At 40.4% G+C, this 65,043-nt stretch overlaps 4 protein-coding genes across 6 annotated transcripts in view; 1 reads left to right on the forward strand and 3 right to left on the reverse strand.

Moving 5' to 3' along the window:
- Positions 1 to 27,231: 27,231 nt before the first annotated feature.
- LOC121647542 (bromodomain-containing protein 1-like) lies at positions 27,232 to 43,919 on the reverse strand. Of its 2 annotated transcripts, XM_041997062.1 has the most exons (12): positions 43,648 to 43,919; positions 40,811 to 42,189; positions 40,329 to 40,485; positions 40,122 to 40,250; positions 39,572 to 39,700; positions 39,082 to 39,394; positions 37,499 to 38,251; positions 37,042 to 37,168; positions 36,574 to 36,704; positions 30,955 to 31,049; positions 30,496 to 30,650; positions 27,232 to 28,963 (listed from the first exon to the last, which is right to left on the reverse strand). In XM_041997062.1, the coding sequence occupies exons 2-12, from the start codon at positions 42,169 to 42,171 to the stop codon at positions 28,774 to 28,776; spliced, it is 3,540 nt and encodes a 1,179-aa protein (XP_041852996.1). In that variant the 5' UTR covers positions 42,172 to 42,189; positions 43,648 to 43,919; the 3' UTR covers positions 27,232 to 28,773. The 2 variants fall into 2 exon arrangements, with proteins under 2 accessions (XP_041852996.1, XP_041852997.1); XM_041997063.1 differs by lacking the exon at positions 30,955 to 31,049 and having other exon boundaries at positions 28,825 to 28,963.
- Positions 43,920 to 44,687: 768 nt separating this feature from the next.
- ftsj1 (FtsJ RNA 2'-O-methyltransferase 1) lies at positions 44,688 to 51,715 on the reverse strand. 2 transcript variants are annotated; one of them, XM_041997306.1, is made up of 11 exons: positions 51,651 to 51,715; positions 51,189 to 51,317; positions 50,854 to 50,923; positions 50,647 to 50,758; positions 50,025 to 50,103; positions 49,888 to 49,940; positions 49,760 to 49,813; positions 48,243 to 48,345; positions 47,811 to 47,894; positions 46,333 to 46,436; positions 44,688 to 45,157 (listed from the first exon to the last, which is right to left on the reverse strand). In XM_041997306.1, exons 2-11 carry the CDS (start codon positions 51,307 to 51,309, stop codon positions 44,984 to 44,986), a joined length of 954 nt encoding a protein of 317 aa, XP_041853240.1. In that variant the 5' UTR covers positions 51,310 to 51,317; positions 51,651 to 51,715; the 3' UTR covers positions 44,688 to 44,983. The 2 variants fall into 2 exon arrangements, with proteins under 2 accessions (XP_041853240.1, XP_041853241.1); XM_041997307.1 differs by having other exon boundaries at positions 51,681 to 51,699.
- A 1,377-nt stretch (positions 51,716 to 53,092) lies between these two features.
- On the reverse strand, positions 53,093 to 59,620 carry LOC121647671 (serine/threonine-protein kinase pim-3-like). Its single transcript, XM_041997308.1, has 6 exons — positions 59,313 to 59,620; positions 58,540 to 58,649; positions 57,155 to 57,205; positions 55,521 to 55,884; positions 55,198 to 55,374; positions 53,093 to 54,707 (listed from the first exon to the last, which is right to left on the reverse strand). The coding sequence occupies exons 1-6, from the start codon at positions 59,383 to 59,385 to the stop codon at positions 54,532 to 54,534; spliced, it is 951 nt and encodes a 316-aa protein (XP_041853242.1). The 5' UTR covers positions 59,386 to 59,620; the 3' UTR covers positions 53,093 to 54,531.
- Positions 59,621 to 64,764: 5,144 nt separating this feature from the next.
- Positions 64,765 to 65,043, forward strand: part of LOC121647534 (kelch repeat and BTB domain-containing protein 13) — a 1,496-nt gene continuing 1,217 nt past the window's right edge. Inside the window, exon 1 of the mRNA XM_041997055.1 lies at positions 64,765 to 65,043. This exon is cut by the window's right edge and continues 1,217 nt beyond it. Coding sequence (XP_041852989.1) covers positions 64,824 to 65,043 — 220 coding nt within the window. The 5' untranslated portion in view covers positions 64,765 to 64,823.

A 65,043-nucleotide genomic window follows, 5' to 3' on the forward strand; every position in this document is an offset into this window, starting at 1 on the left:
CAAACAAAATAAGCCATGCAGATAACTGCAAAATAAGAAAACAGCTCTCCAAATTCTGGTGGTAAAATACAAAACTGCTGCAGATGGGTTGCCCCCGCTTCAGGTTTCCGGCCTGGAATTAGCAATAAAATGGCTTTTAACTTGGTGAGGGGTCAAGCCCGTTCACCGCCTTCTCTTTCCCATGGATCGTTTTAGTGTTGCCCCAGCTTCGCCAACAGCCTGTGCAATTGCATCCAAAACAATCGCCACTCCTTGTCAGCTTTTCTCTTAGTTGTTACTTTTTCCTCCGTCCTGACCACCAACTGATAACAGCAACATTTTTCCATCTGTTGTCCAGTTTTGGTGAATCTGTATGAATTGTAGCCTCAGTTTCCTGGTTTTAGCAGACAGGAGGGGCACCTGGTGGCACCTAGCCCATCTACATCGACGTGTACGTTCGTGATGGTCTTCTTCATACCTTGATTGGAACCAGTGATTATTTAAGATCCTGTTGTCTTTCTATCATCTCCAGCCAGTCTGTCCATAGAGCTCCAGATGTCACATGACTCTCTTTGTTTTCTCCGCCATATTGGCAAGAAAATCCACTTCAAAATAAATTACGCCGTCTGTGAATTTACGCTTCATGAGTTTACATCTCATTTTATTCAGAAGATGCTATCTGATATACAAGGAAACTAGGCAGATTAAATATTTGCAATCCTTATCATGTCCCCAGTACACTTTTTAAAACTTTTGAGGAGGTCAGAAGGTACTTTTTACCGAACTTGCTGCACCAAGACAGAACATTTTTCCCCTTTTCCTACTTCAGAGAATCCCTTAAAGCCTACAAAAGCCTAGGGGCGATATTAATGGACACCATTTGGTTTTGCCACATATATATATATATATATATATATATATATATATATATATATATATATATAGAGAGAGAGAGAGAGAGAGAGAGAGAGAGAGAGAGAGAGAGAGAGAGAGAGAGAGAGAGAGTTTTGCATTTTTTTTGTTGTTTTTTCATATTTTGTGGCTCTTGTATGCTGATGTAGTTGTTTTATGTCTCGTCGTCTCATTTGCGTGTCTTTGAAAATTTAACTTTCTGATTTTCTGTCCATCTGCAGATGTTTTGGGTCTGTTTGCAACTGTAATTATTTTGTTTTTGCTTGTACAGCCATTCAGTCTACACCTAACAAAGGTTCCACATAAACATGCTGACAAATATATCCTATAATCTTCCTTTCTTGTATTTGTTACAAAGTCAGATGAATTCAGATTTACTCTGCTGAACTTTCTAAGGCATTTTTCAGAGGAGAAAATTGTCAGTGAAGATTTTTTTGATCTCTAAACTAAATTACTTTGAACCCCCTCACCTAAATGATTTATGAGTTGAAATTTGCATAATCAGACAGACTTGTTTTCTGGAGAAACATTAGCCATATTACATCCATAACAATCAAGTCAGAGCTAATTTAGGATGACAAAACACAGTAGTATAATTGAATTAGTCTGTATTAAATTTTTTATGAATGAAATATTATTTCTTATGTGAGAAGCTTTCTGACAGACATATTCTCACCTCTAAATTGGATTCTTAACATGTAAATCTTTATATATATATATATATATATATATATATATATATATATATATATATATATATATATATATATATATATATATAAGGGCTGGGCACATTAATCACGCAAATAACTCATTAACTAATTATCATCGTTAATTGTTTTTATGGTGCGTTAAGGTTTTGTGCTCACTCACTTTGAACACAGAAACCACATGCAGGGGCTGCAGTCCATGTCTCTTCCTTGCTTCTTCGTCCTGCTGCAGCAGTGCCTCTGGTAATCAGGAGAGAGCGGGTTTATTAAAATGAAGAGACGTTCTCTGTCTGGAACTTAAGAAAGAAGAAAAAGAACCGATGTTTCTCTTTGTCAGTCCAAACCCATGCAGATGGGCAGAATAATATGATTTTTGGACAGGAAACTGCTCCTAAAGGACAATGAGAAACTTCTTTTTTTTTTTTTTTTTAAATAAATGCAGTTTTAATTTAGGCTGATTGTTTTACAGACATGAAGCATAAATTTGGTTTTCTTTTGCCTCTGGTTCGGTGAATCTTGGTCATAGCGAGATGAAACTTCCAGATGTGGAATCTTTGAGATGCGAGCTTTCAGTAGAGGAGTCGTTTGTCCGTGTCAGCAGACTGCCTGTGTCAACAGTTGCTCCCTGAATGAACTGGGACGTCAGGCTTTAGTTCCTGGAGGGCGCCTTCAGGAGCTGTGATGGTCTAACAGGATCCAATAGGAAGGGAGAAGGCGGCGGTGTGTCCATTCCAGCCAATCCGATGCAGGCACCAAGAGTGGAGGTTTGCACCAAGGATTGGAGTCAGGTGGCGGCAATAATCAGCTGGTGTAACAAGGCTACTTGGTCTTTTCATTGTTTGTTGTCTTAACTGTGTTTGGTGGTCATAGAAATGGTTTCACTGAGCTGTTAGCTGAGACTTTCTGTGGATACCACACATGTTTATAGTTACATTTACAGACCTGACGTTAGACCCTAAAACCAGATTTTAAACCCCGCTTAACTCCCCTTAGCGGAGGGTGCAGGCTCAAGAAGTTAAGCTAAACAGTCAAGTGCAGGCTTGATGAGGCAGGAGGCAGACTGGTGCATGAACAGGGTTTAAATACACAAAACTAAATTTACAAAAACAAAAGACTATTAGGCAAGGTCGTGGGACAGAGGTAACAAACAATAGACTGGCAAGAAGGACCTGAAACCAACAGACTTAAATAAATGAAAGGAACTATTAAGGCACAAGTGAGAAGAATGAACTAATCAGACCAGGTGAACTAATGAACAGAAACCAAAAAGCAACACAGAACTAACCATGACACTAAACACCATAACCAAGGACCTAAACTAAAAATAAAACATGACAAAAACTCAGACCATCTCAGACAAAAACCAAGGAACATAAACTGTGAATCATGACATGACATGCCTTTAGTCAAGGCAGAGGACATGAAGAACGAGTCCAAATACCAGCCACTTTTGACCCAAAACCTTCAGGTGTCTGCTAGAAAAATGAAGCTGAAGAGAAATGTAACCTTTTAACATGAAAATGACTCCAAGCAGGACATGAAGATCAACAAAATAACAGCTTCAGCAGAAGAAAATGAAAGTTTTGGACTTTTTGGGCCAGAACCCAGACCTAAATCCAACAAAAAAATCAGTGGGGTGACCTAAAGAGGGCCTTGCACAAGAGATAACCTCAAAATCTGATAGATTAGGGGGGAAATGTTTAGAATTTTTTTATTGTTATCTACTGTTTTTAATATCGCAAAAGCCTTTTTAGACTTTGTATATCTACCACATACCCTTACTTAGCTTATATTATCTCCTGAACATAACCTAACACTAGTATGAATTTCTTTACCTTTTCAGCTTTCCTCTCATCTTGTTTCTAAAGTGCATATGAAACACAAGTCCAAACTTTGGACAGCCCATCCATCAGTGAGGTCGATCGCTGCTGATATGGCTAAATCACAGAGAAATCCCCCAGAGGGCCTTGCTAAGCAGCTGAGGTGATTGACACAGCTGCTTGGCATCAGGATAGATGGATAAGAGCAGATTGTTAAAGCTGGAAGGTCAGGGAAAGGGTTATTGGAGTAATAAACTACTGTAATACCTGAAGATCTTCAACTCAAATCAAATCAAACTGTTTATTAAACAAAACCCTAACTAGCTAAACACCCTGGTTTGTTTGCTCATTACTCAAATTCCATAACAAAACTTTTCGCTAAAGTAGCTTCTTTGCCTGCTCATCCCCACTGTCCACACTACTTTGGTCCATCCTTACAGTATTCTGCCAGAGAAGACTGGAATCAAACTAAAGCTCTGTTAAAGCACTCATCGTTTAAAAATGTGGTAATGAAAGCAGTCCATGATTGTTGTTCTTACCTTTAGCTATAGCTAGTTGTGCTATTTAAATAATTATTAAATTATAATAATTTAAATATTGTGTGTTTTGTCTGTTGTTGTTTACTTTTTTTAAGTTTCACATTTTTTGTTTATCTCTTGCCAGTTTGTCATTGTAAATAGTGAATTGCTCTCAATTGACTCATCTGGTTATATGAAGGTTACAACTTCTATATGTAGGTATTACTGTTTCAGTACATTGCTTGAACATGCCAAAAGTCCACACATTATGTCAGATAGGTGTCAAGCTGCCTCATCGGGATTTGAAGGGGGTTACATCCCAACTTCATAAATTCAGTAACACAGTCGCTATCCCAGCTGCATAATAACATTTGTCTCCTGCTTTTTCTTTTAAAAAACACTGATTTAGCTGAAAATCTTCTGTTGAATTACTTGCAGTATAATCTTAATGTTCCCTAATGGCATGGCATCTGAGGAGTGATGAAGCCCTGTCAATGCTTCCCCTCCAACAGATTACATATACTCACAGCCGTCTGATGTCCATCAGTGGCACTATGTAACCCACATGGTGCCACTTTAAGGTTGCTGAGACTTCATATTTACAATTTGGATGTTTTGAGTCTTGACTCCAAGTAGCCAAAGCAATTGCAATCTGTACTGGACATTTACTGGAAAAACTACTGCCATATTTTTCTCCAGTGCTCTGCTCTACTGCTTCTCACAGGCTCTCTAACTACCTCATTCACCACCGGAGCTGCACTACTACACAGGGCTGGCTGGGCTGGTGGATGGAGGAGGTCTGGTCTGATCAGCGCTGTCGCTGACGTCAACTGATGTTACTGGGTGTCAGGTTAGATCCATTTTGTCCCCTCGCTGACAGAATGACAGAGCAACGAAGGCTGTCAGGTCAGCTGATTGCTGATTGCCTATTCATATGTCTACCATATAGCAATGAAAATAGGTTTACATTATCTGGCCCTGGTGCTTGTCGCAATTTTGCAACTTTAAACGGTTAAAGGACAAAGTATAAAACTGTTCTAGAGGAAAGGAAACCTGAAATTACTTATGTTGTCATCTGGAGATGTAAATTAAATTAAATTAAATTAAATTAAAACAGTCTAGGGGAAGTGGGCGGGTGCCATTGGGGGTGGGTGGGGCACCCCCTAAATATAATAGGGGAAACACTGACAACGACATAGACTGGACTCGTATGAAGAATTCAGACCATAATAAAATGGAAAAGTCTATCGTGGTTGTAGCTTATACATGTAGCAACAACATTTATGAAACAAAAAATCATACATTAGCAGAACTGCTGCAGGATTTGTCATTTTAATCCTCAACTCCTTCAACCATCCACACAAGAAGAAGTTAAAGGCTTCCAAAGTTTTTCATGTTACCATCTGCTTGGCTGTGATCTGATACAGTAGATAATGTGATATCAGGGAACTAAACTTATGAGTATTTCTCTATTTCAAGGCTTAAAACTGTGTAGGAAAATAAATAAAGATCTGCAACATTACATACTGTACTGTAGGTTTCTATCAGAGATGCATTGATCCGCTTTTAGGGGGTTCTGATCAGATCAGCTCCACTGATAACTTTTAGTTTAGTTTGATGATACTACAAACGAGACTGTGCTAGTTGTGAATGTTTAAAATGCTCCACGGTTTTTCATGCATCTGTGAAAGCATCACTAATGCTGCGCTGTCAAATTAGCCTGCCATGCTCAACAAGCTGCAGCTATCAGCAAAACATAATTACACCCAATAATGACCAGGGAATCACAAATTGATAGAATAGTGGACAGAAGGAAAAGGCAAGTTTTTTTTCATTTCACGCTGAGAGCCCTCCACCCTTCATCGACCCCTTTTCTTTCCAGAGGAGAGAATTAAATCTAAAGGCTTCTTCAGAAAATCATCTTTCCACTTTAATATCCTCTGATGCCATGTGGCCTCTCAGCTAGCAAAGGTGAAAAAAGGTTGAAGACGGTCTTCACGACCAATGGCCACATCACAACGCTATCAAGAGAACGACTGATTTTCATTATGATGGACTCCAGAGCACTTGTCTTGTTAGGGGGTCATTAGGCTCTCCATGGCTGACAGATTGGCTGAACAGGAAGCAGGGGAGCAGGCAGAAGGTAATTGCACTTGGAGTGACCACACAGGTGCCCACTCACTTGGCGCTCCTTGATTGGTTAATTAGTGTGTTGTCAGTCAGCTCTCTCCAGCAGCTCCCTCTCACAGCAGTTAAAAGGCTGGCAGAGTTTCTAATGAAGCCTGAAACTTCTCATTTCCCTGCTTGTTAGAGTTCTAATTAATCAAAGAGGCAACACTGACACACTGCAGTTAAAGTATGTTGAGGATGCAACTGTCCACTAATCCTTTTTTTGTTTTGTTTTGTTCTGTTTTGGTTTTTTTTTTCTTTAATTATGGAAACTCAGGTAAGTGGAATGTGAACAGATTCTGACAATTCGCTTATTCACCTTGGCAACAGCATCAGATGGATTATGCCAAATTTAGGGCCATTTGCAGAACTAATGGATAAAACGCTGCAGGATAAGAACACTTTCATATGCTTCAACTGGGTTTTTAAGTGAAATTCCATCAAGCTTTAGTCATACAAGAGATGCACTTGAGCAATGTGCAATTAAACTGTAGTACAAAGTACAAAAACTAACTGCTTGTGGCTTTACAGTCAGCTGTATGCCCACACAACTTCTGAGTCCTTGCAGGTATGCTGGATTGATGGTTCATTTGCTGTTTTCTCTGCAACGCATGTGCATTAACCAAAAGTATACCTTTCTAATGGGAATGCCAAACCTGCTGAGCCCTGGCACATAAACTGTTGCTTCATCATGGGCGATAAACCTTTCTCATGATTTAAAACAATGAAACTCATTTGTGGTTCTTTTCCTGCAGTGGAATACCTGATTTCAAGATTTAAGAAACTGAGTGAGGGGTGAGCAGCTGAGCATGATTTGAGATAACATGATGAGCACCGTATGGCTCATTGGGCCACATTTGCACACACAGTGGCTTGATGCTTCTCTACTGTGTTGTTTCCTTGTAATGCAGAAGTGCCTCCTCATGATGTGACTTGATCCTGCTGACTCGTTACCTTTTAACTTGTGATGGACAATGGCCAAAATTTTTAATTGCAATTAATCTTGTGATTTTCTGCAGTTAATCACATTATGTGTAAAATTCAGTAATGGATATAAAATCAGCAAACTGTTCTCTTTCTTTTTAAAAATACTGCAATATGAAACAAAAAGTTTAGTAAATTGTGGTCTAAAAACACTAAACAAAAAAGTTGCTGTTTAACAGCAGTATTCTCTTTACACTGTTGCAGTTACACTAATCATTGTAAATTTAAAATAAAATATTAATTAAATAAAATAAAAAAAAATTTTGTCAAAGAAGGATGGAAATCTCAGGATTTGTTTGTTAAAGGATAAAAAGTCAACAGTATCAGTTTTAAACCTGTGGGAAACTGCCTTCCTTCTTAACACAGAGGAAACAATGCCTCATTTCCAGACATCAGGTGTGTTTCAGGGCTCTCATTAATTCAGTAGTGCAATTAAATATGCATAACGTAATATTAAAGAAATTGCATTGGTGCATTATGACTAAAACTACAGCCTGGCTCAATGGCTGCAACAAAGAGGGAGGGCAGGCACTGGGTGGTTTATTACAAAAATATTATTTAATAATAATAATAATAATAATACATTTTATTTTAAAAAAGCGCCTTATCAAAGCACCCAAGGACACTGTACAAACATAAGACACTAAAAGTAAGCAAAACATTAAAAGCACAAAACAGAATAAGTGATAGAGGAAGGAAACACTGTGGAAAGATGTATATGGGGGGATAAGACTGTCTGAACAGATGAGTTTTGAGTCTGGATTTGAAGAGAAGGAAGGAGTCCACTGTACGGAGATCAGGAGGGAGGGAATTCCAGAGATGAGGAGCCGAGCGACTAAACGCCCTGCTCCCCATTGTTGCCAGACGTGCCGGGGGAACGGAAAGCTGATGGGTATGGGAGGAACGCAGTGTGCGGGAAGGGGTGTGTGGATGAAGGAGATCAGAGATGTAAGATGGAGCCATGTTATGGAGTGCCTTAAAAGTGATGATCAGTATTTTGTAGATGATCCTTTGTTTGATGGGGAGCCAGTGGAGTTGTTGCAAGATGGGAGTGATATGATGAGCAATGGGGGTCCGAGTGATAACACGTGCGGCAGAGTTTTGGAGGAGCTGCAGCTTCTGGAGGGACTTATTGGGGAGGCCAAAAAGAAGTGAATTGCAGTAGTCAATGCGGGATGTGACCAGGCTGTGAACAAGAATGGCAGTAGTTTGGGAAGTGAGGGAAGGACAGAGACGAGAAATATTACGTAGGTGGAAATAGGCGGACCGGGTGATGTTATTAATGTGAGACTGGAAGGACAATGTGCTGTCGAGGACGACACCCAAGCTCTTAACCTGAGGGGAGGGGAGGACAGTTGAGTTATCAAGAGTAATGAAACATTTATTGGCTTTGGATAGGGTGTGAGGTGTGCCTACCAAGAGGACTTCCGTTTTAGAGCTGTTTAGTTTTAGAAAGTTGGATGAGAACCAAGACTGGATTTCTTCAAGACAGAGGGTGAGGGCGGTTGGCGGGAGCGAGGCAGATGGTTGAGTTGAGAGGTAGAGCTGGGTGTCGTCCGCGTAGCAGTGGAAATTGATATTATATTTACGAAGGATGTGGCCGAGTGGGAGTATGTAGATGATAAAAAGGAGGGGGCCCAGTACAGAACCTTGGGGCACTCCAGCGGAAACGGGGTAGGAAATAGATTTATGAGATTTGAGTTGTATGAACTGTGTTCGATCAGAGAGATATGAAGTAAACCAGGCTATTGGGGTGTGAGTGATGCCAAGAAATGAGAGTCGACTTAGAAGAGTAGCGTGAGAAATGGTATCAAAGGCTGCTGTGAGGTCCAGGAGAATGAGGATGGAAAGCAGTCCAGAGTCGGAAGCCATGAGTAGGTCATCAGAAATTTTGATAAGTGCAGTCTCGGTGCTGTGGAGGGGACGGAAGCCAGATTGAAACTGCTCATAAATATTGTTGGACAGCAGATGATTATGAAGTTGAGAGGCAACAGATTTTTCTAAAATTTTGGAAATGAAGGGGAGATTGGATATGGGACGAAGGTTGATGAAGTTGGTTGGGTCCAGGCCAGGTTTCTTCAAAATGGGCGTGACTGAGGCAGATTTGAGTGAAGAAGGGACCAAACCAGAACTCAATGAAGAATGGATGATTTTGGTAATGAGAGGCGCAAGTGAGGAGCAGCAGGATTTAACCAGGATGGAGGGAAGTGGATCAAGGTGACATGTGGAAGGTTTGGATTTATGGATAATGTCAGAGATGGTTTGGACTGAGGGAAGGTCAAAACTAGAAAAAGTGGTTGTAAGAGATGGGAAGGAGGTAGTGGGGTCACCTCCAGCGACTGCAGCTCCAGTTGAAGTGAGGTGTGTATGGATATCTGTGATTTTGGAAATGAAAAAAGACATGAGTTTGTTGCAGAAATCGTGAGATCGCATATGGTGGGGAAGAGAATCAGGAGGTTTAGTGATGGAAGTGAGAAGAGAGAAGAGGGTTTTAGAGTTATGACTGTTTGAATGGATTAAATTGGAGTAGTATGCAGATTTGGCTGAGTAGAGAGCGGCCTTGTACACAGTGATGTGGTCCTTGTACATATTATTATGAATAGTGAGTCCAGTTTTGTTGGCAAGGCGTTCCAGCTGACGGCCGCGGGATTTCAGTTGACGTAGGGCAGGAGTAAACCAGGGTGCTGAGCGGGTGAAGGAGACTGATCTAGATCGCAGAGGAGCATGGATGTCCAGGAGAGTGTAAAGACTTTTGTCATAAAAAGAAACCAGGTCATCAGGTGAGCAACAGGAAGATACACTGGGAAAATTATTGATATCAGATGTGAAAGTTTCGATGTTTATGTCCTTTATATTACGAAAGGAGATGATGCAAGGGAGTATAATTTTAGACAGCTGCACCTTGATGTTAAAAGTGACGAGCTGGTGATCAGAAAAAGCAACAGAATGAGATTTACAACCAGTAGGGGCGATACCAGAGCAGCAGACTAAATCCAAAATATGTTTTTTACAGTGGGTTGGATAATTAATGTATTGATGAAGACCAAAGCTGTCCAGGCAGGACGAGAAGTCCCTGGAAAGAGGAGCACTGTCATTGTCCAAATGAATATTGAAGTCACCTAGAATGATCAAGTTGTGGGAGAGGGAAGAAAGATGGGTGAGGAGGAGGGAGAAATCATTCAAAAAATCCTTGTTATATTTTGGAGGACGGTAGACGGTGGTAACGACTGTGGGAGAGGGACCGGGCAGCAGTGATGCAGAATACTCAAAGGAGGAGAAGACCGGAGCAGCAGGAATCGGCACAACTTTCCAGCTCTCACGATGGAGCAATGCAAGACCTCCACCGCGTCCAGAAGCACGAGGCAGGCAGACGTAAGCAAAGCCCGGCGGGACGGACTCATTTAGAGAAATAAAATCATCAGGCAGCTGCCAAGTCTCTGTCAGGCATAAAAAGTCAAGATTATGATCTACAATAAGATCTCTTATTAAAAGGCCCTTATTGTTGAGAGAGCGTATGTTCAGAAGACCAAAGGTGGCGGTCGCGTGGCTGCTTTTGCAGGCAGAGTTACCTGCCCTTGGCAAACTAGCCAGGGTGGCGCAGTTAGCATCCCGGCGAATGATCGGAGAGCGTCGGCGTGAGGTGAGTAAGGTCGGTATTGAGGACCCGGAGATGTTGTAAAGCTGCTTGCCACGCGATCCACGGTGGACGTACCTCCGGCAGGGCTGGAAGAAGATCTCCGGAGGAATGGGGAGACCAGAAGGAGGCTGGAAAACGTCGACATGGCGTCGGAGCTTCAGAAGTTCAGCAACTGAGTACTGGAACAGTGCGTCAGCTTGGAGTTGGACAAGTGACAGCAGGAGCCAGCCAGCTGCAAACCACAGCAACACACGAAGAATCCACGTCATCCTTCTCGGGAGTGAGGCTGGAAAGCCAGGGATCCGCGGGTAAGCTGTAGATCAGTGGGCTGTTTGACAGGTCAGCAGTTTGACAGGTGGGCAGCTGACAATAGAATGCCGTCGCTGTCAAGAGAAAGCGTTGAGGCTACTGGCCAGGTATACAGCCGGTGAGCAGCGGCGACAGCTACGCCAGCGTTCACTCAGACCGGAAAACAAAAGAAAAACATGTGCAAGTCTATATCACACCCTCATTACCCCCATAAAAGTTTGATTCCTAAATGTGAATCTTGCTCAACACACAACAATTTGCATTGAAAATCTGAAATGTAATCATCAAGCCGCTTGGGAGTTTCCCAGTCAGCCCTACAGAGTCTCCAACATTTAGCAATGCCCAGATACGGGCCAAAGTCCCTTTCTCAACAAAAGAGTAATGTAACTGGTATGTGGTGAACTTCCTGAAGAAGAAACTTACAGGACTCTGAACTCTAGTACAGTCAATCTGGAGCAACACAGCACTGGCCCCTCACTGTAATGTCATGCTCCAAGTGAACATGAGTAGTAAAGTCACTGAATCAACCCAGGTAACTTTTAATTATAATTTGTCACCCCTATAGGGGTGACAAATTGGCACTACAGCCTTTGGGCAAAGGCTTCAATAAAGAAGTCAGATTATGAGAATTCTTCAACCAACCATGCAGCCTGCCATCATCAGGAGGTGTTACCCCTTCATCCTCAAGAAGAGGAAAACCAAATGATAATCTCCCCACAGTCTCTGGCACTAATATGGGTTTAGTTGTGTGGTGGAACACTAACCACCCTTTCAAAAAAGAGGGTAGCCTTGGCGTAATAGGGCTTAAGCAGATTCACATGACAAAGCAGAGCTGAGTCATGTTTTTATGTTCAGAAGTAGCCACCACATAATCCTGCTCAGAAACCTGCCACAAAACAGTGTAAGGACCATAATTCCTTGCCTGAAATGGAGCACAAACATGTGGCGACAAAACAAGGACCTAACCACCAGGACTAAACTGACAAACAGCAGTCTTGTGGTCATTTTCTTCTGGGAAGAAGCTAGATTTCGACTCGCCCTCTCCCCAGTCATACACAACCGATGCCGAACTCTGTTAACATAATCCATCAGATTCCAAAGGGGTTCAGATGACGCCAAGGGGTCATGTAGCAGGATCAGTGGCCCACGTACCATGTGACCAAACACCAAATCACTAAGTCCAGTGCTTTCTTGCACAACTTCTCTGGCAGCTAACATTAATAAGGAATACTTTCTTCCCAATCCAGAGCCAGAACAACACAGTAGTTACAGAGTGGGGATTCAAGCCTCTGGTGGAACCTTTCTAGAGCCCTCTAACTCAAGCACAGAATTCCCTTGGTCACTGAATCAAGTTTTGGTTCCTTTGGTAGTGTGAGCAGGTGCCAAGTCCTACTGGATAATAAAGTCAGCATCTCCAAAAAGCTTTTCTGCTGAAGGAAGCATGAAGTGCTCTAAAATCTCCTGGTAGATGGCTGCATGGACTCTGGACCTAATAAAGCATAGTGAACTAACACCAACAGATGAAGTCGCTCCCCGAATCAACACAAACTGTGGAAACTTTACGCTGCACTTTGTGTCTTGGATTGTTACCTCTCCATTCTTCCTCCAGACTCTGGGACCTTGATTTCTAAATTAGATGCAAAATTTGATCTCATCGGAAATTGTTCAGGAGCGGCTTGACAAGAGGAATACAACATTTGAAGCCCATTTTCCAGGATCCATCTGTGTGTGGTGGTTCTCGAAGCACTGACTCTGTATTGAAAGCTTTGCTTTGCATTGTTGACAACAATGGAGTAGATGGTTACTTTCTCAGCAGCTACCATGCACCCGGACCTCAGATCGGATGAGTGACATTCAGGAGGAAGCACAGTCCAAAGCTCAAGCTTTGGACCAACCTGTCCATGTTTCAAATCAAGTTTTCCCTCTCAGCACACCCACTAGTAATTGGCAGCTCCATAGTTAGAAACGTGGCATTAGAGAAACCAGACACCATAGTCAAATGCTATATGGGGGCCAGAATAAGCAACGTAGAATCCTTTTTGAAACTGCTGGATAATGACATGCGTAAATTCAGTAAGAGTGTAATTTACATAGGCAGTAATGACACCTCGTTATGCCAGAGGTCATTAAAATTAACATTAACATTGCATTGGAAAGGCGAAATGGTAGCGTCTCTAGGCTGGTAACCTACTGGAATAGAAACTCCCTTTGCTGATTATTAGGAAGAAGATGATGGTGTTTCCACCAACGGTCCAAGTTTGTACAGGAAAAGTTGGTATACATTTTTATGCATTTACATAGACAAAATCCTGGATAGGTCAGAATATCTGATCCACCCAACCTAATCTTTTGGGATCTTTCCATTGGCATTCCTGTCTTACCAATCCAACTCTAAAGGGCAGGGCTTGACACAGTGGAATCTCTTGATTGGTTAAAAGAATCATCACTTCCTGTGCGGCCTGGCAATAAGAACAGAGCGGGAATGGTGCTAAGGTTAAGTATACCATGGATTAATGTCCTCACCTTTCTTTCTTTCTTTCTTTCTTTCGTTCTTTCGTTCGTTCGTTCGTTCGTTCGTTCGTTCGTTCGTTCGTTCGTTCGTTCGTTCGTCCGTCCGTCCATCCGTTTTTCCATTTTTTCCGCCCTATAGAGATAGCATGTGATGTCACCACAGTTTTCTCCACCAGTTTGGGGGAACCCAGCTACTGTTTCCATTGACACTTTCATGTTTCTCATTAGTAAACTATGTTAAAAACACGTCTAAAACACACTGAAAAGGAACATCCTCACAATGGAGGTGAAAAGTCTAATTATCTAACTAATTATTAATAATGTAGATTGTTACAATCTGCTGAACAATGAATAAAGTTTATTAAATGTTTAGGCAGCCATTTTACAAACAGATGGATTAAAACTTGCAAGCCTACAAATTCTCACCTGACACTACACCATCATACTAAAAATTTATAAGTTAATTAAACATTTATTGTTCTGATATTTTGATTCTGATATCCATTCATGTGTGGATTCATTTCTGATAAATTTACATATTCTGTATGTTAAAAAAAAGTCTAAATATACAGGATTAATTCATTTAAAACATCTTTCAAAAGAAGCAGCAAAACTAGCAGTCAAAATTATGAGGATGTATTTAAAATAATGAGTATTTAATACAAGAACAATAAAATATACAAAACATTTTACTGGACCTGATGGCAGTCCTGAATGTTGTAAGTGAATGTCTGACAGAACAACAAACTGGGACTCATAATCAGAAAACAACAAATGTTAAAAACCTGGTGGAGAAAGTTATGTTCTTGTCTGTGCATGGAAATATCATCCAGATCGGTACCACCGCATTTAAAATGCAAGAACTTCTGAAAAAAAACAGATTAAAAAGAAAAAGAACCACTACCAAATCACCAAAATGTTGATTTCTCCCACAATTTTGTGCTTTGATCACACCATTTTATAGTTTTATTTATTATTTATTTTTATAGCAGGTGATTATTATTATGATAATAACATTTTTAGCCCTTTAGGCTAACAGCTGGAGAGTTTAGAGAACAGTCTGTATCTAAGACAGATGCTGAATTGGTCATTGTTAGGGGGTGCCTCAGTAAGAAAATCTACCAAAGTTCAGTAGTGGGGCTTTAAAGGAAATACTTCAGAATGACATAATCTCAGAAATGTTCATGTGAATCATGTTTCCCTCCTGATGTTTACAGGCTTTAGTTTACAGGATGTCATTATGGATCATATTTGAGGATTATATTGTTTCTTTGGAAGGCTTAATACAAAAATTATAGCTTATTCTTTAGTCCAAAGATTTAAATTCACCCACACTGAAGAATCTGCTGTATGCAAAGGCTCACACTGTCCCCCCCACCAATTATTGTTGCTACATATTTTCCATCCAGGAAACCTACTCACGTATAAGGCAGGGTTTCCCAAGTCCAGTCCTCAAGACCTACTATCCTGCAACTTTTAGATGCAACTCTTCCCCAAAACCTGAACAAATGACTGGCTCATTACCAGGTGTCTGCATACCTGCATGGCATGCGGATGAGGGAACTGAACCATTTGATTAAAGGTGTATTGGAGAAAAGTTGCATCTAAAAGTTCCAGGATAGTAGATCTCGAGGACTGGACTTGGGCACCCCTGGTATAAGGCATTTATCATACAGGATTTTCAGTAGTTCATATGAGTTCATTTTTTTTCTGTCTGTCTTCATTTCTTTTTCGGACTCAAAGCCTGATAGGACAAATGTCACACTAATTTAATCAAGCCTAAACTGATGATGGAGTGTAGCAATTTTGATTTCTTTAATAGACCAATATGGGTGAACCTAAATCTGGTCTCCAATTTCTGAACTCTTATTCTCCATTTCTCCTTTTATTACTGCACTGAGGGAAAGAAAGGTGAAAGAAGTCCTTATAACCTAAGCCCAGTGGAATAAGCAGTTCTATACACATGACTTTAACTAGATACATGTTTTGTTGATGAACACTACAAACAAAAATAAAATTGACATTAAACATATTACTGCAGTATGTGAGTGGAAAATTGATCCCTGTTTATTTGATCCAGAAGCATATTGCAATCATTTAATGAAAATAAAAGGTTTTTTTTTTTTTATTTAACAAGATTATTTTAAATGGAAAAACTTTTTTTATTCTATTTTTCTGAATGAGTATATTTTTATATAAAAAAATCTCTGCAGTTTTAGGTTCACCTTTCATTTCCATTTGCAGCACTTTTCAGCTGTTATATATATACATATACCATACATCTATCTATCTATCTATCTATCTATCTATCTATGAACTAGTTATTGTGAAAAATGAGTGTCTTCATACTGTCTTGAAGCAGCAGTTTGTGGCACTGCAGATTCCCCCTTATTCATCATTGAGGACATCTTTCCTCATTAAAACAGAACAAAACTTATGTAAACAAACAGAAAAAAAACAGGAAAAATCCACAATAAGACTGAAAAGAAAGGGAAAATCTAATTTAAAAATTGTTATGTAATGAAATTTAATTACATTTAATTTAATGAAAAAATATCTTAATTTAGAAAAACAGGTTCAGTTATTTAAAAAAAAAAAAAAAACATTTCCAAGTGACTGTGTTCACAGTACAAGCTGCTGCAGTACTATACAAAAGACTGATCACTGTATTGCCTTACAAAATAGCTGCTGTAAATAGTGAACGTAAGAAAGGAAAAAAATTATTAAAAAGTATTTTAATCTTTGCTCTTTACATCCCTCGTATAAATGTATCATTTTATTCATATAGCACTTATTGAAACAAATGTTACAAACTGCTTCACACAGGGGCGGCATGGCTCAGCAAGGTAGAGCGGTCGTCTCGTAACCCGAGGGTCGCCGGTTCGATCCTGAACCCCTAAGTGCTCCTGATGGGTCGTGGTCGAGGGCCTTGCATGGCAGCTTCCGCCATCTGTGTGTGAATGTGTGTGTGAATGGGTGAATGTGATGTATAATGTAAAGCACTTTGGGTATCATCCCAGGTACAGTAAAGCGCTATCTTAATACAGACCATTTATCATTTACAACATCAATAAAATTGTTGCAAATCACGCAGCAAATTCAATGAGCAGTGTCAGATAAAAATCAGGAAATCCGGATAACAACACAACAGCTCTGTTATGTTTTAACAAGACATTTAAGGGGAATACTGACTCTGCTGAGCTGGTCTCCTCGGGCTTTGACTGATTAATTGATTATTATGGATTAATTTAAATATTGCATCCCCAAAAATATTGCAATGTACATAAATGAACAAAAATCACTAAAGCAGCTGTACTTGCGAATGAGTACATTCTCACTTACAACGATGTTTAAAACAAGCCAACTTGTGGGCCACAGTGTAATCACTCTGCTTTTCGTTGCTCCAGGCCCTGGTAGGTGGAAGGGACATTCAGGAATGCAGCTTTTTGGGCTGGGTCTTTCTGTCCTTGTTGCAAACAACAGACCATCATTTCTAACTCCTTCTTGTTAAGAAAGAAGAATTCCTCTCTAAAGGCTGTTACCTTAGTCAAAACTTCACCTGCTTCTCTCTCCTCTGTGGTGGACTCCGTGGAATTGAATGTTTACTCCCTTTTATTTTGAAAGGGCCACTTTTGCTGCCAGAGACTATCCTGGGGGATACAGCCGCTTCAAGGTCAATTATTATGGACAGTGTATTGCCTTTGTCTGAGAAAACTTCTCTAGCATCTAGTGAGTTAGTGCAGAGTTTTGGTATGGGGTTTTATTAATGTTTCTCTGCACTGTATTGAACACGGAGTCTGATTGTGTTTGGTAATGTGGTTGTGGAGGCTTGCTCTGCTTTGCTGATTAAAAAGGTGAACTTGCTTATTGCTGCTGTCCGGCGCAAACCTCCTATCTCCAAAACTGCCATTTTTCAAAAAAAGAAAAAATCTGTATTGTGTTGTAGTAACTGGACATAATGTCATCAAATTAGGTATTGGGTTTTAATCATATATCTTTGGTTAAATATTTGTAAAACAACAGACAGACATAAAGGGTGACCAATAGTACTGATTTATAAAGGAAAACAAAAATCTTTTTGGACATAGGAGGTTTTTGCCCGACAGCAACGTAATGGGAAATGATCTGACTGGGGAAAAAATCTTGGCCTCACCGTAGGTCAGTTGCTGTGGTCTCTGAGGGCCCCAATGACCTTTGGGAAAGGGTCCTACGTGTTTCCACGATTACGCAGGCCGTGGCAAAAGTCGATTTATGTGACAGTGCCCCAACTATCCTGTTTTGGGTACTATTTCAGGGAGGCTCACTAACAGAGATGTTTCCTTTCCACCTGTGGTTTCCGTTGCAAGTAAAGTAGGGGTATCTGAGCCTTTGCCAGGTATTTTGCCACATGCGCTGGAGGAAAACCCTGGTGAGCTGCAACTGTCCCGTTGCACAGAAAACTGCAAATCACCCATTAATATTCAACATATCACTGACTACTAAGAGACTGCCTCGACATACATTCGACTGTGAAGCCACAGGTTAGTTTTGTGTATTATAAGGCATATTAATTGAACACTGCTCAAGTGCATCTCTCTCTGCAAAACCCAGATGAAATGAATGAAACTGAACATATAATAGTTTTTTTTTCTGTTGATCTATTTGCAAGTGAGGTCGTAATGTTGTTTAAACGTGTTATAGCATCGACTAATTAGCATCCAGCTCCTTCTCCCAAACTGTGTGAGAGTACGTGCAATGATTAACTTTTACTAAATTACTATTGCTAAAAAAAATATTAAATGTCTAAACTGTCTGTCAAAACAGCATACATAGCTATGCTGCACATCAAACCTGAGTGTGTAAGGCAGGGGTGCCCAAACTCGGTCCTCGAGGGCCGCTGTCCTCCAGATTTTCCAATGTTTCCTGCTTCAACACACCTGACTCAAATGAAATAGATCCAACAGCCTATTAAGTTTTGCACAGTGACTCATCAATTTGAGTCCGGTGGTTTTGGAGCAGGGACACATCAAAAACCTGCAGGATTGTGGCCCTCGAGAAAATATTCTGTATACATAAAATAAAGTATACTGCAATACAGACAGATTTTATTTTGATATGAACATCACAATTACAAATCTGGTGCAAATTGAAGACAGGGAAAGAATAGGGATGCTCATGGCAGGGAAGAGTGAAGGAAAAATCTGAATAAAAACATCTATACAGTGGAACTTAATATTTAATTATTAATAATATTAATTAACATTAATAAACCCCTTGCTAACAAATGAAGCAATCTGGATACTCTCAGTCTGTTTGCTACACTCACAGTGCAGACTGCAGAGTTGAAGATATTCCCGGTCCATCCTGAAAACCAGCCTAGCAGCAAATTCTAACAGGGGAGACATTTGCCTTAGTGCAGTGGTTTTCAATTTTTTTTTCCACCATGCCCTCCTTTGGAAGAATAAACATTCCCACACATGGGTCCCACACACTTTTTTTTCTTTTATGGTTGAAATATTCAACATGTGTGGATGATCGACTTGTTAGTGATCATAGTGTGTATATATATATATTAGTGCTGGGCACGTTAACGCGTTAATCGTGCGTTAACGCAACGCTTAATTAACGCCATTAATTTTTTTAATCGCGCATTAATTTTTTTTTTTTTTTTTGCTGGCCGCTGGCTTTGATGACAGAAACATGGCGTCCATGTCTCTCTTCCCTGCTGCAGCGGTGCTGTGTAGCTGCTCTTTAAATAATTTGTTGTCTTAACTGTGTTTGTTGGTGATATAAATGGTTTTACTGAGCTGGTAGCTGAGATTCTGGACTTTCTGTGGATACCACACATGTTTAGAGTTACATCTACAGACGCTACACCCGGAACGAGATGTTAACCCCTTAACTCCCGGTAGCAGAGGCTGAAAAGTAAAGTTTAGAGAAATTATAGGCCAGAAACCTGGATAATGAAACACTGAAGGTGTATGGATGAAAGTAATTGTGCATATTGTGAATATCTCTCTCCTCACCATCTAGAAGCTGTGAGATTCTAATCCTGCTTTCTGTCTGTTCACCTGATGCTGATTTTCATCACATATTGTTCCTTCTGTGTTTAGAAGGAACCAGCTTCACAACTTTAAATCCATCCTGCTGACTTTTTACCTTTTAGTTAGTAAATCCTGAACATTTCATCCTTTTTTCTCATAAATATGTTGTTTTATAAATATATATGAAGAAATATTTTAACTGTTGCTGTTTAAAGAGAAAACTGCTGCTAAACCTGTTTATGTGTTTAGTGCAGGGGTCTGCAGCCTTTCCAATCCAAAGAGCCATTTTTCCCTCAGCCAGCTAAATAAAACTACTTTAGAGACGAAATGTTACCAGATTCTTCAAAAAGGCAAGTTAAAATATATTTTTAATGAAGAACCACCATAGGATGTTTGTTATTTTTGAAGAACCACATTTTTAATTCCATTTTTAAGGTTTTAAAATAAAGAAAAACATAAAACCTTTATAAAAAAAAAAAAAAGAGGATAGACAGACTTTCTGCTAAGGAATGTAGATATTTGTGGAAAATGATGTAAAAGAAAGGAAAAAAAAGTCCATGGTTTCCAACCTAATGACAAGAAAGATAGATTTAAAAAATATATTTTAGCCACGTATTGAGAGGCATTGTGGAAGGTCCAGAGAGACACTTGCAGCTCCAGAGTTGCAGGTTGGAAACCCCTGATGTTGTGTTTGTAAACCAAAACTTACTGCATTTTCTTTTTTTAAAGGAAAGAGACATTTTGCGCGTAACGATGCGATTAATTGCGATTAATCGCATCATGTCATGCGGTTAATCGCGATTAAAAATTTTAATTGTTGCCCAGCACTAATATATATATATATATATATATATATATATATATATATATATATATATATATATATATATATATATATATATATATATATATATATATCTTGCCTTTCCTCTGAATCCTCCTTACAAAATGAGGGCACAAAGGTGAATTGTAAATGCTGATGCTGCTGCGAAATGTTCTGCCTTGTTTGATCCGCTCTTACTGATTTTAACTAAGGTTTTAAAGAAGTAGTGTTTGGATATTCTATATACAATAGCACCTGTGAAAATGAGTAAAGTCTCTCCGAAGAAATATTGTCCTTGGGTTACTGAATCTATTAAGAATTTTCAGAGAAGACAGAACTTTTATGGAAGATTACTAAACTTCAAGTCCTTCACCTTCACCTCCTTCACAGGCTTCACCTTAAGAAATTAAGGGCTTCTTTAAATAAAATGGTGCAAACAGCTAGATTTAATTTTATTTCTCTCAGTTGATTTCCCAGAACAAGAAAACCCCCAAAACCTTGCTTCGACACCACTAGCTCTATAGTGTTCCCATCAATGCCCCAAATCCCCGTCTTTTCTTAATCACACAGCAACATGCTTCTTAATTTCTTTGTTGATAAAGTCAGAAATATTAGGAAAAAAATTTTTACCATTAACTCTTCAAAACTCTGTTTCCTCTCCTTTTCACACTTGGTCCTCCTTTGAACTGGTGACATTAACAGAATTCTCTGTCTTGCTGGATAAAATTAAACCCTCCTTCTGTCCCACTGAAATCCTTAAAAAAATTCTTATAAAGCCCATCAAAATATTGCTGACATAACCACCAGAGGAGCAAACCATCAGGACCTTGATTAACATTCAGAGTGGCAGAAGGGCCCAGGGTTCTCAAGCCTGCCGTTGACGAGTGGCCCATCAGATCAGCTAAAGAAATAGCAAATGCTGCCAGAGAGGGTATTAACAAAATGCAAAAGAAGGCATTCGTCGCCGTCCTAGCAAGATCAAAGACATTGAAACAGGGGCCGTCATGTCAACAAGATGATGTCCAGATTAAGCAAAGGAGACCACCTGCAGGAACAGTCATCAAAAACCTTCTGGATGTTAAGCGCTTTAGTAGCTTAACTCGACTCCTTAAAACGGTTGTTTGGGTTTGGAGGGCAGCAAAAGAGTTCCTTGGACAAAAGAGAGCCATGGGTAGAGCAAAGTGGGAGGCAGTGTCTCGGTCTGGAACTCCTTCTGTGGGAGAACGGGACGATGCTTTAAGAGATATTTTTCTTGCTGCACAAGAGGGGGTCGTCTTCCCAAGCACCACAACAGACAGGCTGGTGGTATATAAAGACCTGGGTTCCGGACTGCTGGTTTGTGGCGGGAGAGTACAGAGCTTCAAGGAAGATCATGTTGCTGTCCCTATTTTGCCTTTCGATTCCTGGGTGGCCACACTGTTCGCACGAGAAGCTCACAACGAAGGACATGAAGGAGTAGCTGGAACCTTGCTCAAGATGAGAAGGAAGGCCTGGGTCATAAAGGGTAGGAGGATAGCCCAGAAAGTGGTTGATGGCTGTGTGAACTGCAAGAAGGCCAGGGCAAGAAGGTGCCTGCAGGTGATGGGTGACTTACCCCCCGAAAGAACCACTCCTGCTGCTCCATTTGAGTTCACAACAGTGGATCTTTTTGGACCTTACCAGGTGAAAGATGACGTTAGGGCCCATCACAACCTAAAACCTGTAGGCCCTTATCTAAACTCCCACTGATGTAAAGGAAAATTAGAAAACATTGCAGAACAATAACTTTTTTGGAACATCATGAACTGTGTGAGAAATTTCACTCAGGTTTTCGTAAAGATCCCTCTACAGAAACTGCATTACTTCAGGTCTCCAGTGACATCATGATGTCAGCGGTCTCTGGAGCAGGCTCAGTCTTGGTTTCATTGATTTGTCTTTGGCCTTTGACACACTCACACACATTTTATTAAACAGACTCCAGGATCATGTTGGTATGTATGGTTAGTTCTATAAATATTTGCATATCACCCCGGTTTAAGCATCTCTTCACAGGTTACCCGCCCATTTTAGAATTAATTTTAAAATACTGGTCTTTACTGTTAGAGCTCTAGTCAGGCTCCTCCCTACATCTCTGACTTTGTTCATTTATATGTACCAGGCCATGCTCTGTGGTCTTCAGATCAGATTACTCGTAGTTCCATGTGCACACCTCAGGACCAGAGGCGATAGAGCAGGGCTATTCAATTCGGTCCTACGAGGGCCGCAATCCAGCAGGTTTTCCATGTATCCCTGCTTCAACACACCTGACTCAAATTAAATGGATCTAACAGCCAATCAAGTTCTGAACAATGACTAATTAATGTGAGTCAGGTGTGTTGAAGCAGGGATACATGGAAAACCTGCTGGATTGCGGCCCTCGTAGGACCGAATTTAATAGCCCTGCGATAGAGCCTTTCAGGCGGTGGCACCCACAATTTGAAATGCGCTGCCTGCCTTTTTGAATTGTCTAGATTTTGTTGATTATTTTAAAAGGCAGTTAAAAACATTTTTATTCAAACAGGCTTTTATGTGGTTTGTATTTTCTAATGTCTTTGTCTTTTTATTTTTTATTCTTATTGCAAAGTACTTTGTGATTTTTAGCTTTGAAAGGTGCTATATAAATAAAACTTCCTTCCTTCCTTCTTTCCTTCCTTCCTCTATTTCTTTCTTAGCAGGTATCCCTGGCTTACAGGTTTGGTGCTTTCACTGACTCCTCTTGCCTGTCCTCTGCACCCCCAGCTAGTCCAGGTAGTCCACACTTCCTGGTTCAGGTTTTGATTGAGGTTTTCCTTCCTGTTTTTTCCCTCCTCCATATCTATATGCACAGCATAAGAAATTTGCAATTGCAAACCTTTTTTAAAAATCATGGCAAATTAAAATTATTAGCCTGCTAGATCAAGGATTAGTAGAAATATTGTTCAAGGGGGAGAAATTAATTTTTGTGTGGGGAAACGCAGTAGAAAACTGAGCATGTGCTGCTGTGGACTAAAAACGGGATCAAATCAAGAGAGTAATAACTCATGAACAATAAATTAGCAAGTATCAGTAAACTTACAGAGCACAGATCCCTTTTTGTCTGACTGGATCTCAGAACAAACAGCTTTTTTTCCTACTCTGCCCTGAGCGCTGCTCAGATTGTTTTCCTTGTTTGTTCTTTTTTTTTTCTTTTCTTTTCCAGCAACGCTGGGTGCACCAATGGTGTGTGTGCACAGCAAGTGTGTTTATTTATGAGGTGGACACTGTTAATTACCCATCTGCATGGATAATTAAATCCAACTTCAAAGACATTTTAACCTCGAGACTCTGCAGAGTCTATGTGCGGCTGAGCCGGACGACAAGCTCAGGATGCCTGAAATGTCTGCTAATTAGAAGATAATGATTACCAAAATATTCACACATATTCACTCGAGTCCAAACTGAACCAACAGGGACTCTGAAACGCAAACAGCCAGAGATTTTTCTCAGAATGAAAGTCATTAAAATGATCCTCAAAGGCAGAAATGACCCACCAGTCCAGTGGTAGCACAGTGCAAACAGAAACATCCTACAGTCACCAACCGTACATTTGTTCCTGTTTATCTTAATTTTAAAAAAGCATAGAAATACAAAGAATAGACTCAGATACCAAAATATATTTGCCCCTAATATGGTCCACATCTTGAGTGTTATTTGGCCCATATTTATCTTGATTTACAGCTTTGACTCCATGTGAATGTGGCTACCAAAACTCCCCTACATGACCAACACATGTGGCTCAAAAGGAAATTGCTGTAATTTGTGTTTAAGCTAACTCCTACATATTTGGAGCTCATCTGGCCCACACAACCCTTGTGGTAATCAAAATGTGGCTGCCCAACTTTTAACAAACACCACCAGAAGAGAACATATCACATCCGTCCTTTTCTCGATCCACTGGCTTCCAGTTAAATTTAGGATAGATTTTAAACTTTCAACGTTCATTTTTAAAGCTCTTAACAGACTAACACCTCCCTTTGTCTGAGCTTTTAACTGTTAATGATCATGGCAGGGATGTAAGGTCATCCCATCAGCTTCTGCTGAACCTGTCCAGGTCTAGATGTAAACAGGGGCGACTGAGCTTCTCTGTTGCTGCTCTGAGGCTCTGGAATAAATTACGTCTCATCTCAGATCTGGTACCTTTCAGTTCTAAACCTAAAACCTATTTAATCATGTTTCCTTTTAATACCAAGCAACACTTCTATTTTATTTAATTCTGTTTACTTTTTAATTTAAATTATGTTTAGTTTTTATTACTCTTTTACATTTCTATACTTTTAGTGGGATTGTGTTTGTGTGGTTAGTTTTAATGTTTTAATAGCACTTTGGTCACCTGAGGGTTGTTAGAAAGGATTATACAAATAAATAATCATTATTATTATTATTATTATTATTATTATTATCCAAGCCAACAACTGACCACATGTGGCCCACAAGACATTTCCCAATCCCACATTCCAAAGTATCCCAGATAGAGCACAAGTGTCAGAATGACAAAGTAACCCAATTTTTGCATGTTTGTCTTTTCACATGTGCCAATAAATGCCAACACGGTTGCCTTTAAACTGTATGCACAAAGCAGTTTGTTTCAAAACACTGATAAGAGGGCCAAAAGGTAGTGTTTGAGACCATACTTTCAAATTGGAGTCCTTTAAATGCTGGTATGCTTTGAGCCATCATCTAGCCTTTGTTGGCAGTGTTGGTGGATTTAGGTTTAAGTTATAGTCGTTGCCATTTGGTCAGACCTCACAGTGTTGAAAATTAGATGGAAATGTGATGTAGGAAACTCATAAATATACCTCCACAACTTTTTATGTATTCTCTTCTCTCTGTGGTACTCTAGTTTCAGCACATCTATGTAGGCTAAGAAAGTTCCCATGTTGATGAGATGCAGACAGTTATGTTAAACGTTGCTAAGAATCAAGTTTTAAATAAAATATTACTCATAGAGCTACATACAGAGCTGAAAAGTATCATGTTCTCGTGTAGATGCTTCTTGTTCACCAGTTGTTCCAGTGACAGGACAGCAGCGCCACCTTGTGGTTCAATGACAGCATGCAGGCTAAATTTCTACATGGGCTCTGTGCAGTAATAATTGAGTTTTGATGAATATTTTGATTTGTAATGGCAAGTATTTTTTTCTATTTGTTGTTTATAACCATGGAAGATCCTTTTTTTCTTATATAATATGTGTGTACTTATAGTAGATCTTGTCAAAGTGATGACTGGAGTTAAAGCATGTTTATTTAAAAAAATGAAAAGTCAAAGTGAGACTAAGTTTTTATTACCTGTGGGGTATTCCAAAAAGGAGGGTTAACAAATTCTGTGATAAAGCCTGTGCTCGAGGTATCCTCTGACGTCTTAACCCGCCCTGTTGGTTCCAAAACACCTGCCATGAATTATCTGTTAGTGATGGGAAGTTCGTCTCTTTTCAAAGACTCGGCTCCCAAATGGCTCTACATTTACACACTTAACAGATCAGTCGTTATTGAGACATGATGTTGTGGTAAACCCACCACTGTTGGTGGCTTGTTTCAAAAAATTTATTTTACATTTGTTTATTTTAACTTTTCTTGGTTTTTGTATATGGATTGGATAAAGTTATGTGGAAAAGTGGCAATTCATACAGACATGGACAAAATTATTGGTACCCTATGGTTAATGAAAGAAAAACTCACAATGGTCACAGAAATAACTTGACTCTGACAAAAGTAATAATAAATAAAAATTCTATGAAATTTAACCAATGAAAGTCAGACATTGCTTTTCAACCATTTTTCAACAGAATTATTTAAAAAAAAAATAAACTAATGAAACAGGCCTGGACAAAAATGATGGTACCCTTAACTTAAGATTTGTTGCACAACCTTTTGAGGCAATCACTGCAATCAAACGATTCCTGTAACTGTCAGTGAGACTTCTGCACCTCTCAGCAGGTATTTTGGTCCACTCCTCATAAGCAAACTGCTCCAGTTGTCTCAGGTTTGAAGGGTGCCTTTTCCAGACGGCATGTTTCAGCTCCTTCCAAAGATGCTCAATAGGATTTAGGTCAGGGCTCATAGAAGGCCACTTTAGAATAGTCCAATGTTTTCCTCTTAGCCATTCTTGGGTATTTTTAGTTGTGTTTTGGGTCATTGTCCTTCTGCAAGACCCATGACCTGCGACTGAGACCAAGCTTTCTGACACTGGCCAGCACATTTCTCTCTAGAATCCCTTGATAGTCTTGAGATTTCATTGTACCTGCACAGATTCAAGACACCCTGTGCCAGATGCAGCAAAGCAGCCCCAGAACATAACAGAGCCTCCTCCATGTTTCACAATAGGGACGTGTTCTTTTCTTGATATGCTTCATTTTTCCGTCTGTAAACATAGAGCTGATGTGCCTTGGCAAAAAGTTCCATTTTTGTCTCATCTGTCCATAGAACATTCTCCCAGAAGCTTTGTGACTGATTACAAGATTGTAGACACCTGTGATGCTAATTAGTGGATTTTTCTTCTTTCTGCTGCTCTTCATTCTTGTATTTGAATGATCTTGTTTTTTGTCAGCCTCAAGAAGGAATTAAACATTTTTTTAAATGAAGGAATTATCACTGCATAATTCCAAGTAATTGTCCTACATTAATATTATCGGTGTAGCATGGAGCATTTTAGGTAAATTTCACAGAAAAGATGAACATCCATTTTTACGAGTATTATTTATAAACGTTTAAACCAAAATTATTTTTTTAATTACATGAACCAATAATTGAAAAAGAAAAATCAAATTTTAAAATTAAATAAATAAAAAATGTCAGGACACAGTCTGTGATTCAATATGATATTTTAATTTTCAGTGTTTTTAGTATAAAAATCCCACCGGCCTGCCGTCGGCTGGTTTCTGCTCCCGTTGGCTATAAGTGTGGTTTAATCCCAGAGAATCAGCTAAAGTACCAAATCTATTTACAAAACATCCACATAGAGAGGGCCCAAAGTAAACAGCTACCCTGCAAAAGGAAAACATCAAACACTATCACCTCACCTCTCAGATTTAATGCTATAAACCCAGAAAAAAAAAAAACAAACTCAAATGATTCACAACAGAGGAAGGGGAGGGGCCTCTATACATGGCTCCTCGGCCTGTAGTATTTTTCTCACCACACCTCTATAAAGTGATGCATATACATTTTCTGCTTTACAATAAATAAGTACAGGCACATTCTCTTCTAAACAAGTTCAGTTCAGGTGGAAAAGATGGTTATGTGACGTTTTACAGAAGACTTGAATTCATCACAGCACACGAAAGGCCAAACACCTGAAACAGCTGGAAAAAAAAGTTAAAAAAAATGAAAAAGAAAAAGAGAACTTTAGTGGGAAACCTGTGGGTAGCAGTCCCTCCAACTTTTTTTTTTTTTTTTTTTTGGTTTCGGTGTGAATGACGCACTTTAGGCATTTAAACTTAGAGAGTTTCTATATAGATTTTATATAAATATCTACAAACAAAAAAGTAGTCCAATAAAAACATGAAAAAAAATAAAGGGGTGGGGGTGCACACACAAAAAAGTAATGCCACAGACAAGAACTTGAAGCTTGAGAACTCAATAACTTACAAAAACCATAAAAAAAAGAAGCTGAAATAAAATGTTTGATACAGTATGCATGTTTGTTTTTTCTCTCTGTGGAGATAGCACCAGCAGAAACACCGACGCTGTCAGTGCAGCTACGATGACGTGAATAATCACCTCTGACCGTATAAATATCAGAATGTTATGTACCAAAACAGACTGAGGGAGTGAATAAATTAGTGTTAGGCCATATACGGGATATTTACAGGAGCTGCTGCCGTTTCTCTCTCTCTCACACACACACACTCTCTCTCTCTCGCGCTCTCTCACACACACACACAGATGGACTATTTCATGGCAGTGAGATAGTTGCAGCAGTCTTGCAGCACATTGAAAGTGGTCAGAGATTAAACTCTGACACATTCAGCAGGCTTAAACCTGCAAATGTTTCAGTCCTCACAGCCAAAGTTTCTTTCTTCCATTTCATTTCTTGCATTCGCTAACTGAGTCATTTTCATTGCATAGCTCTTTGACAAACAGGGTGACCATCACAAGCTACAGTAATTGAGACAGATGGGACAGGTGTGTGACAACGGGATGATACCATTTGGTTCCAGTTCACAGGAAACGGTAAACATGATATGTGTGTATGTGAGTTGTGCGTATGAGGCAGAGACAAGAGTGTCTTTGCAGTGTCTGTATTTAAAACAAAACTAAAACCAAACAACAGAGGTTAAAAAGGAGATGTTTGATGGGAAAATTCTTGAGCTGGTGGAGGTGAGAGGGTGGGATTGGTTGTAGACCTCAGTCCATGACAGTAAGGCTGGTGCTCGGCTCCAGCTCCTTGCTGACGTGCTTCAGGTGGTTCATGGCTCGATCGAAGGCGATGCGCACCGTTTTTCTAAGGGAGGAAGCGCGAGCCTCCGTCAGCTTAATTCTGTCAAGCGCCTTGTTGATCCCAAAGGGAGCCATCTTGGAACTAGGAAGCCATTGCCTGAAGAAGACATTTTTTAAATGTATTAGTCATTTGACAGAGTTAGTGAATATGCTTTCAGTCCAAGAGCCAGGAGCCCTAGTGGTCAGTAGTTTCAAAGGACCCCCATTGAAAGTCTGTCTATGTGAAATGCCTAATTACACACCGCCTGTCAAAAGATAAAGTCACCACCTGGATTTAATTAAACAAATATGTAACCTTACAGTCTGCCTCTAACCTGAGGTTAAAGGCAGACTGTAAGATTGGGTTGAAGGGCAAAGGGAACTAAAGGGATTTGGACTAAATAACTTGGTAGCCTTAAGAAAACCACTTATCAGTGACCCCCAATTTCCACCTGGTGCGTGTGCACCATGGTTTCGTTCCAGCCTCCGTGGCAGATCATTTCGCACCAGGAGTGTGTCAGGTGCGGAGCGCCTGTAAATGCAGTTCGCCTAGCTGGATCCATGAGATCACAAAATCACAGGAGAATTGGAGAATCACTTTCAGGATAAACGCAAGGGTCAAATTACTGACTGAAACTCCTAAAACTGGGTTAAGAACTGTCCACTGCATTATTAAATCCTTCCTGGAAGGATAGTGGGGAACCATCATCTTTCAGGAATGATGGTGATCAGTTAAATGTTTGATGAAATCAAATCATAAAAAACACCAGTAGAACGCAGGGCTGTTTAAGGGTGAACGTAAGAACATTTCCACACAAACTATGTGAAGGGAAGTCAAGGGACTGGGACTAAACAGCTGTGTGTAGAAAACCACTTATCAGTGAGGCTAATCACTTTGCTAAGAAGCATAAAGACTGGACTCAGGAGCAATGGAAGAAGGTCATGTGGTCTGATTAGTCCAGATTTACCCCGTTCCAGAGTGGTGGGAGCATGAGGGTAAGAAGAGAGGAAGATGAAGTGATGCAGCCATCATGCTTTGTGCCTACTGTACAAGCCTGTGGGGCCAGTCTATGATCTGGGGTTGCTGGTCAGGTCCAGGTTCAACACCGTTATGTGCCCAAACAATAAGGTCAGATGACACCTGAACATACTGAATGAGCAGGTTATTCCATCTTCCCTGATGGCACATCCATATTCCAACATGACAATGCCAGGATCATAAGGTTTATAATTTGAAAGAGAGAAATGGACATCATTTTTACACATGGATTGGCCACCACAGAGTCCAGACCTGAACCCCACTGAAAGTCTTTGGGATGTACTGGAGGTCTGACTCTCCCATCACAACAAGATCTTGGAGAAAAATTTATGTAACTGAATGGAAATAAATGTGATATTGGAGAAGCTTATTAAAGCGAAGCCACAGAGAATGCCGTTATAATCAAAGCTAAAGGCGGTCCAAAATGTGTGACTTTTTCTTTGGAAAGGCAGTTTTTTTCTTGCTTGAAAGTCAAAGTTCAAATTCATCAGTGCTGTTTTTTTAATAAAGTCTGGTTTTTGAAACACAGATAATAAAAACACTTTCTATTTATTAATAACGTGTGTCCTGACAGCAACTCTGCAAACAAAGAAAATCAGGGTGTCCCTCACCAGCTGCGCCTGCTGTCGAAGAAGTGGACGAGGAAGAGTTTCTCTGCGGACCTGAACTGCATCTGCTCTCCTGCTCTGAGAACGTCCAGCGGCGGCTTGGGAAGCTCCACCCCTTTGTGCTGGGACGCCGCCCTCCGAGCTCTGGGGTCCATGATCTGTGAAGACCGAAAAACAAGAGAGGCATAGATACTGAGTGAGGTTACCCTCTGGCAGTGAAGAGTTGGGAGTGTTTCCTGGTGTGGTTGCTAAAAATTGAGAGACAGATGCATGCAAGACCGAGACGTGCACAGAGCGTGCCAAGCAAAACAACCCTCTACACACACCCACTAGTCACACCAACCAGTCCACCCTGGGCCAACTGGATGTTCCTGCGTGGCTATGAGCACAAATCACAAGCTAAGGCATGGATAATGGAGGAGGGGCAGATGGGTGATGAGATACAGACTAACACTCACTCACCAGGGCAGGGAAGGAGGGATATCCATTACATTTAGCCCAAACTAGTTTAAGAGGCTCCAGAACAAATGGAGAAGCAGCAGTGGGTTTCCACACCTCTACAGGAGCAACGACAGGCAAGTTATGAAGGATTCACTGAAACAGAGAGCACAACCATTCTGAAAACACAGCCATACACACAGGACACAGGGGAGAGACGCTCACCGAGACCTGGTCCAACCACACAGCCCAGCATGCAGGACGAGACATGGACAAGGACACACACACATTCATTTAAACGTATAAAAATATTTTTAAGCGTCCAGAAGGTGTCCTTTGCTGCCAGAAGGAGTTCTTTGGGCTTTTCTTAATGTAAAATGCCTCATGATAACTGAATTAACACCACATTGAAGAAATGAATTATTTTTCTTTTGAGGACCTAATAATTCTAATATCTTCTGGATCTGAACTGAAAACCATGATCACAAACCTCTAATGAGATGAACAGACACCCACCAGGGACAGATGCGTAAATGATGTGTGTGCTTTTTCCTGCACAAACTTGTGTTTATGAAGAATGTGTGATTTTGTAAATATTTCACTTTATAATTTCATACAATTGTGGTTGATATAAATAATCCAGTTGTGTGCTAATTATGCTTAAACAGTGAAGAATATTCTGATTTTCTCACACACGATTGCCTTACACACCATTTTAGGCTTTTTAAAGCCATTTAAAGAACACAGCTACAACACCATGCTCCATCCGTTGATGATAAACCAGCAGGTCATCCTCATGGTGTCCATGTGTGAGCTGATTTACATTTTCTTTTCTTTGTAATTCCTAATATCCCCTGCAGGGTCCTTTGCGTACAGCTTGTAGAGGTGGTCCTTCTGTTACCGTTTTCCATTCAGCAGCTTCTGATATATTCATAGTTGAAGTATTGAGACCATAAAATAACAATTTATTTTTCTCATTTCAGTCTTAAGCTGTAATGAACACAATGTTTTTGTTTATGTGTAAATGAGTATTCAGAGGACAGTCTGCATCTACTCATGGCTTAAAAATCAGAGTGGAAATCAGATGAAACCGTTTCCAACATATCTTACTGGCTCCTTGCTTTTAATTTTTTTTTTTACCTCTTTTTCATAAGGTCCATTGTTTTCTGCATCCTGTCTGAAACGACATACCCAAGTAAATGAAGTATATCTTCACAACTACAGCAGGCTGTGTGTTTAATGTGTGTATAATAAAGAGAAAGTTGAGACAATGTGAGACTGTAAAAATCTCTGAATCCAGTTATGTGTTACCGTGTCAGAGTAAAGCCACCTGGAACACAGTAGATAACGCACATGGTTACCCCCCCCCCCCCTTAAAGAAAACCGTATTCCTTCCAGTGAAACCAGAGGAGCAGCTCAATTCATCTAGGAATTAGTAAAGTAATGTCTGATGAGGAAGCGGGCAAAAGTAGAAACTAAAAAAGTGAACCTGAGCAGCTTTACTGATGTTTTCAGGAAAGCTGGCCCCAAATTCACCAAAGTAACACTGAGGTGCCAGAATGTAAAGCCCAAGACAGTTTATCATATAAGTGAATGCTTCACTATAAAGCCTACTTTATCTTCATGAAAACTCATTTCAAACGCAGTCATAAAAGAACACATTAGCACATTTTTGTTTCATTTATTTTTTAGAGGTGGAACTTCTGACCACAAAACTGCAAAAATAAGACATGATTTATGACTTTGTGATCTTTTCTGTTTGCTACTCCTTGGTTGGTAGCTTGCACACGTTTGTCCCACAGTGATGAGACAATCATCTTTGTTATCTCAATCTTTGGGTCTCTACCTTCATATGACATCTTGCTTGAGTGTTTTTTTTTGTTTGTTTGTTTGTTTTTTAAGTGAATAAATTAGCAGAAGCTCTAAGTGGACAGTGCTGTTCACATGTTTTTGTTACATTCCCATATAATTACTTGGAGGCTGAGCTGTGTTTCTTTTGGATGCTAATGCTTTGTAGAGCCATGTAACTGAGTTTCTTCCCCTGGTCTTGGTATGCTCCATGTTAGGATTGATCCAAGTGTGAGCAAAGATCTTCTGTACTGCACACATCATGCTGCCTGCAGTACAGGAAGAGGTCAAGAAGAGGTTAAACTGGGTTTATTTTGACTGAAATGGAAAAAAAAATCAGGAAATGCAAACTCTATTTTGTTTTTTTTCTCCATTCAGCGAACAGCTGTTTGTGTCACCATATGATTTGGTTTCTTTTTGTTTGTTGACATTAATGTGTCATAGTAGCTGAGCATAAATTGTTCTGAGACTCTAATTCACACTAAACCCACAGTGAAAATAACAGCTACCACCTTTGTGGTGACACAAAGCAAACTGATTAGCCTGGTTAAAGAGAGACCAGAGACTTGTACCAAGAAGCGCAACTAACATACTCAGGATATCTTTCTGTTAAGGTTGGCACACATTACAGGATTCTTCAAACCTTCACAGATTTAGAGACCACAGACGGGATGAGAGTTCTCTCCTCTGATCCTTAGTGTGTGGTGTGCACTACGGAGCAGTCCACACATTAACCGATTCTACAGCAGAGTATCAGGTTCTTCACGCTCAATATTCCAAATCTCGCGTAGTCAAACAAGACTTACGTGTAAACAAACAAGGCGGTCTAACAGGAAGAAGCAATGATGGTTGTTTTGGCCTCTTAACGTTCCGAAAAACACACAAAAAAGAAAAACGAGTGGAAAAACTTTCTGCAAAACAGTGATGGGAATAATAGTGTTGTCACGTTAATCACAACACTTCCTTTTGTTAAAGCCGCTTTATTAACGTCCGCCAAAGAACTGATATTACAGCATGAGCCCGCTACCGCTTGGCAGGCGGGGTCCTAGTCAAAACGTCGTGTGCTGTCACCTATTAGCGACATTGTAGTCTTTACACTCAACAGTCTACATAACGTGTTATAAATAACGGTGTTCCTTTTTTCAGTAACAAGTAGGCTCATTGATTACTCTTCCCATCATTTTAACGCCGTTACTGTTACTGCAGAAAAGGAGCAGACTTCGCTACGGAGGAGCAGACAGTTATTCTTGAGGAAATATGAAGAATGTAAACACATTATCCAGGCTAAAAGCAACACTGTTGCCACAGCAACGGCCAGGAAGGAATGCTGGCAGAAAATTGCAGACTCTGTTAATGAGTAAATTAGTGAAATAATATAATATTAATTACATCAGACAACAGAAACACCATAGACACCACTCTGATCACGCAATTTCACTTTATTACAGCACAGATGTTCAGGGCAGAGCGCTTCCTCACTTTCCTTTTTATTTATAACCTCCACCAAGGTGTACGTACGTTTGTCTGGATGTTTGTTGGCAACATAGCTCAAAAAAATTATGGATGGATTCCGGTTAGATTTTCGGGAAATGTCAGAAATGGAATAAGGAGCAAGTGCTTACATTTGGGGTGTGATCTGGATCACTGCCTGGATCCAAATTTGTTTTTTTAAAGGATTCTTTACTATGGGGAGATTGGCTAAAAAGGAGGAAAAAAATTTAAATTAAATAGCTTGGCGAAAGTTTGTGTTCTCAGTGCTTCTAGTTTCTAGTTTCCAAAGGCTCAGCATCCGTGTGAGAGCGTTCATGTTGGAATATTAATTCCTCGTCACGACAGCACGAGTAGTTGTTCGTCCCATAAATTGATAGCTCTGCTGTTCTGCCATGTGTGAGACTTATCATTAACCTCATTATTTCAGATGCAACTCGTGTGGAGCTAAACAGCCTTTGAAACAAGTCAAGAACAAGTACAAAAACGTGCTTTAAGGCGGTTAATGATGAGGCTTTATTTCTTCATCAAAAGAATGCATCTGTTTCTGAAAACTCTCTCTCTCAAACTTTCCTCTCGCAATCTGCACAACAAAGTTTGACGGGATCTCTGGAAAATGGGTAGGCCTTTTTCCAAGAGAACTAATTGGTCAGGATGTGGTGCTTTCATACTCACTGATCTCTCATCCAGAATATAACCTGCTCCAGAGCAGGTTAGTCATTCAGCGTAAATTACCATGGCGACTGATCCCGGTAAGAAATGAAGCAGCTTTGTAGTACAGAAAACCCAGAGCTAACCCTGAAGTAACCCGGGAGAAGAGAAAATCCAACTATGTCGTACAGGCCTCAGGTCTGTGTTGCCGTTTTCATAAATGAACACCAGAGATGTTCAGGAGAAAGAGCAGATAATTTGGTTAAGATTTCCAGAGTTGCTGTTCAGACAAGCGTATCGCAGCAGGAGGCCTGCTGCTGGCGATGCGTGGAAGGATGTGAAGGAACGGCTGCTGAGAGCACGCAGAAGGCTGAGCACGCTGCAGAAATTAGACTGTGGAAATAGGTCTTTTCATTACAACGTGGTGAAGGAGCAGAGGAGGCTCCTTATTGTGTGGGAAGGACCAGAACACACACACACACACACACACACAGAGTGGTATAAAATGACACATTCATGGATTGTTCCACCTGCTGATGTTCAGTGATTTTAATTTGGTTGGATTGGTGAAAAATCTCCTGAAGAAGCCCGAAGACACGTTGAATAGATCTGTGCAAACCATCGCTCCATCTCCCGAACGCTTCATGACTCCAGTGTAAGCAAACAGCTTATCACATTACCCAATCACACAGTGCATCCTGCTAAATTTCCAGTTTTTCTTATTTTACTTATACTGACTTCTCGTTTTCCATGTTGTAACTACGGATTTCAAGATTGCTTAATTTCATAATTAATCACTGTATTAAAGTCACCAATAATTAGCTGTAAAGATCCCTCAACAATGTGACTTTCCATAAAGGATCATGTCTGAAACGTATCAGCAGATTAGCAAAACTCACACACAAACAAAAACCCAAAGGGTTCATGACATCTCCGGGTTACCGCTTGTGTTTCTTTGTTTTTCTTCCTGTGAATCAGGGAAAGGGCATGGGAAGAATAATCCCCTCCCAACAAACAGATTAAGTCATCCTCATCAGGTTTCATTAGTGATTTGAAAATGACCCTGGCCGTTGTCGTAGAGGATGACTTGCCAGTTGCGTCTGCTTGAGCCAACACAAATTGTACATCCTGCCCAGCAGTTTAATATCACCTTTAAGAAGAAACAGCAGGTGGCTTCTTGTCACTGCTGGTTCTCCACATTGGTTTGGTTCCCAAAACTCCCCTTGTAGCTTAAACCTACAGTTGGAGGTTGAGTCTGCAGACTATCAGGATGATAATGCCACTGATACCCAGTCTAAGTACATATACATCAGAATAAATTCCTCTGGTAAACAGCTGGTTTAGTTTAAAGTTTCCTCCTAAAGGACTTTTCCATTAAGAAGCTGAACATTCAAAATCACTTGTTCAAATACGTCACTTAGCGCGTCACAGAGGTGAAACGGTAAAAAAGGAAGGATGCAACGTAAGTGCAATAAATTAATCTAATGAGCAATGCATGCTGGCAAAAGCATTATTAGTATACGTACAATGATGTATACATTTATAAGATGTTTCAGAAGACTAAAGTAAGAGCTGACTAATTAAAGCTTGCCATGCTGCTTCATGCACACTAATTAGAGGACTCTAAAGTCAGGGCACAGACGCTACTTTGCTCACCTGAAGAGATCTTGGCAGCTTTGGTGAATTCTCCTTTCTCAATGCAGGGCATCAGAGTACTTTTGTCGTCCACAGTGCTTCGTCGAGCCACAGCTGGTCGCCCTTTACCACTTTTAGACATGATGACAGCGCTGAAAGAGATGAGCGTAAAGCTAGGTGAAGAAAAATTTCAGAAATGCCTGATGTGTGTATAAATTTTTTATTTTTGCTGATCAAATTGCTACAGATTTACTTGTTTTAATTGACAAAGCTATTATCAGTTGATTGAGAAATAACTGTTGCTCTTGTGAATGAAGTGAAAGCTACTACAATGTACTTTTTACATTAAAGCAAGAAATCCACCAAACTTTTCAAGGTTTTTTTTATTGTTCAGTTAATCTACATGAAATTTCAATTTGGTTTAAATATCAACTTTCATTCAATACCAATAGTAAGCCCAACATAAAATAAAGTGGGACTTTGAGTCACCTCGTGCTGCAGAGAACGCTACCGCTGGAGGATATGCTGGACTCGGAGGCGCAGCGACGACGTGGTTCTAGTAGCCGTGGAGACGGCGATGCTGTATTCTCCTCCACCACAAAACCATTCGCTATACCTGAAAAGGGAATGAGTGACAAATTAAATGCATCTGTCACACCTGTAGAACACCAACACATGAAATGTGAAAGTAACTTAAAATACTCATACAAAGTTGGGGATGTTTAGCTTTTTGCATGATGTCAGAATTAACCTAAAATGAACTATAACATTTACAGGTGAACTTGATTTGACTTCTACAACTTGTCAATGTTTTTAATTTGTGATATATGAGCGTAACATGACCCCTTAACATTTTCTAAAAATTTAACTGAAGAGTCAACCATCCCTAACTTTTTGTGAGTAGTGTAATTAAATTCGGTTTGTATTTTCTCTTCTGGGTGGGTACCTGTGCCGAGACGTTTGATGGGCGTCTCCTCATCCTCCTCACCGTCAGCGCTGCTGCTGCGCGTTCTTTTCTTTGGCAAGAGGAGGGTCTCCAGTCGTGGGATCACCACCGAAAGAAAAGTCTTTGCTCCCAGGGGTGGCGGTGATGCAGCAGACACCTCTTGGGCCTTGGGTGGTTTCTGTGGGCTGGCGCTCTTGGACTTGCGGAATAGGACGTTGGTCCGTCGGTTGCAGGTACCAGAGGCCTCTATGTGAATGTCTCCATTGGGAAGTGGTTGGTCTGGAATGTGCCCGTAAGGGGTTTCTGGGGACACTGAGGTAGATGTGTTGATGTTGTCATCAAGCTCCATGGGAGTCTGGTCTGATAAGGAATTAATGGGCTTCAGAGATGGAGGCTCCTTCTTGCTGGGGGAGACATCAGGCTGGGACGGTGAGGTTAACAGCTCTAATGTTGGCGGATGTAAAGACTTGTCCTCTTGTGTTATGCAGGGGTCTGCTGGTGGCTTCTCCTTCAATTCAGTGGGGGGTGGGACGAGATCCGAGGAGGAGGAGGGGGGAGGTAGTGGTGGGAGGGACTTTTTCAGGCTTATCTCGTTACGTACTTCCATGATGGTCTTCTTGAGCAGCTTAAGCCTCTTGCTGCGGGACGGGCTGTGCTTCATGGCAGTGCTCAAGTCCAGTTTCTCCAGAAGCTCTTTTAGCTGATCCTCCAGAGGGGTCAGCTGACGGTAGGTGGGGGTCAGCAGGCGGTCCACTGCACAAGGCAAGACACAAACATCATTGTAGCGTAATATTAGCAGCATCACCCAGTTCTTGTACTCCATTAATGATGCAACACATCAACGACTGCAACAGTTGAATTTTAAACCAAACATTTGATTTAATTTTACACTTTAACTGCTACTTGAACCAGCACTTTTACTCCTCAACTCAACTTTCATTTGGAATTTCAAGTGTAAATATTGTGCTTTAAGATGCACAATATTTACATTTTCATATTTCACATTATTTACACTCAGTAAAAAACTGAGTGTATTTTTCTCCTCAGATGAACGTTCCCTTGATTGAGAAAACAATGGTTGCAGATCAGTGAGGAAGCTGCCCTAAAAAAAAAAGGTAAGAGTGGAAAATTCTGACTTCATTCCTAACTTTTATCATTTCCTTATTATTATCCTTATCTCTTCTACTATTAACTCTGCTCTGAGAGAGCTGTGCTTCCTTTGCTTTGTAACACCTCTTCCCAGCAGCAAACGCTTTCTCCTTCATTTAGCAAAAACTTGTCCACCCCCGCTTGTCATCACTTCTCCCAGGGTCATCGCCCGCCTGACTCAGACGGAATGAATCTACTGATCCTGGTGACATTGGTAGCCCTAATAAGGAGTTTACTGCAACAGGTGTCAGAGTCAAATTTATCATCAATTGAAAAGTTAATTTACTTGGTGGTACAGTAATAAATAAATATACCCAAAGCATGTTTTAAAATCTCTTAGTTATTCTTTGATCTGCCTTGAGATTAACATCCATAAACAACGTGGGAGATAATATATCAGATAAAATTCTCTAGCTTTAGACCAACACACTTACCATCCTCCCAGGAGAAGGGAGGTGGTGCCTCCAGTCTTGGGGCTTCGGGCAAGTGCAGCCCACTGGGGAAGTCAAAGCCGATCCTCTCAGCCTCCCTGCGGGCCCTACGGAGGATGACTCCTCCGTGGTCCAGCATCCGCTGAGCTGCTTTGTAGAAGAATGTATCCTTGGCGTTGTATGCCATGCAGTTGGTGATTATGAGGTTAAAGTCGGCCTCAAAGTCATCCAAACTTCTATAACTGTGAGCATCAATTCTTTTCCTCATGGTAAAGAAGTCCATGGGGTTCTTGATGTGGTCTAGGTAGTCAGGGACCTGCAGAACCCAGAGGAGACACATTAGAGTTGCAGGTTGAGGAGGGTTGAGGTTTGATTTATGATTAATGGGTAAACTTCAACTAATGAGTTCCAATAAAGTAGTTTTTCCTACACTGGAATGAGGCATGTGCTCTGTATCTCTGAAATGTCTTTCAAAAGATCAAAAGTTACAAACCTCCTTAACGCTGACAGGCTGTGCAAAGATGCTGTACTGGTCCTTCTCCTGCAGCTGACTGAGCACAGCCCTCAGCAGGATGTTGAAGGGGGTCAGCTGGACCTCCAGCACTGACTGCTGGAGCTTCATCTGAGGGTAGAAGAAAGACAACGTCAATGAAAGTGGAGCAGCAACCCATAATCACAAGAAACAGGTTGCTAGTTTTAAACCTAACCGGGTTCATACAGACAATTCAGTAAACATAATTGTTTTCATATGAAGAGGGGCTGCATATAAAACTGAAAATGTTTACAGAATTCACTCTGGACTTCTTGTGGATATTTCCGAGCTGTGTGTTTCCTGTTGTGAGAGAACATGTGCATCACAGAAGTGGATGTGAGAATAGATTTCCATTGAGAAGTATTAGATGTGATTTTCTTCACAATTTCTAAACTATGTTAGGTCTTCAACTGTAAAAACACTCACTGACAAACAAAAAAAATGCATCATGTTGAAAGAAGCTGGTAGAGAGGTATCACAAAAGAAGAGGAATCAAACATAAAGACGCTACCTCCTCCCTCTTCAGTTTCTCTCTCTTCCTGATGAGCTCCAGCAGCAGACGGGCTCGCTCCAGGTCATGGCGAAGGCGGTGCCATTCTTTCAGCTGCTCCTTCAGTGCCTGGTTCGTCTCCACGCGGTCCTGCAGAACACAAAAGTTTTAGCTCTGTTACAAGTTTACATAAGCACATGCAGCTCCAATGCATGCAGCAGAACTGACCATCTGCTTGGCTTTAGGCGGCTGAGGGTTAGCCTGTAGTCGGCGGATCAGGGGAACATTGTTTCTCGACTGTCTCTTCAGCACCCAGTAGCTCAGTACCCGCTCAACAAATTGACGCTTCCTCTGCACCGCGACCTGGTTCAGGATGGTTTCGAAACTGAACCGCAGGACACAGAAGGATAAAAAGTTAGAAAGTGACTCTGTTCCTTACAAATTTGGTCTTTTTTTTTCTTCAATAATCTTACTTTTCTTTGATATAATGACATTGTGAATAAACATTAGTGTTGATAGATTCATCATCAACATCAAAGAATAGAATTCTGGAAAAACAATGATTTTGACTGCTTATAAGATCTTCTATTGTTAAGGGAAAAAATAAATAAATAATTGCCCTAGAAATGATCTTTACATTAAACAAAGAAAAACGGGCTAATATTACATAACAGAAAGAAAAGTGACCTGAACCTTTGTTCCTAGCTTACCTTGAAGCAGTGATGCTGGGCCCAGAGTTGGTTGGCATCTCAGGTTCTGGTTCCAGTTCAGGTTCTAATCTTTTAATCTTTTTCTTCTGCCAGCTTTTGGAGCGAGCCTTTCCCCCTCTCTTATCCGCCCTCTTGTGAAAGGCTCCATTTTGGGGGTGAGGCTCCTTGTAGATATTAAGAGGCCGGTGATCGCAGCCTTCAGGTGTGTGGCTGCAGCAGTAAGCAGTCTTTTTCACAGAGAAGGTGGTGGCTCCAGATGCAGTAACCTCTTTGACAGGCTCCATCTTCATGTAGAGACCGGCCTTCTGGGCACAGCTGACGTGGAAGGCAGTGTAACAGTTTATCTTGTCACACTGGATGCAAGCTCCCGCACCCTTTGCTTTACAGAGGTAGCAGGTCAGCTTCCAGCGGGCAGGCGGGATGTTGCAGACACCGTCGATGGGCTCAATGAAAACCGTGTCGGAAAAACCAACTTCAGGCACCCACAATGCGCATGCTACGTGGCCCCAGCGATCATCGTCTGTCTTCTTCAGAGCTCCTCCTCGGTTGGGACAGAAGAGGCATTCGGCTGGTCGTGACGGACACTGCAGGCAGTGGCGGCACAGCCACTGACCTTCAGGGATGTACGGCACACCGTAGCACTCCTGGTGCACTGGGATGTTACAGGAATCGCAGAAAAGGATGACATTACTGTCTGCTCCATCTCCGTCCATGCAGATGCAGCAGACGGCATCCTCGTCCACCAGCGACTGGAGGTCGTTCTGACCCTGCGTGGCTAAATAAGATTCCTTCTCAAAGCGGTCCATAATAAACTCAAACAGGTTGTGTGACACCTGACTGATGCCCTCGCTCTTCCGTTTCTCATTAATAAGCTCCAGCCAGGCATAGTCTTCCTCATCCATGTCGTACTCCACCTCCTCATCCAACTCCTCTGCCGTCCTCTCAGTGTATTGGTAATATGTCACCGACCTCTTCGGCACCACTGGTAAATTGTACTCAACTGTTCTAAACTTTGGCTCCAACAAGCTGCCGGTACTGCCACCATGCGAGGTGGTGAGAGCAGCGTTCTTCTTCTGCTGGTTATTTTTGAGCCGCACAGAGCGAACCAGGACCTGCTGGGGTTTCTCATTGTTCTCTTTGTTGCTGTTGCACTCCATGATCTCCTGGGCCGTGGGGTCATCATCAGCGATGATATCCAGCTTGTCATAGATGCTGAGCCGGTGCACTCGGCCGTCCACCTCCAGCTCCACCATTCGCTGAGCTTGTGCATACGTAAGTGTTTCCCTGTTAGGTGATGGCTTGATGGGAGAAGACTCCCTCTTTAGCACAGATGGGCGGTGGTTTCTGCCTTTTTTCTTCATGGTGAGGAGGTGTGTATCCTGAAATGAAAGTGATGTGTAGCAGCACCTGTCTTTAAGTTTTTCATGGCATTAAATTGGCATGTAAAGCAACAACTAAATAAAAAATAGGTTAGATCTTTCAGAGCATGATGCAATGATTGAAATCAAATACAGTTACACAAAAATGGCAGCATCTCTCGAAGCCCTCAGTCAGAAAGAAATAAAAAGAATATCCAAAACATCTGCATCTGTTATGGTATTTTGTATTTGCCATGATAAACAAGGATAAAAACTCAAATGAGATGTCTAAATTACAAAATACTGATTCACTGCGAAACTCAGTGTTGCAGTACAGACGATGAATTAGGAAGCACTCATAAAATTATATGAAACAAAACATGGTATTACTGATGTGATCTACCCCTGTCTCTTTACAGACACCAAAACTTTTCTACTTGTCAAAACTGCAGAACAAGTCATTGCTTAATGAAACGCTGAGTAACAGAATCCAGAAAAGCCTTAGATTCAGGAGTGCAATTACCTGTATACATTTATTTTTTCATACATTTGGGCCATAAATCAGATGTGACAGAGTTAACACTGGTGGAATTCTTAGTTAGGGCTGCATCTAATTTTTTAAACTTGATTCACAGCACAAAAAGCCTTAAATAAAGACGACTAGTGAACCCTCATCTGAGAGAGTCTGTTGTCTTAAAACTTGATCACTAACCATTTATGTCTTGCATGTACCCATTCTCAGTGAGCAGTATACAAGTGTAATAACAATTACTCGAAACAACGTAATTTTATGCATCTACCTACATTCGTACCCTTGTAAGGTTTTTAACAGGGCAACTGAAGTTCAGCTAGCACGCTTCAATGTACAGCCCCAGCGTGTTCGTGCACCTTTAATTCAAGAGATCAACAAGCTCTCAGTTAGCTGCTTAAATAGTGGAAGGGGCGGAAACACAACCACCACTGGATGAATGAAAGACATGCACCGAGATCAGCACGCCTCCCTTCCGACTGCGGCGACCCAGCGCCAGGCTCAGGCAGCCAAACTGAAGCCGCTGAGCTGTTTGTTGCTAAATAACGGTGGCTAACAGCAATAGCTTCCCCCTTTCTCTGTGGTTTGAACCTTCAGCTAGCCACCAATAACTTCAGCCCAGAATAAGTGACATATAACGGTCATCTGAGAGACAGGTCGAACCTACTCCAAAGTTACATAAAAAGACGAAACAACAACGGCCCCCGAACAGACGGTGGCCTCTCCGCACGCCAGCTGAACGCATTAGGACACTCCGTCCAGAAATCGAGCTAACGTTACCATGCTAACAGCAGGGGAAGGAAATATGGCGACCAACACAACAAGAGACTATTACAATTGAAAGAGTTGTTTTTTCTTCAGAGCAGCACAGGAAACATTTGAGTTTAAACTTGCCAACATTTCAGAAAACAAATATAATGGAGGCGTGGAGACAGTTGGGCAAAACCTACCTCGGTATTTTCAAGAATTTAGCTTAGAAAAACAGCAGCAATGGCGGTGCGGCCTGTAGAATAAAGCAGCAGTTAAATCCACATTCAGTCCACTCAGCCAACGGTGGCCGTGGTTCGCGGTGAACCGAGTAAAACCTGAAAGCGACGGACAGGTATCCAGGGCGACGGAGACGGTTCCCGGTGCTATACACGTATATGCTGTTAAACAGCGACTGTTTGAACTGTGGAATAGCAGTTGGAAGTGGCACAGCTCAGCGGCTGCCTGGGCTTCTCTTCCCCCACAACAATGCGGTTGTGTGAGTCGCCACGCAGCGACGTCATCGCGTACACGCGAAATATCCCGGAAGTCATTTCGGGTTCCCGTTTTGCGGGGGGAAGGCAAAGATTTCCATATGAATCAAGAAACCACTTAAAGGTAGGGGTGTGTAAAACAACAGCGTCATAAACAAAGATTTCTTGCTTACCAAAACAGTTTAACAGTTGCCGATATTTGCAAATGTTATTCAGGCAAGAGAAAATAGTGCATTTGATGGGGCTATTTTAAGCCACGGCTTAAGCAACATTTATCATTCAGTCAAAACCTTGTTAAACTGTATTTATTGTGTTTTTCTATTGTTTTTAAGGAAATACTGTGGTGTAAAGTGACAAAGTACTTCGGACCGAGGACATTAAAGAAAAAATAGCATTAAAATACTATTTTAAAGGTCATTACACCATCATTTCCATTGTATTTCAATTATATTAAAAATTTAAAAAAAATTTAACCTATGAAATTAAAATATAGAAAAATATGTAATTTAATTCAAATTATTATATTTAATTATTTGTCTTGGACAAATGATCAGCATTTTATACAGTTATGTATATCTTGGACAACGTCTTTGTTTGCCTTTTGTTTGTTTTAAACTGGCTGTGTTGAATATTAAATTTCAATATAACAAGGTTTTAATGTAAAGAATATACTGGAATTTTCTAATTAAGTTTTTTTTTTTTTTTTTTACAGTTTAAACAGTTTTTTAAGAAAAACGATCAATGCTTGATTGCTTTGTCAGGTCATTTTTATTTCTGAAACATAAAAACTGTACAGTTTCTTAGTGATGGATAAAAGTTCAGACTTAAGGAACATTATATATAATCAGTCTAAACAATAAAAATCTCTCCCTTGGTAAACCTCCAAGACCAAATAGTAGCTTGTGCCAAGTCAAGTTGAACTTGTTCTGGATGTGTGCCACGACACACATCTCATCCAGCCACTTCTCCTGTAAAAATGCTGTCCTCAGTTTCCAGGTCTGTTTTTCCTACTAATCATCAGCAGTCCCAGGTTGGTTGTAGGGAATCAGGTGGAGTTGGTTGATGGCTCCAGTCCATCTGGCCTCTGGCTAGGACAGATAGATGGCACCTCCTCTTTGGACAGTTGGTTGTTCTTGCGGAGATGGCAGGCCTGCTGGTAGGGGGGGCATATGGGAGGCTGGGTGGGGGGAGTATACTGGTACTGCTTACTAGGATCAAGCTGAAAAAGTCAAGAGCCAAGAGAAGAATTATACCAATGAGCCATTGCTTTAACATCAGAAATATTTGATTCTGAAGTCACCACTTGAAAACATAAAGAACACATTCCATCAGTCACCTAAATGTGTGTGTTTGATGTGGAAAACCAAGAGTAATGTCACTGATCCCTGTCAATTTCAAAATTATGAATGAGCATGCAACTAACATCAAATGCAGACTTCAATTTATTTAATGAATAAAGCAAAAATATGATTGTGGGGTAGAAGACTTTTTATTAAGTAAGGTGTTGTTAACACTAACAGTTGTACGAAAGGTATGAAGATGATTTACTAAAAGAAAAAGGTAAAAACTGTTTTCAGAAACACAGATTTGATATTACTGTAATATTACTGGTTTAAGTTTTATGTATTATGTAGTGTTTTCTAGTTTAGCTGTCTGAAAGTAATTCTAACTACTTGCATCTTATTTTATTAGACAACATTTTTAGCTCTTGAAATATGAAACTTCCATCCTGGGTCTGGTTCATCTGAAGTTTTTAATTATAACTAGATTACACTCAGTGGAACTGAGCTGGATTATAAAACGTCTGACTTGAATTGTATTGAATTGGTGGCACATAAAAAACTTAACTGAATTATAACTGACCAGTTAAATTGATAGTTGAATATTCTGCAGTTTAAAAAACAGGAAAAATTAATGACTCAAGCCAAATTAATTGCTGCTATATCATCTGGGAATTGACTGAAATTCTTTGTAAAAGTGAATGTGTCATCGAATGCAGCTTTTAACAATTAAAGAGACAATTCCACAGCATAACGCAGAGAGACAAGCATAACACAGGGGTAAACAGACCAGACAGGACACACACAGACTTCTGGATTTATAGTTACAGATGCATGAACCACATTTGGGGTTTTCAGAAATAATAATGGATTATATTTATATAACACTTTTCAAAGCACCCAAATCACTTTAGATTAAATCCATTAATTATTCACTCCACATTCACACACTGGTGGTGGTAAGCTACATGTGTAGCAACGGCTGCCCTGGGGCGGACTGACGGAAACACGGCAGCCAACAGCTCTGACCACCACCAAACATTCATCCACCAGCGATGCTGGAGATGCCGTGAGGCAAAAAGGAAGAAGTCTGAGCTGAAGCAGGATTCCTCACCTGAAGCGGGTAGGTTCTATCTGAGTCAAAAGCACTGAGGTCACCGCATGCCAGAAAGGGAACAATGATGCGGTTTGGACCCTCTAACTGGTTGAAGTCGACATCTGAATAACAGAGAATAGAAACCAGTTTCAGGAAAGACAAACTGGAATGCCTTTCAGATACGATTCTACATACAATAAACTGGGGACTCTGGGTTCTAGTGACAAGCCTTGCTGAGTCTGGCTAAGGCCAAAACACCTGAACAAAGTACTGACTTAATTTGAATCTAATCTTGATCTCTGCCATCTGTTTTGGCATCTCATGGTGAGTTTTTCCTCTGCTTGTCTCATCCACAAGCAAGAAGATAAGTTGGTAAAGGTGACCCACATAATGTCTACGTCCTACCACGATAGGCTCAAGTGTTTCTTTTAAGACTCGATATATATGGAGAGAAAATCAACTCAGTATCAGTGTGCATGTATAATACATGGCTTGTAAACCATTTTGTGGGTAACTTTGGGTACCTGCAAATTTGTGCTCAAATGCACAACTATTAATATTTTACACACATCATAAATGTGATGATTTTGTGTTCAAAAAGGCTCCTGCACATGCAAATAGTTGTTTACATGTGCATGACTCGCCTGCCTTTACACACAGATCAGTTTATGAATGCATGAGGGATTTTTATGGTGTAAGATAGCTGCCAGGTAGAATTAGTGTGACATACACATCCATGCATATTCATCTAAAGTTGTGCATAAATAAAAATGATAAAATTCTTGTCTGTGTGAAATCACACATAAAATGTTTATTGTGTATTTTGCCTGTGAGAATACGATAGACAAAATACACAATAAACATTTTATGTTGATTTTACACAGACGAGAATTTATGAATTCGTATTTGTGCACAACTTTAGATGAAAGTGCACGGATGTGTACTTGTGTGCACAAATTCTGACTCTTACACCGTAAGTCTTTGCAGTTTTATGCGTACATGTTGCATTTAAGTGCTGGTGGAAAGTTGGGTCATCTGGAATGATAGAAGGATGTGATGGACAGACGAGTGGGTAGGTAGGTAGGTAGGTAGGTCATCAAGGGTGAACTATTTCTCACAGAAAGCGTCCCTCCCACCTTGAACTAACTATACTTTAGAAGAATACAAAGAAAGCCTAGATGACACAGCAGAACCATGTATGGACCAATATGTTGTCTTTTTTTTTGCAAATGGGATGTGTCCGCACTTATTTAACGATTTGTATGTGCAGGAGCTGTTTTGAACACAAAATTATCCAATTTGTTGTGTTAAAAGTAAAAAGAAAATTAATGAAATATTAATGTTTGTGCATTTTTGCTTGGTATGCGTGTAAATGTACATTTAAACTTACATTTGCAGGTACCCAAGTTATACAAAAAATGGTTTATACAATTTACAAAGACATGTACAATGATACCGAGTCTATTTTTTCTCCATAGGATGAATCATGTATTTACCGTAGGAGTGATCCAGTAGAGGGTTGGACATGTTGGGGACATAACCTTCAGGAGGAGAGTAATTCTGGCACACCACAAAGGCTTCTGCAGACAGAAAGACACTTAATGTGAGTTTAAGAACGGAGTGGATGACAAAGGATGAGATGTTAATCAGTGTGGAAAAAATCAAGGCTAAAACACAAGCTGAAGCATCATTTTTCACTCAAATTGAAGATAACATTAGTTTTTTTAAGAGTGTCTGAATAAAAACATTACAGAAAACATAATACAACATCCAGATCGTCTTTTAGTATTAGTAACTTTGATTGTTATTAAAGATATTTTGAACTTTCGGGAAGCGGACAGCTCTGCAGTCCCATACGTAACAGACTGAGTGGGCGGGGTTTGCTGCGCTTGGAGCTGTGTGATTGGCCAGCAGTAATTGTGACTGACCTATGCTGGAGTTTCTGCTGCTGCGAGGCTTGGCGCAGGTCACACTGCTGAAGAAGATCTTCAGCTGAGAGTACAACAGCGTCACATCTTTACCTCGGAAGATCTGAGGCAAGCCACAGAGGAAAAAAATTAATTAAATCTAAAATACTTTATTAATCCCAGAAAGAAATTGCTGTAAAAAGTTAATTGTTGTCTTTGTGCTGATTATGCACACAAAAAAATGGACACCGTGTAATTTAGCTGTAGCAAATTTCACACAGTCAGACTGTGGTTTAGCTCTAACTATGTCATGGCCCTGCGATGGACTGGCGACCTGTCCAGGGTGTACCCCGCCTCTCGCCTGTTAATTACTGGGAAAGGCTCCAGCTCCCCGCGGCCCTTAACTGGATTAGCGATACAGAAAATGAATGAATATGCCATGCTGTAGTTAACATCTATATTATCTGTTGTACAACATTGTTTGCAACTAATATTAAGTAAATAATAATAAATAAAACATACTAAAGTTCAAAATAAACTCAGAACACAAACTATTTCAAGTAATTCAAAAGTTATAGAAATATTGTACTGGGACTATTAGCAGAGAATTTGTTGCTGATCCCCAGAGAACTGAGGATAAATACACTTCTACTAGCAGTGGGAAAGGATTTAACTGGCTTGTTTTAGCTGACCTATCAGCATTTTAATGCCCCACTACTCAGCTTTGGCAGATTTTCTCACTGAGGCACTCGTTAATAAAGGCTAACTTGGCATCCGTCTTGCATCCTGTCATTACTCTCCAGTGAGTAAAAGTCAGTCCCATGTTGACTCCTGTCTTGTCTCTTGCTCTGTCACTTTTCTCTTTCTTTTCCTCTCTTCCTCCATTAATGTCCTTATGCATTTCTTTGATGGATCAGTCACAATGCCAGTGTGTTGATATCCAGCTGCTAGCGTGTGACATGGTGCTATAGAGCGACATGCTGTAAAGTGATGCACCAGGACAAAAGAAAGTTGTGCAGGGCATTATCTCAGCCTCAGGAAGCTGCAGGGCAACAATGGCTCCAGGAATGTACATAATAAATGTCACTGTGCCATTAAAATGAGTCAGAAGTACAGAGTTTTAAGAGTGTAAGGTTGTACTGCTACTTAATCATGGATAATTTGGTATAAAACAGCATTAGTTTCCATAAATACTTCCAAAGGATGTACATTCAAACTGCATTAAAAACAACAAAAACACATTTTCCCTTTGTTTAGCAGTGGTGGAAACAAAGCAGCGGTTTTTAGTTCCCAGAAGCATAAAACTGAGGCTGAGGACAGAGAAACTAGCCGCCTTGTGGTTTCTGTTCACAATAAATTAAATCTGTTAAATACTCAAATTTACAGCTGACACACCCAAACCATCACTTTGCATAAGTAGTTGTGTCATCCCTGACATTGCAGGAGGATGCATTTTTGACCTCCTCACGTTACAGAATCAGTGCACCTTGATACATTGTGATATTCATAAATGAGAAGAATCAATCATTTGGCCTCACCTTGGCCACAAATGTTCCTCCAGGTTTCAGCACATGAGTGGTGATGTTCAGAGCCTGAGATAAAAACAGCTGTCAGCATGAAATCACAAAACATCTGACAGCTGACACCAACGCAGCTCTGTACTTACAGCCAGCAGGAGCTGAGCTTGGATGTATTCATCCACATCATGGAGGCCGGTTACTATAAAAAAAGAGGACAAATAGAGAGAGCGAAACAGTGGAAACTTGATATCAAGCAAGATCAGAAAGGAAATGAGCGTCTCACCATCTGGAGCTCCGTCGCACACCACCAGGTCGGCCGGCTGCCCTTCAAAGTGATGAATTATCTCCTGAGCTGTTGACACCTGAGAGAAAGAAAGAGTCATAAGAAAAAAAAACACACTAATTTATTTCTGAGAAATATTTGGTTTGAAGTTGTGTTTGTATTCTCTCAAACAGAATAAAGAAATTAATTGTGTGAGGAAGAGGAGTTATTGCCTCTAAGGTCTAAAATGGGGTCTTGAATGTAAAAAATAATCATAACTTTTTCAATTTCTACTTCATTGGCTGAGAAGCTTTGCATGCCTTTGTAATCATGGAAATGATTCAGCTATCTTTTCACTAAAATGGCATTAAATCCACTAAAAGTTTTCTAATTTCTCTTCGGACATAATAAGAGTGTAAATGACTAATAGTTTGTTTTTGTCATGAAGTCTCCATCACATTGCAGATTAGGATATTTCAAGGCTGTTGTAATGTCAACAGTTAAAGGTGAATTTGTTATTTACTCCGAACATATTTACTGTCTATTTACTATTTAGGAACAATAAACATAAAAAGGAACAATAACGATCAAACATTAAGAATTTGGCTGCACAGTAGATCAGAGTAACATGTGTATCAACCACCTTCGTGATGTCTCCCTGTATCTGAGTGACTCCTGGCAGAGGAGCCATGGCCTGCAGATCCACTGCCACGATCTTCACCTCCTCACCTCCATCACCCTTCTCCTCCCGCCCTCTATGTTGGAAAACAAAAAAAAAAAAAAAAAAACATTTATTCATTATCTTGCACATGTGTAATAAGCTTCAGCCATGTAGAGGACTGGAGCCGACCTGAGTTTCCGACTGAGGACCTGACTCCAGCTGCCAGGTGCTGCGCAGAGATCAACGGCTCTATTCACACCTGAGAGGGAAAAAGATTAAAACAGGGACAAAAGACTATTTATGGTAGTTAATTAGTCAGTTCCATCTTCTTAAATGCACACACTCTTGTTTATCTTTGACATGTAAAAAGGTAAGGTATATAATTATGGTTTAATGACAGTTGATTGAAAGTAGAAAAACGTTGGCAGAAATCTAATAAGGTGGGATGAACACATTCTTTAACAAATGACTGAATTTATTACTACCTTTTATAATCAGTGTATCAGCTGTCTTGCACACCTCACCTGGGAACAGGTTGAACTCGTGGTCAAGCTGCAGCAGCTTGAAGGCGCTCCTTGCTCTCCAGCCCTCCTCTTTGGCCAGACGGTAGTAAATGTCCCGTTTATCTTTGGAGGAACGACCCATCCTTAGAGCTGAACAGAAAACACACACAGCAGTAACACACCAGTCTAGACAGACCTTTCAGTAGCATTACAGCAATAACGCAATGGCAGCTTGTTGTAAGGATACTGACAATTTACGTCTTTCAATTGTGTAGTTTGTTTTTACTAATCAATTTTAGCAACAACAGTAATAAATAATTACAAACTAAATTAAAATGTATCCAAAGTTAATCGCGTAAAAACAAATAACTGGTGATGATAAATTAAGCCAACTAGGCCAGCATCTAATCTATTTAAAATTATGTTACAGTGTGGTAACACGATAAGTAATGTGACTATTTCACGAATCCTATCTGGACATACCTTTTGAGTTATTAAAACTAATCTACTCACTGTTCACGCGCTAGTCTTGTGTTGACGTAAAAAGACCCCCTAGGTGCCTCGGTAGCGCCTGTTCAAAATCAAAATAAATAAATAAATACATTTTTAAAAGAGGAGCTATTAGATTTATACTCAAATCCACTTCAAAACAATGTTGATTAATAATTGCTTAAATATTCAAATATTAAACTTTGGAGAAAATGTGTTAATTTTTATCCTTTTATTATTTTACAGATTTTTCTGTTTTCTGTCTTGACCACACGATGACGCCGTTGCCTTATTATTAATAACTGCATGTTTCTACAGTTAAAACTCGCTCTTAAAAGGACGAAGAGTCTGATCGTATATCGCATGTTAATCTAATTATAAACTGTTCTATCCTTAATTTGAATACAAGCGTCTATTATCTGGACCTGGATAAATAATTAATGAAACGTAAGCGTCAGGGTCTACACATTTGTGAGAAGACCCTGAATTGGGACTCAGTTGTAGTGCACGCGAACACCGCATTTTGTTGCTTTACGTCATAACATAACCATGTTTATAATCATGATGTAGATACAGCATCATCTCACCACCTGCGTACATGGGTGCTATTTGTCTGTCCAAACTGTTTACACTTCATTGAAAATGATGTAAAAGTCCTACAATTTGTGAAGGTGATAAACAATTCATAAACCATTTGTAAACTTTATTCCAATTTTCCCTCTAGGATAAATATTTTTCATTTAATTTTAGTTTTCACAATGACTTTTATTGCTGAAGAAACTCTGACAAAAGTTGTGATTTGGCTGTGAGCAAGTTTTTTTTTTTTTTTTCGTTATCAAAAAGAACTGATACGTATAAGATGTACAGTACATACATAACTGGAGTTGAAATGATAATTTCTTAGTATCTGGACTTTTAAACAAAAAAAAAAGTGTCATTTACATGTGCCACACTTTTGCTACCACCCCACTTCAATTATTTTTTAGTCAGCCCTGCATAATGTTAACAGCTGATTCCAGTTTTAAAAAATATTAAAACCATTTTAAATAAAACTCAATAAAATGATTAAACTGGGCTTAAAGTCACTTTTTAAATTAATTTTTAATTTCTACAAAAATGATCATGGATTACTATATTGTTTGTGGCATCGATATCCAAGCTACCAAATCATATCTGACAAATCATTCAACAGTGCTTCATTATTTGTTTATGTAATTCCAATATAAATTTGGAATTTAAAGTTTAATTTAAAAAATAAACTCAAATAACTAAAAATTTTGTCAGAATGAAGAAAAACGCTATTAAATGACAAAAAGGGAAATAAAAGAATTGCTGAAGTGACTGATATTTACTTAAACTTTGGAAGAAGGAAGGAATCACCAAATGAGTAATTGTGAACAAAGTTTAATTTTCTTCTGAGAAAAGGATAAACAAGACATATTTTCACATTTATAAACAGAACGTATAACAAATGAAAGGAAATTGAAATCTCAGTAAGGATAAAGCAGTAAGAAAAACTGAGAAAAGTTAACTTAAATAACCACAAAATAAGGAATGTAGGAACTTAATACATTTGGGAAATACAATATATAAAGACCCAAAAAACAAATACATATATTCAAATAGAAAACAGAATATTTGCATTGACTGCATTTTCCACCCTGACTGCTGATTGCAGGCATTTCCTGAGACAAACTAAGAGATACAAACAGGACTGTTAGTGGGACCTCAGGTTTCTGGGAGGAAAAAAAAACAAAACTGTGTTTTCTCAAAAAACTAAATATTTTAATGCAGCGTCAATAAAACATGAAAAACAGTATCCATGCTTTCAAACAAAAACCAGCTCTGCTTGAAAATGAAAAACGCATCCACCAACCTGATGTGCTTCAACTAGAGTTAACAGGAACAGAATATTTCCATTGATGAGTATCAAAAACGTCACATCTCTGGAGTCCTGAAGCAGTCGCAGCTTTACGGAGGTGTGTGTGTTGTTAACTTTGGCTCAAATATTCCCCAATGTCTGCAGGTAAGTGTTGTCAGTGCTACTATAACCGGCCTTTATGAAACCCCGCTGCTTTTCTCCGTTTCTGTCACTGGAACAGATTTTTAGCTGTTCAGACAGAGCAGACATTTGACTGTTAGCATCCTGCAATGCATGCACAGCAAGGACAAAAAATAATAATGGAAGCTTCAACCGATTAAGTTTTTATAACTACAGTGAACGTGTTCTGCTACCTATCAGATGCAAAGAAAAAAAAAGGTGCTGCAGTACTATTAAGACCAGTTTTGACACATCCAGCTACACGGGGAGGAGCCTCAGTGCCAGCCAGATGTTGGGAAGTTCACATTTAGACCTTTAAGCTCCTATAAGCTGTGTGGTCGCTTCCAAATAATAATAATGATAATGATTAAAAAATAAACATTTGTCCATTTCCGTCACATACTGTTGTGCAGCTTTGATGGATCGTAGTGACCATCTTACTGTTCAAGTCGAACTGCTCGACTCTTCTCAAAATCAGAAGAAGATAACAGTAACAGCTCTGGACCCCTTTTCTTGAAGTTAAACTGCTATATAAACATGGCAGGCGTAATAGACTGTGTCTTCCACCCACACAGCTTTCTGGCAAATCTACTAATCACCCACAAGATCAAGATGCCAGACGAAGACTAGAACAGCAACCAGCTGATGGTTGAACGCAGCCTGGCCTGCGGCATGTTCATCCGATTCTTCAACAACCCTCTCGTCATGGTAGGCGTCCAGCATATGCACCAGCTGATTCATTGAGACATTTGCAGTCTGGCGATGTGTGCCTGTGTGGAACGTAGTTGCTAGTGGCAACTGTCAATTAAATTCAAACCAAGCTCCCCAAACCAATCAGAGGCTCTGCTGGTTTGAGGAAGATGAGCCGGCTGTAACTGAATGAAGCGTGATGCTGCCGTCATCTGCGTGTTGTCCGCTCTCCGTCACCCAGGGATGGAGGAGGATCTGCTCCAGGGTTGGTCGTTCAGGAGGCTGCTGGCTCAGACACCACTCAATCAGCTGCTGGCACTCTGCAACAGGAACACAAGAACTATCACACCAAAACAAGTGAGCAGAAAGTTCTACATCTGTCTGAAAAGAACTTTTTTTCCTTTTCAGATAAGAGGGAAAAAAACAAAAACAAACATGTAAAAATATGTAATTGTATACAAATTTAGCAAACAAAGTTGTAAACAACTATTTACATCAAAATGTAGCAATGTCTCAGGTGTTATATACTACTTACAAAAAATTCAGGCATTACCATAAGACGCCACACAAATTATTTGTTCCACTCCTTTTTTGTTCTGTCTGTTTTTTAACTCTGGTTTTACTCAGCCTATCAACACAATTTAAAAACTGGTACATAGTTTAAAATCCACACTCTTAACAAAAATGAAATGGAGACTGTGTGGCTGCATCTTGCTGCCATGTCAACTGAAAGCCGTCGTGTGATTTGGACCCATCAGATTCTGCAGACTCCAGAGGGTTAGCACGGTTTTCCCAATCAGCCTGACTGACCTGTGGAGATTTTGCGTCTGAAGTAGACCTGCCCCCTCAAGATTTCCTCATCCTGTTCAAAGGGGATGTCCCCGCAAACCATGTCGTACAGCAGAACACCAAGCGACCAGACGGTGGCAGATTGCCCGTGGTATCTATGGAAGCGGATCCACTCTGGAGGGCTGTAAACCCGGGTCCCTGCAGGAAGAAGAGCAGGAGCATTGAGGACTTTCTGGTTTGTTGCCGAGTCATACAAGAGAAGTACCTTAAACTGAGTAGCAGGAGTGGTTCTTATTTTTTAAAAATGGTTGCAGAAGCAGCAGCTGTTAACTGCTCGGACTCACCATCAAACTCAGTGTAGGCCGTCTCTTTTAGGAGGGCCCCCGAGCCAAAGTCGATAAGTTTGATCTGTCCAGTCCTTATGTCCACCAGCAGGTTTTCGTCTTTGATGTCCCGGTGGACAACTCCGCAGGTGTAGCAGTGACGCACCGCCTCCAGCACCTGAAAGAAGAAGCCCCGTGCCACCGCTTCATCCAGCGCGCCGTGCTCCGTGATGTAGTCGAACAGGTCCTGCACTGGCTCAGGGCGCTCCATCACCAATAACCACCCGTCCGTCCGTTCCCACCAATCCAAGAGTCGCACCACGCCACCAAACGTCCCGCCCACCTTCGTCAACAACACAATCTCCAGAGGAACCACCACGCCACACTGGAAAGGAAATGTTTCATTAATGACCTATACAAGTTTTAAAACTAAGACTGAATATGTTTAAGCAGTTAAACTTTTTTCCTTGCATCATATTTCCATTTGAACCAAAACCAAGTACTCAATGAGCCCTGGGATCGGTGTAGCAACGATCTCTGGATAAATAAATGATAAGAATAGTTAGCTCTATTCTAACAAAGATTAAAGTTTATGTTTTTCTTCTTCACCACAGCCTGAATCCTCTTAGCCGTAGTTATTGAATAGTCTTCAAGGATAGTTCTCCAGGCTTCTTGAGGGAATTAGAAAGCTCGTTTTTTAGACGTTGGTTGCCTTTTGTTCAATTCTCCATCAACTTGATCCTACATTTTTACTAAAATGTTGCGTTCTGGGGAGGACTCATCACTGCAGCAGACCTGTGAACACCAACCTCCAGTCCAGTTCTTATCATTCAGCATATCACAGCCTTTTCTCCTCGTTTCCCTTCCTTACGAATGACTTGTTGACAATCAATTTTCCATGGAGACCATTTGTGATGGCTTATGTACACATAGAATAAAAGGACTGAAGGGCCAGATCCATCTCTCAGGTCCTGGGTCTGGTCGTTGATATTTATATTTTTATATACACCTTCAGATACTGCTGATTTGTCCTCAGCTTATCCAGCCTCCACACGGCACACCATGCTGAAATGTGCCAATGTTTTAGATAGAAGCCCTTTGAAAGTCCCCTTGTTGGAATAAAAATACTGTTTTGTGGCTGTCAAACTAAATTAAATAGGCCATTAGTTTGTTGTAAATGCAACTGAATATACAGAAACAATATATGAATCTTTGTTACTTGTGGCTTGTTGCACAGTACCTAAAAATACAAGTCAACTCCACCTCAAAAGATGAAAACCAAGTCTGACTTTTTAATGCAAAACAAAGAAACGAGGCATTGCTCAGAGCAGCACAGTACTGTATTAGATATATGCTAAAAGCCCTGAGCTCACATTTACTAGTTCATCCAAATATGGGTCAATAACTCAAACCATAAAAAGAAAACAAATAACATGACGTGGTAACTTTAATCTGCTCAGTTCTTATAAAAAAAGAGAAAGAAGAAATGTAATTAAAAGAAATAATACCATTTAAGGACTTTGTTAACAAGCTGAATCAATCAATTTTAAAAGGAACAAAAAGAAAAAGGACACTGATCTGAAATGCAAAAGATTTAAACTCCTAAAGCAGCCTAAGTCAATATTAAGCATATGATCGGTAAGGGTAAATCTCACCAGAGAGCCCCATTCAGTCACTCTTTCTCTGCTCACGTATTTCACCGCCACCTGCAATTAAAGCACAACACAATCCCGTGACTTCACAGCAGCAATAAGCCTCCAGTCTGCAGCTTCTGCCTCTAAATATTGTGATTTTAAATGTTGCAATTAAATCATACAATAAAGCACTTCTTACTCCCAACCAGGACTGACAAAAATGAGATTATTGTCCAGTAAGTTCAGAGTTAAACCTGCTAGACATTGGCTTTCTTTGTGAAAACAAAGATGCATGCCATGCTGGGAAAACAATGTGTGAAGTTTCAGAGCTGGAGAGTTAAACAGGAAGTACAAGACCTTCAAACTAAAAGTACAATCTGTTGTGAAAAGCAGCAACAACATCTGATTTTATTACGTTATATAAATATGAAATAAAATAGAAAACATAAAATAACTGACAAATTTAGCAAAAGAAGTCAGGAAAATTGTTTTTACTGGGTTATTTTTATTTTTTTGTAACAATCTTTCCTGGTAATAAAATCTGTGTATTGCCCTATTAAATGATGACATTTTTAAGGATGAGCAGCAGTTTGTTTTGTTGCTTGCATCCATGAAAAACTTGCCAAGACTTCTCAACAGCTTATTCTGCTATCGACTCTTGTTTTCAGCTTCTGGTAGCCCACCTTCAATCCCACTGAAAACACGACATTAGCTTCAGCTGCTGTTTGTACCAGAGTGACCAAAGCATCCACACCCACTGACTGATGATAAATGCTGTGTGAAGAATGGGATGCTATCCTGCAGCAGTGTGTAGCCAAGCTGGTGACCAGCATGAAGAGGAAGTACCTTTGATGTTGTGGTTATGTATGATTCGCCCACATGCTGCAGAGAACTGTTAAATTAACAAATTGTTAAATGGTCAATATGTTTTGGCTCTTCAGACTTCAGTCATCCAATCCAATAAAAAAATTTTTGAGTTGAGGATGTGCAACCCACATCCTCAACTTTGCTGTTTAACCCATGAATGCATTTTCCTAAACTACACTGCCATAATTTAAAGGGGAGCTAAACAGACTTTCCATCAACGTAAGATTTATTGTCAAGTATTGTCACAACAAAAATATAAAGCACAAAGCACTAATTCTTTTCTATTCCAAGTTCAATTTGATACATTACAATTAAAAAGACAAAATTCTTTAAACCAAATTAAATAAAAAAAAAGAAAATAAAAGCCCCCCCACCATATCATACAAGTTTTCCATGATCAAAATAGAATATCAAGCGTCTCTATAGTAGACTATATTTAATTTTGAAGGCTCAGACCGGAAATGCAGCAGCTTGCTTTGTGGCACTTTGAAGCCGCGACCATGTGGTGAGACCAAAACAAAGCAGCACCGCGCTCTTACCGGTAGCCCGTCGGCCAGGCGGACTGCCGAGTACACGGTGCCGAACCCTCCACTGCCGAGCACAGAACCCAACCGGTACAGCTTCTCAAACGTCTGCTTCTCCGCTTTAGCTACAAAAAAAGGCAAAATAAAAAAGAACAATTAAAAATGTACAATGTCGTACAGATCTCTGAACCACACTCCCGCCCATTAGTCCTGTTGTTCTCGACGTGTTCACGTACATTTACAAGTTCTGGCTTTATTAAACATATTTTTCTATCAGCAATTCAAAGCAAATAAGTCCTTAAATGACCCCCTCCTTCCAAACAATGCAAGAGCATCTACATAATGGATTAGATTTCATAAAGACTTCTGTAATAATCGATGCATGGCCTCATTCGTTAGGGGCCGATGTCTCTGTTGTCATAGGCTCAGTCATTTTAACATTCCTGCTTTGTGAAGTTTTTATGGAATATTTTAAGATATAACATATATTCAGTAGCATACCCGATGCTAAACGTAAGCAAATGTCACAAAACGCCCAGTTTCACGGACATATTTGTTAAACTGCCGGTACACGTGCTACGCCATAGGTGACCTACATTCTGTGACCCGATTAAAAAATTAAAATTTTCAAAAGTACATTTACTGTTAAGTCTCAGAGGAACTGGGTTGGGTTTGGTGATGTAAGAACAATACATAATTAAAAAGAAAAAACAGATAAATCAACAGAAATGTAACGGTCCAGAGAAGACAGGCTGGAACCGGCGGCGCGTAGATCTTAGGTGGCGTACCTTGCTGCAGCTTAGCCGGCAGATCCACGCTGGACGCAATATGAGACAAGGATCCCAATTTAGAAAGCAGCATTCCGCTCGGGAATTCGCCTAAAAATGACAGCACACTAGCGAAATATAAACCCAGGGATATCTCAGATGAAAGCCTTTCTCACGGACAAAATAAAAAATAAGGCGCTGTGAAACGCAGCCGCTGGTCCGGACATTTTTCCCAAGACAGAAGAACTTGATTGAGATCCGGACGCGCACTGAGATGCGACACTGTCCGCTTCACCACCGCTGCTCCCGGTTCTCTAAACATCAACTAGATCCTTCCGCCTGACCCATGCTCATCAAATAGTACTGCTGAACTACCGCATCACAACCTAACAAATACACGTACAATTAGTGTTTCATTAATACAGAAACAAGTGTTTGCAAGTGCAGTTTTGTATTTGATAGCTTGTTTTGAATATTTTAGAAAGCAGTGCACACGAAGGCTAGTTCAAAGACAGGCGTAGGGATTCAAGGAAGGCAGTGCTGGCACAAACAAGAAAGAAGAAGAAGACGTGAATATTTTATTATTTTATCATTTTACATTTTATTATTTTGTTTAATCTTATTTATTTGCTATTATTAAATACATACACGAGAAAATCTGTACTTTGAAAAGAAAACTGTGTAACTGAAAACCAAGTTTTAGAAATTTCTATAAAGTTGCAAGCAAAACAGTCAATTTAGTCAAATTACAGCAAAACAGAAAAGAGAAACTAAAGAAATGATTGTGGGACTGTTACAACAGCTTCATTTGGAAGCTTAATAATTACAGCCTGTTACATTTTTGTTCCATAGAGGCTTTACATGTAGGCAAAGCAACAAGCTGTGCAAATGTGGCATAGCGACAAAGTGGATCAATCACAGTTGTGGTTTGTGTTACTGCGATTTTGTGGCAGGCGCTAGATGGATCTAACATTTCTGCATAGACTGCCTTGCATGGTTGTCCTCCTTCAGCTTTGTGACACTTTTTTGGCCTTTTCTTTGAGTAACAATATTGTATGAAAGTGTTATTTAAATAAATTCTGATTGATTGACATGCATTTATGTTAAAGGGGCAATGTTAGCATCAGATAAATAACGGTAAATATGTATCTTAAGCTGCATAATTTCCACAAGAACAACTATTAACACCCCCAAAACATATGATTTTCTTCCTGGTTTGACTGCAGCAACTGTGTTACTGCGTGCCTAGTTTATAAATGATTAAACTACTTAGGGTACACCACAGCAAAAGTTTACAAATAGAATATAATCAGTCCCAGTTTTGGAAATGATGAGAATACAAACTCCTAAAATATATTTGATATATATACATTAAAGTCTTAAAATGAGGTAAATATAGCAGGCAGTGGTAGTGATCCAAAAACCTGTTGACTCTCTCGCGCACCTGTCCCATGACAGATGGTTCCTCCCTATATGGTGCTGGCATTTAGCTGTCCAGTGACATCCACTGGACCAATTTAGAACCTTTAAAAATGGTTCCTACAACAACCTCAGAGGAACAACAAATAAAAGGACTGACAGGATAACATGTGGAACTTGTTTCAAAAAGCTGGAACAGGACCATATTTCCCACAATGTAACTGTAGCAGTTCAGTTGCCTAGTGTGTGCAGACTTTGTTCTTTGTAGAGAGTTGGAGGGTTTTGAAGTTGGCATGGATAACAGGATGGATTTAGCTATCTAACCTCTGCCTACCTTTATTTAGTAGGACTCTACCTCTCTAAGATGCTCTTTTTTATCATTCTTACTGTTTTGAGAAATGTTGCTGCCATCAAATTCAGGACAAGCTAATATTTGTCACGAAATAGTAAAATATCTCAACATTTGATTTGATTTCTATGTTTCACTGTGAATACAATATTGGTTCTGACTTTTCTGAAATTGGGATTTTATAATTTTATAATAATAACTTAAATAATAAAATTAATTCTCTCAGGAAGATTCCTTTAAACATCGTTTAGTTATTTTCATTTTACACTTCTTAGTATTATTATATATAAATATGGATTTAAACTACTGTTGCAGGAATCACCTCGTTTCTTGGTTGCACAGACCTGAAGAAGCCATTTACTGAACTCACTCCATCATTGCATCACTGTGTTGTGTCCAGTGTGCAAACATTGCGGTTTGTTCAGTTTTGTTCAGTCTCTGCTGCCCAAACAGATGTCTGCAAAGCCGACTGCACTCTCAACCTGTCTCTGCTGTTATTCAGCATTCCAGTAAACTGTACTGTGGAGTTCATCCCCAGTTTACATCCTGACATAATCCTGGCATCAGGTTATGTAAGGCACTCGGTGCTACTCAGTGTTGCTTAAGCCAACATAACTGACAGATCAGACCTACTTTAATAAAAAAGGAGCATGACTGTGTTTCTTTGTCCAAAGCCACCGCAAAACAGCATCTAGAGGTATTTGAGATATTTAGTTACAACAAGAAGGTCCCAATCTAAATCTGAAGCATGTCAGTTCTTTAAGAAATATCACTGATTCAGCTTTACCTCAGTTCAAAGATGCTAAAAATAACTATACCATACAAAAGCAATATAATGAAGTTATTTTCAAATTACGTACGACACAGTAAGTAAACCATTCTACCACAAACTTGCAAAATGATGCAGTTTTTAGCCCACTGTGGATGGTAGAGTGATGAATTAATTAGAAAAGTATTTTAAAGTAAATGAGGCTGAGCACCGAGTGCACTCTACATCACAATAACATAAAACCTGGTTTTACCCTGTAGGGGACGTAATGAACCATTTTGACCCACAAAATCCTGTTCATGCAGTCAGGTGGACACGGGGAGACATAATTTGTGTTTAGATATTTTTTCTTACTTTGTGTACCTGGTCTTTTAATTGTTTGTTGTCTTAACTGTGTTTGGTGGTGATAGAAATGGTTTTACTGAGCTGTTAGCTGAGATTCTGGACTTTCTGTGGATACCACACATGTTTATAGTTACATTTACAGACCTGAGTTACACCAGTAAAACCGGATGTTAACCCCTTAACTCCTGGTCGCAGAGGGTGCGGGCACCAGGGGTTAAGCTAAACAGTCAAGCTAAGAATTCAAAGTTAGAGAATTTATAAGCTAGAAATCTGGATAATGAAGCACTAAAGGTGCATGAATGGAAGTTGTTGTGCGTATTGTGAATATGTCACGGTTTCTGGGTTTTGGTGGGTGTTTTGATTATGATCTTGGTTTTTGTCATGTTTAGTTTGGTGTTCTTGGATTATAGTTATGTTCATGCTTTCAGTTTTGTCATGTTTGGTTTTTTCCCTCTTGTTTTCCTGTGATTTCTGTTCTGCCTCATTAGATCACCTGGCCTGATTAGTCATCCACTTCACCTGTGTCTTGTTATTCCCTCTGTGTATAAGTACTCCCGGTTTTCAGTCATTCATGGTCAGATCCTTACATGTGGTTTATTCCCCTGTTGTGTGTGGTTCCCTGTCCTGTGTTCTCTGAAATAAACCTCGTCACCAGCACAGTTCTGCCTCCTGCCTTGACTGCCTGCATTTGGGTCCTCACCTCCTCCGCCGCCCGCCATTCATGACAGAATATTTCTCTTCCTCACCATCTAGAAGCTGTAAGATTCTAATCCTGCTTTCTGTCTGTTCACCTGATGCTGATATTCACCAGAGATTTGATTTTATATGTTTTAAGAAATATTTTAACAGACGCTGTTTACAGAGAAAACTGCTGTTAAATCTGTTTATGTGTTTAGTGCAGGGGTCTGCAACCTTTCCAATCCAAAGAGCCATTTTTCCTTCAGCCAGATAGATAAAACTCGTTTAGAGAGGGGGCATGGGAGTTTGCCCAACCAATCTACATGTGCTTTGTGGACTTGGAGAAGACATTCGACCGTGTCCCCCAGGGACTCTCGTGGGAGGAGTATAGAGTGCCGGACTCGCTTGTACAAGCTGTCCGGTCTCTGTATGACCAGTCTCAGAGCTTGGTCCACATCGCTGGCAGTAAATCAGAATTGTTTCCAGTGCGGGTTGGACTCCGCCAAGGCTGCCCTTTGTCACCGATTCTGTTCATAACCTTTATGGACAGGATTTCAAGGTGCAGCCGAGGTGTTGAGGGGATCCGGTTCAGTGGCCCCAGGATTGGGTCTCTGCTCTTTGTGGATTATGTGGTTCTGTTGTCTTCATCGGGCTGTGATCTTCAGTTCTCACTGGAGCGATTCGCAGCCGAGTGTGCAGCGGCTGGGATGAGAATCAGCACTTCCAAGTCCGAGACCATGGTCCTCAGCCAGAAAAGGATGGAGTGCTCTCTCTGGGTCTGCAATAGGGTCCTGCCCCAAGTGGAGGAGTTCACGTATCTCGGGGTCTTGTTCACGAGTGAGGAAGGATGGAGCAGGAGATCAACAGGCGGATCGGTGCGGCGTCCACAGTGATGCAGCCTCTGCATCGGTCTGTCGTGCTGAAGAAGGAGCTGAGCCAAAAGGCAAAGCTCTCGATTTACCGGTCGATCTACGTTCCTACCCTCACCTATGGTCATGAGCTGTGGGTAGTGACCGAAAGAATAAGATCGCGAATACAAGGGGCCGAAATATGTTTTTTTCTCTGCAGGGTGGCCGGGCTCTCCCGTTGGGATAGGGTGAGAAGCTCGGTGATCCGGGAGGGGCTCAGAGTAGAGCCGCTGCTTCTCCACATCGAGAAGAGCCAGATGAGGTGGCTCGGGCATCTGGTTAGGATGCCTCCTGGACGCCTCCCTGGTGAGGTGTTCCGGGCATGTCCCACTGAAAAGTGGCCCCGGGGAAGACCTAGGACACGCTGGACGGACTACATCTCTTGGCTGGCCTGGGAACGCCTCGGGATCCCTCCGAATGAGCTGGTGAATGTGGCCGGGGAGAGGGAAGCCTGGGTTTCCCTGCTTAGGTAGCTGCCCCCAACTCCAGATAAGCGGCAGAAAATGGATGGATGGATGGATGGATGGATCCACAAACGTGGCTGGTCTAGTGGCTCTCTGGTCTTCTCTGGGTCTCCTCCTACTAAGCTATGCAGTGCTTAGTCCTAATAAACACCAGCAGCAGATGTGTCAGCTCCCTTTATTTAAAAGCCAAGTCCAAAGTGGTGCAATCTTCAGTACTCATCACTGTAAGTGACTTTGGACAAAAGTGTCTGCTGAATCGATGTAAGGTAATAAACACATTGTTGTGTCTCGTATGTGTCACCTCTGATGTACCATATCTCCAAGAACCATAAGCTGTTGTATTTTGATTGGACCGGTCATTATTTAGAAATATAATACATCACCGTCACATTGCTTGGTTCATTGAAGTTCACAATATGAAAGTGACTCCTACCATTTGCTCTCAAGCTATGTTTAGCTGTTTCTATTTTAAAAGCTGTGACAAAAACTGAGCTCAAGAGCAAGGCAGCTTCAGTCTGTGCTCCACTTCAGGAGTTCTGGAAATACTTCAGCCTCTTGTGTCGTATTTATCTTTTCAAGCATTGCTTTCTAGTAAACATAATGTCATTGAACCGTGATGAATCAGAAGACAGCAATGGTAAGGATGGCGATATGTACCAGCCATGCGCTACCTCTGGTCTGGTCTCAGCCAAATTAACGATTGTGGTTGGAGACACACATTTCTCTGAAGAGAAGATGCTGCTTGTTCAAAGCTGTGACTATTTTCAAGCTCTGTACCGCTCTGGAATGAAAGAATGTCATCAAGAGAAAATCCACCTCC

This window comes from Melanotaenia boesemani, chromosome 10 (genome assembly GCF_017639745.1).
Source record: "Melanotaenia boesemani isolate fMelBoe1 chromosome 10, fMelBoe1.pri, whole genome shotgun sequence".
Taxonomy (NCBI): domain Eukaryota; kingdom Metazoa; phylum Chordata; class Actinopteri; order Atheriniformes; family Melanotaeniidae; genus Melanotaenia; species Melanotaenia boesemani.

Excerpts from the sequence above, each read along its gene's own strand:
- LOC121647671 (XM_041997308.1), bottom strand. The coding sequence starts at position 59,385 with ATGCTGCTTTCTAAATTGGGATCCTTGTCTCATATTGCGTCCAGCGTG. Across the intron at positions 57,206-58,539 it reads GCCTGGCCGACGGGCTACCG|GTGGCGGTGAAATACGTGAG; the intron begins GTAAGAGCGCGG and ends CTTTAATTGCAG. Across the intron at positions 55,885-57,154 it reads TGACTGAATGGGGCTCTCTG|TGTGGCGTGGTGGTTCCTCT; the intron begins GTGAGATTTACC and ends TTTCCTTTCCAG.
- LOC121647542 (XM_041997062.1), bottom strand. The coding sequence starts at position 42,171 with ATGAAGAAAAAAGGCAGAAACCACCGCCCATCTGTGCTAAAGAGGGAG. Across the intron at positions 40,251-40,328 it reads CGCCTAAAGCCAAGCAGATG|GACCGCGTGGAGACGAACCA; the intron begins GTCAGTTCTGCT and ends TGTGTTCTGCAG. Across the intron at positions 39,395-39,571 it reads AGCCTGTCAGCGTTAAGGAG|GTCCCTGACTACCTAGACCA; the intron begins GTTTGTAACTTT and ends TGGGTTCTGCAG.
- ftsj1 (XM_041997306.1), bottom strand. The coding sequence starts at position 51,309 with ATGGGTCGTTCCTCCAAAGATAAACGGGACATTTACTACCGTCTGGCC. Across the intron at positions 48,346-49,759 it reads GAGGAACATTTGTGGCCAAG|ATCTTCCGAGGTAAAGATGT; the intron begins GTGAGGCCAAAT and ends GGCTTGCCTCAG. Across the intron at positions 45,158-46,332 it reads ATAGAACCTACCCGCTTCAG|CTTGATCCTAGTAAGCAGTA; the intron begins GTGAGGAATCCT and ends TGACTTTTTCAG.